The following is a 72,089-nucleotide window of genomic DNA, read 5'->3' as shown; positions in this document are numbered from 1 at the left end:
TACAGTCTCCCCTACTTTAGGGAATTTCGTCTCGAAATTAGATGATACTATAACAAAACCATTACAAAAAGAAATTTTAAATATAACTTTTAAAATTTATCATAACACAGAATTTTGAATAGTCAAAACGACGCTCCAAATTAAAATCTGATAAGGACACTTATATATAGGATGTACCAGCGGCGTATCCACCATGTCCTTATCATCTCTACATTTGTACCATTATCCCAACTAATTTCGATTCTATATTATGACACGCAATTGCACGCATTATGATTTCCATGCGAGGACTTCGATAATTATGTAGGCCTCCATAATTACTTAGATCGTCGGATAGTCCACATAACTCATCTCATCGTGTGGGTTGCAAAACATTTGATAAAAATGATTTTTATAAAGAAACCAAGAATCTTAATACATTTTGGTTATAAAGTAGTCATTGTATAAAATATTGCTAAAATGAGTTGAGTTTTTGAGTTGTTTTAATATTAATATTTCAAACATATTTTGAAAGTATAGTATTGCAAACAGTTAACTTTGCAAAAGATAGATTTTTATTTTATGAGCAAAATCAACTTATAAATTAGTAGATTATTAAAATTGAAAATCGTTTAACTCCAAAAATCGAATAAAGATTTGTTATAATATACGATTGAGAATGGTAAATTATGTTTAGATAGAACACTTTCTTTAATAAACTTAGTTATGAATAACTTGATTAATTAGTGCTATAAAAATTTGAATAATTAAAGTTAATTGAACTGAAATATTTTTATTAGGTCGCAAAATAGGGTTTAATAAAGTAAGTTTGGAAACTTTGAGCTTGATGAATATGAATGAATCGGGAACACACATGGCGTATGTGATTAGGGTTTCCATAATTGTAGCAATTACAGGTGGCAAGGTATATAACTTTAGCAAACATCGTAGTGTAGGTTCTAGAATTAGACGGCAAGGACCGTTGTGGAGCGCCTTGTGGTATGTGGCAAGTATTAACAAGATAACCAAACAATTTCATTGGGTACAAAATGATATGAGGATTGAACTGAATAATGATAGTGGTAAGTGAAGCATAACGAGTGAATTTTGACGTAAAGTTTCTTGTTTGAGACGCTATGACTTTGTTGAGATTGATTGTTAATTTGATTGGCGGCATATAGTTGATGTTTTAGATTTGCGTTTGTTATTGTTGTCGTTATGAGGATAAATAGGGGTAAAAGAATTGAATTTATTAGCGAAGAAGTTTATAAACAAGATCGAATTGATTGTATTTATGTTTTAGAGATTGAGTTTATATATATTTTAGAGATCGCAGGAGCTATCTCCTTGACTAAACATGTGGCCATGAGGCGGTTATAGGAATTAAATGATTGATGTGAAGATATTCTATGATTAATAAAGATGTGATTTAATGAGAAGATTGGATGGTTGTGTAGATTTCATGAGTTATTTGTGTAAAACGAAACTTAAGTATGTCATGCTGATGTTTATTCATAACTTAAGGATAAGTTAGAACTCAAATTAAAAATCAATGAGTTACTTTGATGAGTGAAAAAGTCTTATCAAGGTTTGCCATGTTTTAACAAATTAAATTTTTTTAGGTTGAATACCTGAAATATGTTTAATAGTTTATGTATATGTTACCATGAGTATAAGAAAGTTATTCGATTATTAGATTGTGTGATACTATTATTTAAATTAATTGATATTCTGATAATATAATAACGTGATAAGATGAATAGGAAAACCAATTTAATAATAGAGTGTAAATTGTTTTGATTGACTCGTGATAACCGAATATTGATGAATGAATAATTTGTATCCGGCCAGGAGAATAAAAATGTTTTGAGTGTATGAGTAGATCGAATCAATAGATCTTGGTTCAAAAATGATTTAGTAAGTAAGAAACTGATTAATTTAATAATAGAATAATAGAATAATTAAATCAAATAATAAATCGTTTCGTATAAAATCAAACAAATAAACAAATAACGAGTGTTCTTCGATGTGTTGGGTTTCCCATGAGCTTTCCATGACATTTTGTTTCCCTAAATTATTAGCATACCAAAACCAAAACAAATGTGTTAGTTGGCCTCCCATGAGCATTACATGACAATTTGAATGGCCCAACTTAATTAACGAATCAACGAATCAATTAATTTTGTCGGCTCATGAGCGTTATATGACGATTTAACCGACCAAACTAAATAACGAATAAAGGAACTCAAGCATAAGTAGTTGAAACATCTCGTGTATCACCACGGATGATAATGTTCCAACAAAATATCGCAAATATAACAAATTTTGCAAATGTAAAGTTGGCGTGTCTATGGCGTCCCATGGGTTTTACATCCGACTAGACATTTTAAAAAAACAATAAAACACAATAAATGGTGTAATCGTTTAGCCGATTACGTTAAACAATTAAAGTGTCGGTCGCATGACAATTTCCACTATGACGGGGAATCTTGTCACACTCTCTAGTTTTAAGTGAAAACGAGAAAACACAAAGCTAGGAAATTGGTAAAGAAATTTCCGACAATAAAAGGCAATCTAATTAATATAATAGAAATATTTTAAGATTGAGGCATAGCCTCGAAGTTATAAAAATATTTTGAGAATGAGACATAGTCTCGGAGTAATAAGATATTTTGAGGGTGAAGCATAGCTTCGGAGTTGTGTGTGTGTGCATGACAATAAAAATAAATAACTAATTAAACAGTTAAATAAGTACTTAATTTAGCGAGTAATTACGTAAACTGTAAACAATCAAATAGAACACATCAGGTAAACAAATAAGTACGTATGGGGCTCCTAATCATGTTACTAAGGCACCACTAACGGCCTATCTTAAACCTTTGGCTCTGATACCAATCTGTCACACCCCAACCTACGGCGGAAATGCCGGGGCGTGAGCTGATTGCTCACAGCTTTTCAAAGGTTACTAATATGCGATATTATAAGTTTCAATGTCTATTAAGTAAATTTCAAACGAAACAAATATTTATACAATATCCAAATAAAAGCAAAGTGCATCAACAATCAAAATTCATAAATTATATATTCTCATTAATTTTCTTCTAGCATAAATCTTTAAGTGATCTTGTACTTCAGTTACTTCACATCAAACGAAACCTGCATATGCGTTGAAAATAAAATAGTTTTATCAACACAAGGTTGAGTGAGCAACACACCAGTTTAGATGTACATATAGTATATATAAAAATAAGTAATTGCAACAAGTCATATGAGAATAACAAATCAACCAAATGAGCAAGTATAACTAAGATGTCAAGAAGCACAAAGGCTACAACGACTGGCGTATGATCATACTATTCTGCATTATGTTGGACCTCTCCGAATGCGAAATAATATAAGCACATAAACAAATAAAGTATAAGCTGTTAACACATAAGACAATAGTTGCAGTTTTGTGTATAAGTATATATGAGAAATACAATTTACGCATATGTCCCAAAAACATGGAAAAAGAAGTAAAATGGGGAATGTGGTACTCACCTGATCGGATGAACAAAATAAAATGATGATGTGAGAATGATGAACCCTTCGGGATACACCGACAAGGATTCCTAGATAATAGGATAATATAAATTAATTATAAATGATTTAACATAATTTAATATTATGATTTATTAACAACTGAGATAATGCGTATAATAGATTTGAGATCTCGATGTATTTGGGTTATGTTTGTGATTAAGATATTTATTGATTAATCTCTACGGTCATTGTTTTTAATAGTCTTATTCATTATAAATTCCTCAATAATTACCCATGATATAATATATAATTAAATATTTAAATAATTTAATTAATATAAGATATGCTTGAAATAATAAAATCTAAATTAAATAAAATAATTTAATAAAATATAAAGTGAGATATACTTTTAATTATTTGAATTTATAAGACACTAATATAAATAAATGGATAATCATAATAAATATAATATGCAGTAAGGTGTAAATAAATATTTTGTATAAACCTTTTTAAAGAAAAATCTACTAACTACATTTATAATATATATATATATATATATATATATATATATATATATATATATATATATAAATAAATGAGAGCTTCTCACGAAACTTTAATAAAAGACATAACTTCATGATGTCGGTTTTCATAAGATTTATTTATTTACAACTAATAATTAAATGATCATTTATTAAAAATTATTAATAAAACTGACCAAAAATAAAAACCAAAAACCATTGTGGCCGGATTCGAACCCGCGACCACCAGGTCTTAACACTCACTCTATACCAACTGCTCTAATTGTTAAATTGAATATAACATGAAAAATAAATTTTATTCACCGTTCTAAAATCGCTCCATACACATTTAGGAACCCTGAGCCCAGAAATCGATTAATTCGTTATACATGGTCCAATTGACGTTAGGGGTATTGTTACTGAAACAAAAACGAATGAAAACATATAACTGGTTACCTTATACAGTTGTTAATCGAGAGTTAAATTTCTCGTTAAGTAGCCGGCATGAACAAGGTCAAGAATGGCGATATATAAGCAATCATAATATAATTAAATATGGGGGTTTGGATGGCGATAATGTTGTGATTATGCAGGCCAGTTTAATTGAAATATAATGCATGTTATAACGAATAATCAGAAACGAGTATAGGCGACCAAGAACATAATCAATACGTGTCATATTTATCTCGTTTCCAAATTAACAGAGTCGGCAGAGACGATTATATATAAAGTGAATAAAGCATAGATAAATTCCATTGTTATGATGAGAATTAAGGATCAAGAAAAACTATTGGGTTACGTGTTTGGTTATAAACGGGTTCCTGGTTTAACGGGTTTGGATATTATTTGGCAAAAGTTGCATTTTAGTCCCTGAGGTTAGGAAGTGGAAACAAACTTGGATAATAGTTTAGTTTAGGGTAGTTTTTGCTATATTTTGAAAGATGTAAGGCCCCGTTACTGGTGCCTCACATTTGGACATTGGATTTACTCATCGACATAGTTCTAATAATCAGAGTTAATAAAAACTTTCGCGGAATATAGAACTTAACCGTTTATTACAAAACATTTAATCTTTTCCTTAAAACCATAACATAAAATATCATATTTAAAACATCGTTTCTTCCATCTTCAGATGCCTGTCATTTAATCCATGCCATGTTCCATCCTCATGCCGGCTCTTTAGTTTGCTCACCTGCGTGCATACTAAAAGTCAGCAACGCTGAGTGAGTTCTAGTTAATCAGGCAACATACAATACATTCACATACTTACTTATATACGTATCCGAAGATACATATTACATACTTAACCTATTCATCGTTCTTCCATAGACATACTTTCATTCTTTCGTACTTTCTTTCTTTAACAAACACAAAACACACGTAACTAACCTTACATTATAAAGAGCATTTCGCCCTACATATCTCGGATATTGTTAGGGTCCGGTACCCTTCATCCTCGGATATTATTAGGGTCCGGTCACCCTCCATCCTCGGATATTATTAGGGTCCAGTCACCCTCCATCCTCGGATATTATTAGGGTCCGATCACCCCCCACCCTCGGATATTATTAGGGTCCGGTCACCCTCCATCCTCGGATATTATTAGGGTCCGGTCACCCTCCATCCTCGGATATTATTAGCGTCCGGTCTCCCTTTGTTTCGTACTACTATAACATACATGTCCTTTACGTACTTTCCTTGACAATACGTGCAATCTCCGAAGAGCGTTCACGTACCAGCAACATATCATACTTACATCATACTTAATCATTCATACATCATATATATTCATACATACAACATTCATACATCATATATATCAATCATATCATTAACTACCACCTGACGGTCCATGCAATATCCGAAGATCGTTCATGCACCATCAAGCAATCATCATACAAGGCATACACTTAACACTTAAGGTAAGTGTATTAACTATCACATCGAGTATGCACATAGCCCCGAAAACATAACAAGGAAGTGGGGCTAGAAACTCACCTGAACTCTGCTTCTTTCTCCGATAGTTGTTAATCCCTACTTTAATGGAGCTCGGCTAAGTGTATATAAGTTTCACGTATCAATACTCGTCCGATCTATTCTAATGGCCTAGTATTAGCTTACTTCTACTTAGCATTTTATGGTTTTCCTTTATTTTAACATTCATGTATTTTATCTCCTTAGGTCCTTACGATGCATGCCATCAAGTGTATACACGTATATGTATACATTTACACGTCGCCAGGTATCCGGGTCTCAATATAAGCGAACTTAGATATATAAGCAAACTTAGATATAAGCGAACTTAGATATAAGCGAACTTGTATATAAGCGAACTTAGATATAAGCGAACTTAGATATAAGCGAACTTGTATATAAGCGAACTTAGATATAAGCGAACTTGTATATAAGCGAACTTAGATATAAGCGAACTTGTATATCAGGAGAACTTATATGTGGGAAACTTAACCAGCAGGCGAACTTAACTAGCGGCGAACTTAACCAGCAGGCAAACTTAACCAGCAGGCGAACTTAACCAGCAGCTACGGGTTTGGTTTTAACAACATTCAAACCTTGATATGATGTTAACCATTCCCGTAAACGTTCCCACATCCATTTCCGAATAAGTCTTAACCCGGGGAACCATAATGGTTGGACCTTTAGGCTTAAAACGTTCAAAACTAGATCTAGGGTTTATTTAAACGAGCCGTTCATAACCATGAGTTCGTTAAGTCCATTTTAATCTTCAAGTTTGAAACTTTACTATTTGTCTAGACCCGAGCTATCATCCTACCAATTTTCATGTAAATCCGTTCATGAAAAGTAAACCTTTTTAACAAAACGTACCTTTGAGGTTTTTGTTGAAATCACTCGAGAAGCTCAAAACCATATCAAACGAACTCCGATTTGAGTGATTCAAGCGGCCACGGAATCGCCTCATCCCGATCTACAAACTCATCAGCTCAACTTCGCTGGAAACGGCCGCTACAGTCACCGGAATAGTGGAACAGTGGCCGGAAATCTTCATTTTGAGCTGCTACGGTTTTGCTAATAAACATCGTACTTCCCGACCTATGATCGAAGATCTAATCAGTGGGAATTTTCATTTATATACCATGAAAACTCAGTTAAAATTTGAGACCGATCCGACGGCTAGATCTCTGGGAATCTTTGTGTCCTTGTCGGTGGTTTTCTCAAAAACGGGAAATGTGTTAAGTGTGTGTTTTGATGGTGTAGGCTATGGTGTATAAATGTATGAAAATGGAAAGGATTAGGGTTTTAAGGGGTATTTATACTCCCTTAAGCCCATGGGCCTTAGGCCCACCTTTCCTTTTTGGTCCATAATAATTACATCTAATTAGCCTACTTATCCTTCCATCTTTATTATTTTACTATTTTTCTATTAACTCAAGTAAACTTTTCGGTCTTAAATAAATAATATATTAATTATTTATTCTTAGAAATTCCAGGATGTTACAATTCTACCCACCTTATAAGAGGTTTCGTCCTTGAAACCTGCTTAGTCCTTGTAAAAGGAATACTTCCTGTATTCACATCCTTTCTTGAACCGGCTTAGCTTCCTAACTTACCGGTTTATCCTTTGTATTGCAATAATCGAGTGATGTTCATTAGTTTTAGCTGTCTTAGGTAGCTTGTGCATGAAGTTCTCGATGATATGTTTCCTTATCTACACTTTGCAACTGCACATCATTTCCTCAAGCATGCTCTTCCTTCTTGCCCTTTCCAGTTTCTCCTTAAGGATATTTTTTGTTCCTTAAAATTCCTTTGTCCATTCTTTAAGATAGAACACTCCGTGAAATCCTTGAGCACATCCATTGCATAACTTGTCAAAATCAGATTACATAACAAAGTCAAATTATTACAAAGTGAGAATTATGTCCAGTGGACATTACAAAGCAAAACCTAAGCTAAAACATGGTCTTCATCTTCTTGAGGTATAGGCTGCTTGTCGTCTTTCTACTCTCACTGCTCCTACCCTTTCCTTGAATATAAACAGTTGATGTTCATGAGGATGATTGACAGGAAGTGTCCAGTTCATTATATCTTTCAGATCCTCATCATGAAGGAAAGTCAGATCTTCATCAGTTTTAATAGTACCCAATGCAGCTCCATTAGAGTTCCTATGAATGTAGGATCCATCATTCTCATTATTATCAATTCTTGCAATTCTACCATTCTTCTGAACTTCATGGTTGGGCCTAGTCATCCTTCTTCTCATACTTATACAAGTCATCATTTTGGCCAAAGGATCATTGTTCCTTACTTTGGAGATGTAGCCAAATTCAGCACATTTGATGTCACTTAACCTTTTGCCTCTCTTGGTCTTTTCATACTATGATAATCTCCACTTCTTCTTCTTGTTTAACAAAGGGAATCCCATCTCTGCTTCACTTGTTAGATACTTAGACAGGTCATTCTGCTGCCTGCCTGCAAGTCTGTTTCTGTTGTGATAGTCATACAATTCCAGACTTGCCAATTTTTCTAGTTGCTCCTTCTTGTAATCAGCAAAGTCATCTTTAAAGATAATCTCCTTTAATTCTCTACTTTCCATCACTACCTTCAATGTCTGAGACACAGGGTCATAGAATAGCTTTATGGGTAGGTCCACATCAGTTGGTGGCCTCTTTTGTCCTTGTGGAGCTGTGGTAGTTGTAGGAATCTTTGTTCTTGAGGCCGAGGGTCTGGAGGGTATTGCCTTTCTGGGTTTAGTTCCTCCCAAAGCCCCAAATTTACTCTCATAAACTGAGATTATCATCTCAACAGATATAGCCCTTAACTCATCAATGCTATCACTGACCCCTTGAGCCAGTTTTTCAATCATCATAATCACAACTTCATTTTCAAGTTGACCTGCAGGTACAAACCTCACTCCACATGGTCCAGCTTCAAAGTTTTGTGGATTCCTTTGTTCATCCTCCATCCTCATCCATTCTTCCTTTTGCTCATAAAAGAATTCTTCTAATTGAGCTTTTCCAAGAAGATCAAACACATTCTCATTCATTCCTTTTCTTAACATAATTCCCTTTAATGTCTTGATTCTTTCTTCATCATCCCAAGGGTATCTATGCTCAACCGGTTCTGGTTTTACTTTCACAATGATAGGAACTTCAGCAGTCTTTGAAGATTGAGCCTTTTGTTGTTTATCTTTTTCTAGTTCAGCATCAATTAGGGCTAACCTCTCACTCCTATTCATCCCTTCAATCATACTCAAACTCCCTCTTGCTTCCATCAGTCTATCAAGCAAAGTGAGCCTCTCATCCTCCCATCTTTTCTTTTTCTCATTTTTCTCCTTTTCAGCTATAATCACAAGTCTTGGTCTTTTCTTTATAGGACTTGATTCCTTTTGAACTCTTCTGTTAATTATACTGATCTCATGTTTCACTTCCTTCTTGTTCATCTTTTTAACAAGTTCAACAGGCAAACCATGATCTATCAAAATCCACACTTTCCTCCATATTTATTGTACACCTTTTCAAGTTTATCCTTTTGATCTGCTGCCTTTTTCATCATTATTTCCCATTCTTCTTTCATTCATGTTTCAACCATTATCTTGTAACTCATTTCAAGTTCATCAAATTTCATTTTGCTTATGTCATTCTCAGACAAACCATGCATTTTCAAATATGTCTTGTATCTCAAGGAATCTCTATTCTTCTTTTCCAACCTCTTCTTGATTTCATGATCCTCCTTATCAACTAGTCTTTGCAACTCTTTGTCAGATAAAGAAGCCAAATTTTCAAATATGTACCCATGTCTTATTAAACTCAAAATCAGAGGATTATTTCTCCTTGCATCATCTAAAATTTGTTGTATGTTATCCCTCTGCTCATTAGTTATTTCAATTTGAGGGGATATAATTGCTTCAGGAATTTCTGCATTATCACCACCATTGTCATCATCATTGTTGTCATCATCATTATCATCCTCAGCACTTTTATCAAATTCAGTATCATCATCTTGTTCGGTTGAATCATCAAGTGCTTCAATTTTAGGTTCAATCCAGTCAGGTCCGGCATCTGGCATGACAATATGAATAGGAACAGCCATCACAGGGCTTTCATGTTCCTTAGGGCTTTCAACAAAATACTCAGGATCATCAGGCTTCTTTGCTCTTTTCTTATTCACTTCATCATCACTATGACCATGACCATCATATCTGCATCTCTTTCTTGTATATTTCTTTCCAAATTTTTGATCATCTTCTTTCCTTTTTCTTTCATCTTCCTTAGCAAGTTTCTTTGCATATTCAGTCCATTTCTTGTCAAGTTGAACAATTATTGGTTCTCCAACTTCATCTGTCACCACTTGTTTATCTGTTTCATCAGTAACCTTTTCAGTAGTGGTTGGTGCTTCAGGTTGAGCGAACTTTCTTATAACCAATGCTAAGGTGTTGTCGTCTTCCTCAGCTTGTTTCATCTTGATTAGCACCTCAATAACTTTCTACTCAGCATCATCATTTTGATTAAGAGTCTTGACAATATTGGCTTGTTCAATCAGAGTTTCTTGTTCGCCAAACTCTTCTGTTGTCATAGATTGGGCTATTCTCTCCCTTTCTAGTGTTTCAAACATAATGTCAGCTTGCCTTTTGGCAGCCTGTTCAGCAATCACATCCTCATCAAATATATCATCATCATGTTCCTCATGTGTATCAACAGGTTCACCATCAGATTCAACTATTGCTTTCCCCTTTTCTTTTCTTATCCTTTCTTCTTCGGATTGAGTGGGAAAATTTTCAATATTATCCATTAAATCTTCCAAATCCTTATCATGCACAACCTTCTTGGAACCTTCATCATATGTTTCTTGTTCAGTCAAAACTAATTCCTTAGTTGCTGCACCTTCATCCATCACCACATCAGTCAACACATCAGTAGCAATAACATTAGTTGCTATGGCTTCTATTATTAGAACATTTTCAGTAGTTTGATCATTCATATCAACATCATCCTCCCTCTCTATCTCCTTTTCTCTTTCCTCATTCACCACATTCTTCTTTGAAATTATATCCTGAGCATCATAGTTTTGCTCACCTCCATCTGAGTCATCTTTTCTTCATAACCTTCATCATCAAAACCTCTTTCACCACTATCACTTTCATCAGCATCACAATCAGTGTAAGCATTCATCAATGTTTTCAAAACATCATAATCAACATTTTCAACATCATTTTCATCCATTTCCACTCCAACTGTATTAGCACCAGTTACATCATTGATATTCTCCCACTATTTTGGTACAGATGAGGTCTTCTCAACCTCCGCCTCCAGGTTTTGAATTCTTTTTATATATTTTGCCAATTTGGCTTTTAATTCAACATTCTCCGTTCTTAGTTCATCATTTCTTCCCCTCAGATCCACATTTTCTACCAGCAAATTCATGTTCCGCCTGAAAAGATAATTATTTGTGGAAGATGTTTGAATAGGCAGGTCAAGAAAGGGATCAGGTATATCATTTTGGGTTTGGGAAAGGTCAGTGGGTGGGCTAGGGCTTTGGATGATATTTTCACTGTTAGATGGTAAAGGATTTAGTGTTTGGATTAGGGGTGTAGATGTAGTTTGAACAATTTCAAAGGTTTGGGAATGGGTTGGTGATTGGAATGGTGTGTCTGGAAAGTTTAGTAAGTGGTTTGGGACATGCTGTGGAATATAAGGTTCATGGATAACTTGATCTTTGTTTTGTATAAGGGTTTGGGTTTCTGTGATTGGTTGGTCAGGGATTTGATCTTGGATTTCAGGTGGGCTTTGAGTATGGGAAGGTGTTGTTTGGATGGGTGGGGATTGGATAATTGGTTCATATTGTGGTGGTGGGGAAGGTGGTGTTGCTGGTGGTGTGGGTAGTGGTGTGGCTGGTGGTGTAGGTACAGGTATATTCTTCCCCTGAACTTGTACATCATCATCAACGTTTCCTCCAACTCCTCATGCATCTCCTTCTTCTCCGTCATCTCCATCAGAATCATCATCCATCTCCTCATCCTCCACCTCCTCCTCAGAGGTTAACTCTGGAACATGCATAATTGCCACATCATGGTCGAGTAACCATGGTAAGATAACAAAATCAGCTTCTGGATTAATACGGCTTATGCTTGACAATTTAGCAATCCTCTTGTAAGCATTAGGATTCTGTAGCACATGAGTTGTTCCCATTGTAGGCAAGACCTGTAACACATGACTGAAGATAATTTGAAGGAATCTGGGATAAGCTAAAAATTTCTCTTTGTTTGGCTTCCTCAGAATACTCACCAATCCTTCAAAAATCATCTTTGAAAAATTCAATGACATATCATATACAACAACAACGGTTGCATTAGCCAAATCACGGCTCATAAGGGTCCATGATCCTTTACGTCGGGCATACCCTTGAATTATGTGATGAATTAAAAACCTATACAGGTTTGGGAACATCCCTTTCTGAAATTGTTCTTCTTTGACATTCCCTTGATAACCCATTATCTGTATGAATATCTTCAACAAATGCTCAGTTGTGAAGTGAATAGGGTTATGGTCATCATCGTTCAGTTGTAAACATGTTCGTATTAATCTTTCAGAGACTCTGATTTCGTGATTAGCCACGGTAGCCTCCAATCGCCTACCGTTTTGATCATCATATAGTGTGGATGAGCGCCAGAAGTCCAAGTGATGATTTCGATAAATCACAGGGCACTCCGTCAGAGAAAAACGAAGTTTTGATCGCTGTAGCCATCTGATCATGTGTTCGAATTCCTCGTTGTCTGGAGTCACTTGTAATAGAGCGCACATGTTGTGGTTGTGCTCAAAAGGATATGTCGGTTCATCATCCACCATATCTGTGCAAACAAAAACACATTCAAAGTACACATTAGTCATAAAGTTCATAAATTTGAATAGATATAGGTAATAATTTGAAGAAGTAAAGAGAAGAAATGTCTTTATGAACCTGTGCTTCAAAAAATTAATAACCTACACATAAAACAAAGAGTTAGTTTAAATGAAAGTTTAAGTGCCCAATTCCACATAGTCGGTGTTGGATATCAATCAATTAATGCTTACCGAGTCGGAATTTAGGGGCTGGTTAATTTTGGGTTAGGAAAATAATAAGGTGGTTGATATTCTGAAAACGAGAGTGAGAGCAATTTGCAAGAGTGTTTGGGAGAGAAGTGAGACATGAAAACTCATTAACTCCCTCTTATATACATTTTGAAAGTGGGTTTTAAATGCGTTTTTTCCTTTAGTGGGAAAAAGCTGTTATACTGTAAAAATATTTTATTTAAAAAATTTCTCATTTAAAACCTTGCTTGATAAAGTACACTTAGCAAAGCTTGCCCGAAAAGATTAATTTTACAAAGCTTGCTAGGTATAAATCATTTTAGCAACCTTGCTCATTCCAGAATTTGTTCAGAAATTATAAAGTTTAAAATTAAATCTAAGAGAGTAAAGTGAAGGAAGCTTACTCGAAATACAAGATTGCTCGAGAAATAAATCACAAGACAAATAATCAAGTATAAATCATCAAATAGGCAACCTTTCAAGGAATCAATAAAGATACCCAAAAATAACAACTTAGAAATAATTCTAATAGTCAACCTTGCTCGAATACCTGAACGTATCACAAACCTTACCCTAAAGTGTAAAACAGTTAACAAATATTCATTCAAGTTCTTTTACATTCACAAAGGTGTGCCCGAAATGATTTTAGAAGTGCAAAGTGTGCTAGAGAAGACTTGTCTATCCTAAGATGTAAAAGTATGCTCTAAACACAAAGTGTACTTGTAAACATGAATAAGTCATTTAAGCACATACATAATCATCAAGCTTGTACGAATATCTCAAGCAATTAAACAAAAGAACAAAGTTTGCTAGAATTGCCTAAAATATCGAAGCTTGCTAGGAAATTCATATTCAACACTTTGAAATGTCAAGCTTGCTTGAGTAAGTCAAATATCCTAGAAAACACCTAAGTTTGCTAGAATAACTTGAATTTTTTAAAGCTTGCTAGAAATAGCATAAACAGCTATAAAGCTTGCAAGAATGACCTAAAAATCCTATAAAACAGTTAAGTTTGCTAGAAAATTCAGAAATCATCTAAGCTTGCTCGAATCATAATCACACAAATTCAAATTTCAAGACTGCCCGAAAGAGGTAAACTTCAACTAAAACAGTTAAGTCTACCCGAAAGTATGTAAGACATCAAAGCATGCTTGAAATGGATGAACTTAGACATAAACATCTAAGTCTGCCCGATAAGGTTGAAATTCATCAAACCTTACCCGGAATTACATATTCAAACCTTTTCAAGGTAAAATGTAGCTCTTTTTGCCTTAAAACATTTTTCATACAAATTTATCATTAAAGATCATTGTTTAAGAGAAAATGGTGCGTTAAGAAATCAGATTTCAGTTATATTCCTTTCAAATCTTTTTCTTATTATGAAAAGATCTCAACATGGGATCATATTGACTAAGTAGCTTCTCAATACTTCATTCTCAGCATTATTATGATAGTTTACACAGGTCAACAGCAGGTCTAGACTTAGCATGAATTTTATTTCTTTGGTGATATGATTAAGGTTCAATTATGATGCATAAGACTAAATGGATAACACATATTGCTTTTTGATGCTCCATATCTATTCTCAAGGCTTATTTGGTTTTCTCCAGATCACCCTGAATTGACTCCGACCCACAGATATATGGTTAAAATTTTAATGACAGAACAGTTTCAAAGATTTAGATTTTTCTTTTCAAATTTACAAACATATGTGAGGTTGAATGTTGGACTTACAGGCCACGCAAGTCGGACTTACAGGCCTTTCATTCGGAATGTTTAAAGGACTTATATAATTGTCTCCACCTCTGTAGTTGTAGAATTAACCCTCATGTTTGCATTTTTCATCAAAAATTATGAACACATCAACTTTTGGTTGAATACGTTTAAAATAGAGTATTTCACATTTGTTCTTTGTCATTCTCAATAAGATACTTCATTTTAGGTGACCAAATACCAACGGGCTCGTGTATGGCTGGATATTCACTTTTCTGCCCATCATTCGGAAAGTTATATATTGGAACATGCATAGACAACAATGTAACTCCACATTAATTTTAGCAGTTCATTTATGTTTATATACCTTAGATTTTACACATCATGGGAAAGCAACCATACATGTCAATGACTGCACTAAGTGTCTTTTTAGTCTATTAAATCCATATGATTGGCCAAATAGCCAATGTACTATCATTTCCCAAATGGTTGGATCAATTTTCATTTTCCAACCTTTTAAGCTTCTACAAAGCTTGAACTGAATAATCTTATCATGTCTCTACACCATAATCAACTTACTCTGTTTTGACAAAATTGTTTTGAGTAAAATCTTCTTAGAAAATGTTCATTTGAGCATCCAATTTTTGACACAAAACACATTTTGACACAAAAATTTGAAGCATATTCAAAATACATATCCAAATCTCAATATAAATGACATCATCAAACCAAGCAGACATAACAAAATGCATAGTCTAGCATATCCTAACAATATCATCATATCAGATAATTCACATGATCTAGATATCAGATAAGCACATTTAATAGATTAAATCAACTACTTATCATGACATAACACATTCACTGATAATTATCTTAAGTATCTAACATAACTAAGATACACACAAATAGTCATTTAGGTCATATATCAGCAAACATTGAACACATATTCACACATCAATCAAACAAACATTCAACAAAACTTTTAAAAGATAGTCAGTTTGCACAACAAGCACACATCATCAATCAGACCTCATTAGAGTTGATCATACCTAGGGCTTTCAGAAGAAAGTAGAACCTGGTTCTATCAAGGGTCTTTGTGAATAAGTCATCCAAATTGTCACTTGTGTCGACTCTTTTAACTTCAATTAGACCTTTTTCACTACAATCTCTAAAAAAATGGTGTCTGATTTCAGTGTGCTTGGTATTGGAATGTTGTACAGGATTCTTAACAATAAATGATGCAACAGTGTTATAAATGAAAATAGAGGTGTTTATAAAATTGAAACCGTAATCCAGCATTTGGTTCTGAATCCAGAGGTCTTGTGCAAAGCAGGCAGATGCAGCAATATACTCAGCTTCTGCAGTTGAGATTGACACTGTAGTCTGTTTCTTGCACTGCCAGGACACCAATTTGTTACCCAAAAATTGACAACCTCCAGAAGTGGACTTTCTGCTCATATTGCACCCATCATAGTCACTATCTGCATAGGCAACTAGATCAAATGACTGGTTCTTTGGATACCAAATTACCAGATCAGGTCTTCCCTTCAATATCTAAAGATCCTCTTTACCGCATCCATATGAGAAACCTTAGGACTTGATTGGAATCTAGCACAAACACACACAGCAAACATGATATCTGGCCTTGAAGCAGTTAGATACATCAGAGATCCAATTTTTGCTCTGTATTCATGTTCATCTACTGTCTCCCCTTTTCATCTACAATCATTTTCTCATGTGCGTCCATAGGAGTTGAAGCAGTTTTGAGGTCATGACATTTAAACTTGTCTAATATGTCCTGCACATACTTACACTGGTATATGAAAATTCCATCAGCTTTCTGTTGAACTTGCAATCCAAGAAAGAAGTTCATTTCTCCTATAGAACTCATGCTGTACTTGGATTTCATAACCTATTCAAACTCCATACACATTTGTTCATTGGTTGAGCCAAAAATAATATCATCAACATAGACTTGTAACAACAGCAAATCTCTTTCTATTTTCTTGTAGAAGAGGGTCTTGTCAATAGCTCCCATTTGGAAACCATTATCAAGTAGATGATTAGATAACTCGTCATACCAAGCTCTTGGAGCTTGATGTAATCCATACAAAGCTTTGTTTAACTTATACACTCTGTTAGGATAATCAGGGTCCTCAAATCCTGGTGGCTAATTCACATACACCTCCTTTTCTATTTTACCATTCAAAAATGCAGATTTGACATCCAATTGGAATACCCTTATATTCTTTGAGGCAGCATAATCCAAGAAAATTCTTATTGCTTCAAGTCTTGCAACTGGTGCAAAGACTTCCTCAAAGTCAATCCCTTCTTCTTGTAGGCATCCCAATGCAACAAGTATTGCTTTGTTCTTAATCACAATTCCTCTTTCATCTCTTTTATTCATGAAAACCCATTTGGTTCCAATGGAATATATGTTTCTTGGCTTTTCTACAAGTTCCCACACTTGCAGATCTCTAAATTGAGCCAAATCCTCTTGCATAGCTTCTACCCAACTGTTGTCTTTCAATGCTTGAACAATGTTCTTGGGTTCTATTTGGGATAGAAAGAAGGAGTACAAACAAATATTTGCAGATTCAGAAGCACTTCTTGTCACTCTTTCATTGATGTTTCCAATGATATTCTCAGAAGGATGATTCTTCTCAATATAAGAGGATTGAATAATCACATCAGTAGAAACATCAGAATCAAGATTTGTGTCATTGAGATCAGGTTCATCAATGATCAAATTAGTTGTTGCATCATGAAATTCAGGTTCTTCTTCATTATTATGTTGTGAGGTTGATGCACCATTATTTCCAATATCCAAATTTGAAACAAGTCTTCAAATATTTCATTTCTTCTTGCTTCTTCAGTATCACCTTGGTTGCTAGGATCTGCCTGATTCAAGACATGATCATCTTGGTTCTCTTGATTACCGTGTTCTTGAACTTGAACCGGAGCTTGATCACTTTGAACAATTGAGGGATCCTTTATGAAACTGTATTCAGGTCTTTTTCCAGCAACCTTGGACCACAACTTGTCCAAATCAATCTTCTTTGAAGATTCTTTCATATGTATACTGGTTTTGTAATAAGTTTCATCAAAGTCCTCAGGATAAATCTTAAAGGACTTGATTGACTTCTCAAGATCAAACAGCCATGCTGCTCCATCAACATTATTAAATTGACATTCATTGAAAAAAACATCAGATGATTCAATCACACTCAAATGGTCTTTCACATAGACTCTGTAAGCTTTTGAGTGTGTGGAGTATCCAACAAAGAAGCAATCTAGTGATTTGGACTGAAACTTGTTGAGATAATCCTTTGTGTTTAACAGAGAGCATATGCAACCAAAGGGCTTAAGAAACTTGATGTAGGGCTTTATTTTAAACATAATCTCATAAGGAGTTTTGTCTTGACTTTTGTTGAGAAGGACTCTGTTCTGAACAAAGCAAGCAGTGTTGATTGCTTCTGCCCAAAAAGTAACAGGCAAGAAAGCATTTGCTAACATGGTCCTTGCAGCTTCAATGAGTGTTCTATTTCTTCTTTTTGCAACCCCATTCTGTTCAGGAGTTCTAGGAGCAGAGAATTGTTGAATAATTCCTTTTTCATTACAAAATTCTTCCATTATCTCATTCTTGAACTCAGTCCCATTATCACTTCTCATAATCTTCACCCTTGCATCCAACTGGTTCTCAACCCTTATAACACATCCCTTAATCAACTCAGCAGCTTCATCTTTGGTACTTAGGAAATAAACCCAAGTAAATTTTGAAAAGTCAGCAATGATCACCAAACAATATCTCTTTTTACCAATGCTTGGTACACTCACAGGACCAAAAAGATCCATATGAAGCATTTCAAGCACTTGATCAATTGAGTTTATGAGCTTTGTTTTGTGAGATGACTTGTGCTGCTTACCCTTCTGACAAGAAATGCATTTGTCTTCAAATTTGAACTCTCTTGTAGGCAGGCCAATGATATGCTCACCCTTCACAAGTCTATTCATATTTTTTAAGTTTATGTAACATTCATCTATTTTCAAACTTGAAAAACCGACCCGTTTTGAACTTTCAGTATAACCCGTAATATATATATATATATACTTCAAATTAAAGTATTGTTGTTATATGCGAGTAACTATATCGTCTTGTCATTATTTAGAACATGCAAATTTTTATGTTATAGTTTTATTTATTTATTATTATATATAAAAAAGTTGCTTCATTAAACTAAGAAAACATTTAGTTTTCTTTATTTTATTTTATTTTTATAAATGGTTTTGTTAAATGTTAAAGATTCATAAAGTTTAATGGCTAGTTTGTAAATATAAAATAAGTAAAAGGACCAATAAAAAAAAGTTTACACAACAACTTCATCTTCGTCCCATTTATGCGACCACAGTCACGAAATTTCCAGAGATATTTGAAACCATAATTTATGACCGAATCACACAAATTTTAAACCTGGTTGACGCGTAATCAGTATCCGAACATTTCACCACCTTTTTTTTGAGCTTTAATTCGTGATTTTATATACTAAATTAGTCGAACTGAAATCGCGGGGTTACCGAATTTGCGTAACACGTTTTTTTTGTTACCTTATAAATACTGAAAAATTCGCTCGGTTTAGAGTACACCTCACATCGCTACCCTCTCACCTCACTTGAGCTCCTCCTCTGTTCCAGTTGATGCTGCTGCTCGTCTTTCTGGCCAAATTCGCCGGACATAGAATACGACCACCGTTTGAGGTAATAAATATACCGTAAACTCGAATTGCAATTCTAAACACAATCCCTACACTAATCATTTTAAACTGTAACCGCACAACACATATTTTGAATTTGAAATGAATCATTTCAATTTATTTATTTATTTATTTTAAAGAGGTGATAACCAATTTTAATTTAATATCGTTGAACCAATTTTGCAAGAATTTATATATGCTTACGGATATTGTATTACTTTAATACCTTGCAACTGATTGACCGTACACCATCGTTAAGTTCAAATTATTATTATTATTATTATTATTATTATTATTATTATTATTATTATTATAAAATAGGTTCATACGTAGTTTTATAAGAACCGAAATAATTATATATGATCCATAGTTCATATTTATTAACTTGGTTGTAAATGAAAGGATTCTTAACTGCTTTATAAATACACGTTTTTTTTGTTTTTTTTTATTAATTTTGTATATTTATTTTAAGTATTAGTATTATCTTCTAAAATTATTGTATTAAAACTGATATGATTTTAATACTTTAAACGGACCGGACACCGGTAAACTTTTAAAATAGTATTTCACTTAAACTTTTTTGGTTTGAATATATATAGATATATATAATAATTTGTAACGCTCATGATTACAAGATCAATATAGTTTCCAACTTAACCTAATGAAACTTTTTTTTAAATATATAATTTTCTCTCGTCTAAAAGAGTCGATCACCACTAAACTTTCAAATCAAGTTGTCGTTTAACATTTGATCTCTCTATACATTATTAAGTATTGAATTATTTAAAAAAAACTTTAAAGTATTTAAATAATTCACACTTTTAGTGTTTATAAATCAATATAGAAGATAATTAACGATTTAAACGATCCCGAATCCATTATAAACCCATCATATTGTGTCTTATGTGTTTTCATGGTTAGTTATTTATTTAGTTGTACCATTATAACTAGGACTTATCGTTGAGGCTTCCCGTGGAACTAACTAGCGTGCTCGCGTTACGCCGTTATGCTACCGTCTACCTTATTCTTTAAGGTGAGTAATCACATCCCCTTTTTCCTATTTTTGTTTTGGGGGCACTATGCGCATCAAGCTATTTACTATTATTATATTATCTCATTTAAACACAATTCCCTTATTTGCGTGGTTGTGATAATGCTCAATTAATTGTTGATTGCTATTTGAATTATGTGTTTCTGCTTTTATGGTTGGTTGATATCTCATCCTCATAGTAAGATCATACGCCGTCCGAGTAGACATGTCCTTAATCTAGTGGCATGATCGAAAAGACATTTATACTTGTTTATATTAATTGGTGTCATTCACATACGCAAGGAGTTGTTTATTTCCCATTATTAATTATTATATTTATACTAAACCGTGGTTACTCACTCAACATGTGTTGTTGACAAATTATTTTTACGCATAATGCAGGTTGTTACATGAAGTGAATTAAAGTGAAGAATTAGTTTGGACTTTAGGCTAAAACTATAAAAGTTGAAATGTTGTTGTAATACCTTTTGTTTAAATGTTTTTTTTTGTGTGTACTTTGATATGAATGAAATTTATTAGATATTGACACTTATTATTAATTTAGTGTCTTTGAGCTATGATACAAATTATGTCGCGCCTCAGCATGTTCCGCCGTTAGGTTGGGGTGTGACAGTTTACATGGCAAAGCTTTCTATGCCACAATATAGATTCATTGTCAGTGGCTTTGGGAACAAAATAGGTACCTCCTCTAGAAACAGCTTCTTTCATATTCAGTTCATACAGATTGTCATTCCTTGAAGCCATCATCATAATCATGCCAGGAAAAATTACAAATTCAGGTTTGAGGATGAAACAGTGTAAATCATCAAAACCAACCTTATAACCCTTATCACACATTTGAGATATGCTTAAGAGGTTATATTGTAACCCTTCTACATAAATAACACTTTGCCATTGGTTAGAATTCCTTTTCCAACAATTTTTCCACCATTCTCATCACTCCCAAATGCAACTAGGCCTTCAAATTTCTCTTCATAGTTCACCGGTGACCTCTTGTCACATGTCATCTGCCTAGAACATCCACTGTCCATATACCATACTTCATTGATTGGTGTGGACTGTTCCTGCATATATCAAAGAAAATTGATTAGTTTGGCAATGAAATGCAAGCTGAATCAACTTGCAAATCATCAGTGACATGGACAATTTGTGCATTTGAATTCCGATTTGGCTTAGGATCTTCATAGACTACTTCACACACATCAGATTCATCTGTTTCATAGCCACTATCAATTGGGCTTGGTGTGTTCACATAAGAAATTATGCTTTTGCATTCATGCACCACATAATCCTTTTCATTTGATACATCTCTCACATTTTTTCTGCTAGAGACTTGATCAACACACCTTGGCTTCCACAAGAAACCATGTGGTTCAAACCCATGTTTCATCAGAAACTTCATATCACCATTTAGTTCTCTTGCCTTTTTCTTAGAGAACACATTCTTGTCATTTTTCTTTCCATTTCCTGGTGAGTTTTCTGAATCATCAGACTTTACTGATCTTGAATCACCCCTTTGAACAATTCTGATTGGTTGAGTATTCTTTTTGATGACAACCTCATATTTGTTTTGGGAAATGTTTCCTTTTACATGCTGTACTGTAGTCCTTCTAACTTTTTCTTCTACTACCACAGTAACCTTTTCATTCACAGCTTTTGAATTTTACCTTTCAATTCTACTTCCTCACACTTCTTCTTTACTTAAGTATTTATCATACTTCTTCTTGTACAGACCAAAGTCTTGCCCAAACTTGATTTCATTTGGAACAAAAACTGGCTTGTATGTAAACCTTTCATTGCAGGAATCTGTGTGGTATCCATATTCATCACATTTTTTACACCATACTTTCCCTTTGAACTTTTCATGTGAAACTCCCTTTTTGAACCTTTCACTAGGTCGGGGTGGGGGGGGGGGGGGGTTCAATACCGATAGTCTTATGAGTTTTGAGCCCATCAAAATCAATTGAAAACGGCACAAACTCTTCAATCTTGATATCTTTTCTATCAAATTTGCTTTTCACAAATTTGATTTTCTCCATTATTATAGGGACTTCATCCAGACGTCCTTTGTACCTGGTTTGTCTTCTCTCATACTCCTCAACAGTTTCAACTTCACCAATGTCAAATAATTCTTGACTAGAGAAAACAGGGTACACTGGGATAAATCACCACTTGAGAAAGTTTCCTTTTGTTGCTATTCTTAATTTTTCTCAACACCTCCCTGCTTGGTGGCTTTACAGCTTTGTAAGCTACCTTAGACATTTTTGAACCTTCACATATGTCAAATGACACATGTTCTCTTCTCATCTTCTCATAACGTCTTTCCATTTTTTATGTAGCAGGTGACAACAATGGAAGTTAGTCAACTGAGTCAGGTTTTCCATTTCTTTTGTTCTTGAAACCTTCATCAATTGAACTTTCATCACTTGTATCAACCAAATCATCCACATTCAAACATTCATCATCAAAGTCATCCTTAGAGACTTGAATTCCAACTGATTTCTCATCTTTCACATCTTCTCTCAAAACAAACTCTCCATCTTCACTTACGTCCACCATTTTGTAGTTATCAATAAATTCAAATTTGTCTTGAAAGACATCCCTGAACTGATTAAGGTATGCCTCCATTTTCTCTTTGTCAACTTTCAAAGAGTAGTTTTCATTGAATGGTGGAGGCATAGTCTTATACTTATCTTCCTCTTTAATCTGGTTCAGAATACCACAGATGTTACCAGTTGACACTAGATTCTTTAAAAATTCATTTTCCACCTGAAGTGTGGTATACTTCACCTTCTCTTCAACTACCATTCTTTTCAATCCTTCAACCTCTGTGACATACCTTGATTGAATTCTGTAGCTGTCCATACAGTCTTCTTCTAGGCTCTTAATTATTTCCTCATATGCCAGATCGAATGACTCATACACATTAATCATGCTCTGTTTTTTAAAGCATTCACTTTCCAGTTTTCCTACTTTCAACTTAAGAGCATCAATGATTTCAAGTAATTAAGGTGTTGAGTTTGATTGTACCTATGTTGAAGAAGAGGAAGATGCTTCATTTGTTGTCTGAGCCATCAATGCCACATTTGCTTTGCTTATGTCATCTTCATGATTGCTCCAGTGAAAGTTCCCATCTTGTTGGTTGGATGCAAGTGCAACATTTCCTTGATTTCTCGGCTGATTGGTGTTGATTCTGTTGGTGTTGTTGTTTTTGGGAATATGTGGAGTGTTTTGATTGGTATACTTCACCTTCTCTTCAACTACCATTCTTTTCAATCCTTCAACCTCTGTGACATACCTTGATTGAATTCTGTAGCTGTCCATACAGTCTTCTTCTAGGCTCTTAATTCTTTCCTCATATGCCAGATCGCTTGACTCATACACATAAATCATGCTCTGTTTTTTAAATCATTCACTTTCCAGTTTTCCTATCTTCAACTTAAGAGCATCAATGATTTCAAGTAATTAAGGTGTTGAGTTTGATTGTACCTGTGTTGAAGAAGAGGATGATGCTTCATTTGTTGTCTGAGCCATCAATGCCACATTTACTTTGCATATGTCATCTTCATGATTGCTCTAGTCAAAGTTCCCATCTTGTTGGTTGGATGCAAGTGCAACTTTTCCTTGATTTCTCGGCTGATTGGTGTTGATTCTGTTGGTGTTGTTGTTGTTAGGAACATGTGGAGTGTTTTGATTGGTATTTCTTTGATAGTTTTGGTTCTGGGGGACAACTTGTTGATTTTTCTGTTGAGGCTGTTGGTAGTTCTGGTTGAAATTGGGATTATTGTTGAAATTGTTGTTTTATGATCTTGACTATCCTTGTTGGTACTGATTCTGGAATTGGTTCTGATTTCTTGACTGAAATTGCTGACTTTGATTGTTGTTAAACTGTCTTGGCAGATTGCATTCTCTGGCAAAATGTCCAGGTTGTTGGAAGTTATAACAAACGGCCTTTAACTTGTCAAACCCAATTCATTCATTAGGACATGTCAGAAGGGACCTACCAGTCCTATTATACAGCCTCTTATTTCTCAAAGCCAACATGGTTGCCTGCCACTTCAAGTCCATATATTTAAGATCATCAGCATCAATCTGTTCCAAATCATCTTGAACAATGCTAGTATGAACCATATTGTTAGCTACAAAAGCATTATATGAGTTTGTGAACATTGAGAATAATTCTTGGTAATCAGATCCATGACTTCCACTTCCACCAACAAAAGGTACATGCCCACTTGCCATTGAGGCAGAGTCATCATCAATAAGCCGAACATTAAACCTTGACTGACTTCCTTGATTACTTGAGCTCCCAGCTACAAATCCTCTTGGAGTTTCACCACCATGATCACTTGGTTCTTCATTGATAGGGATCTTCTCTTGGTTCTTAGTAGACAGATTTTCCATTGGAGCAATAAGAGCATTTGATACTTGGAAGCAAGGCTTGTCTTCCCTAATCATTTCATTCTCGATCATTTCAATTTCAGCAGCTTGAAGAAAGCAAATCACATCATCAAGTTTCAATGTGTTATAATTTGGTTTCTGCTTTATAAACTTGCTAGCAGTATACCACTCTTTTGAAAATGATGACAAAAACTTCGTATTCAAATCAAAATCAGACACAACATAAGGAACGACCGTCAATATCAATGTCAGGAATAATATGTCTACGTCGGTCACTTTTTAAACATGCCCTAATTATTCCTTATATAGGCCTACCTGACAGCTGTCATTCCTTCTAGAAACCCTATTTTAATGAAACTTATTCAGTAAATCATATTACAAGACATTCTAAGTGTAAAAAAGGTCTTCGGGTAAGCTTTGGAGCTTTTGTCTTCTTCGAGCAGACCTGGTAACCAAAGTGTGTTGGGGAACAGTTCTCTGGGTAGACTTTACTTTAGAATATTTTCCTTAGAAAATATTCACCTAGCAGACTTCAATCTTCTTGACCATAGCAAACTTTTCCTGATATGACTAACGAGCAAACTTGTTCTATAGAGATCCTTTCAACTCTTTGTTAATGAATAACTTATTTAGCAAACCCAAGTGTGCTGGTAACACTGTAGCTTGCTCGGAGTTGAACCTTGCCCCGACAAAGTACTTGGCTTCAAAAGCTTGGTTATCCAAGAGCTTACGCGGAAGAAAACCTTGCTTGGCTATGAAGAGCAACCTTGCTAGACATAGTGAACCCTTCTCGGATAGTCACTAAAGAAGACTTCATGAAGATAACTTTTCCTAAAAGGCAAAATACCTTGCTAGACTTAAGTAAAAGCTTGCTCGGATGTCCAAGTGTGCCCGATGTTCATACTTAGCCATTTTCAGGGAGGTTGAGAAGATTCCAATCTTCCTTTAATACATTTTCTCATCCTAACACTTTTCTTCAATGAGGTCTTGCACTTCTAGTTCCTCAATTGATGGGCTCTTCAAGACTTCCACCAGTACCTTATTCTGGGTTCTGAATACTTGAGTTAAGCTACAACTTTTGAATTCCTTCATGAGCTCTTTGACATCAAAGGTTCCCTTGCTGTAAATTCGTTATTCACTTGGCTCGCCACCAATCTTGAATCAATGAAGGTGCTTAGTTATTGGATCTTTATCACCTTTTCTAGGTGAAGCCCTGCAATCAAAGCTTCATATTTAGCTTCATTGTTAGTACATGGGAACTCTAATCCGAGCGCATAACCAGCTCTGGAACCTTCTATACTCAAAGCTCCATCAGTTTAGAGTGTCCACTTCCCCAAGGGGATAGGAGGTTCACCTTCTTCCAACTCGTTCACCTACATAGGTTCTTTTGGTTTTTCGACTAGAAAGTCTGCCAAGATATGACCTTTGATTACCTTTCTTGGCTAGTATGCTATGTTGTGTTCACCTAAGCCGATTGCCTATTTGGCTAGCCTTCCTGCTATTTTTGGGCTTTCCAAGATGTACCTTATAAGCTTGTTTGTGACCACCTTCATCCGATGAGCTTGGAAGTATCTTCTTAGCCTTTTGGTTGTGTGAATGAGTTCTAGGGTTAGCTTCTCGATGGACGTGTAATTAAGTTCAGCTTCTCGTAGTGCCCTGTTGATGAAGTATACCAAGATTTGGACTTTGTTACGTTACACAACTAGCACTGATCTAATAGCTTCCCTCCCTACAGAGAGATAAACTTTAATTACTTCTCCTGCTGAAGGAGCTGTGAAAGCAGGCAAGGAAGCTAGATGTTTCTTCAGGGCTAGGAAAGTAGCTTCTGGTTCACTAGTCCAATGGAAATATTTCTTGTCATTACAATTCTTTAAGGTTTTAACTAAAGGTAAAGATTTTTCTAGATGACTTTGAAAGAAATATTTTGAGCGCAACAGTCTTACCATTGAGGCTTTGAACCTCCTTCTTTGTTTTTGGAGAATATAAGTTAAGAACAGCTTGTACCTTGCTTGGGTTAGCTTTTATGCTTTGTTTATCAATTAAGTGACCCAAGAATTTACCTTCTTAGAATCCAAATGAGCATTTGACTAGATTGAGCTTCATGTTGATGCTTTTAAGATTTCGGAATGTCTCTTAAATGTCATAGAGCATTTCTTTCTAATTTTTGCTTTTTATAACCAAGTCATCAACATAAGCTTCCATATTCTTTCCAATTTGATTCAAGAAGGTGTTGTCAATTGATCATTGGTGTGTAGGCCCCGACATTCTTCAAGCCAAATGGCATTTTCTTGTAGCAAAAGATTTCCTTATCGATGTGGAATGAGGTCTTCTCTTCATCTTCGATCTTCATTAAGATCTAGCGGTAGCTCTTTTAGGCATCCAAGAAGCATTTGTATTGGAATCCTGTAAGGGAGTCTACCTTATAGTCGATCTCTGGTAGGGGTAGCTATCATTGGGACAAGCTTTGTTAAGATCCTTGATATCAACAAACATTCTCCAAGATCCATAAGACTTTTTTGACCATAACAGGGTTAGCAATCCAAGAATGATATCTTACCTCTAGAGTATATTGCGTTGGACAAGCTTTTCCACCTCGTTACAGGCAGATAAGCTTCTTTCAACAGCCAAACTTCTCTTCTTTGGGACGAATGGTTTATGTGTGGGTGACATGTTCAAGGAATGTTCAGCATATTCCCTTGGAACCCTGTTGATTTTGATTGTTTTTTTAGAGTAAGCTGGATTGATGCTTATTTCCAACACAAGGTATCTTCTATGTCTTCATTAAGCTCACGTGATTCTTCTACGACATCTATGAGTAAGGCTTCTTGTGTTGGTACCATCGTAGCTATTCCTCATGTGATGGGGAATTTCATCATGCCATGAGTTGTGGATACTACTGCATCGAAAGTTACAATTCCAATTTTTTTGATGAGTATATTATAGTTAGAATGGTACCTGACAGCTGTGAAGGTAAGCTTCTCAACTCGAGAGAGGTCACCGTGTCTCAACCGAACATCCAAAATGAGCTTCCCTAGGGGAAGTACCTTCTTTCCAGTGAAACTTTAAGAGAGTTGTTGGTTTGTTGGAGTTGATTCTTAATTTCTTGAGGAATATTTAGGAAACATTTTTCATACATAACCTCCGTTGCTGCCCCACAGTCCATGTAAGCTCCGTCTTTGGGGAAGCCATTAAGCTCAGCTTCTCCAATGACTGGATTTGTAACTTTGCTATGAGGGTTGGTCGAGGATAAGCGTATGTTCTGTTGGTTCCATGTGAGCGTTTATTGCCTCTTGTTGTAGATCTGAATCATGTTCACTCCGAAAACCTTCTTTCCTCCCCCTTTACCCTCTTTTGAATCCTTGAGTAGGTGAGCTAACTCACCACTTTGAACGGCATCTTCAATATGCTTATTCAATTGGAAACAATATTGGTATGGTGCTCAATGTCATGGTGAAAGGCACAAAACCTGCCCACATCCCACTTGCTTGTTGGTTTGGACAATGGACGAGGGGGGAGAAAGTTGTGCATGACCTCCTCGAAGACTAGGATCTCTTGTGCAGTTTTAGTTAACACAAAGAAAATGTTAGTGCACGAAATGGACCTCATTCGCTATACAAACCATAGCGAATGGGCCATTTACAATAAATAAACAATCTAGACTATGTATAACTTATTCGAATGCTACGGACAACCATTTCGTGCACTAACAGACACCCCCTTTTCCGTAGCTATCGAATACTTTAATCTTGAATACTTTAACTGCAAATCACCAGTCACAAACCGTGCACTAACAGACTCCCCCTTGACTGATGATTTTCGGGCTTGTGCAAACGGACAATCTTTAAATCTTTTCAGCAAACCAACAACCTGTAGCTTCTCATATCAGATCACCCCCTCATTGTGAGCAACTCTTGGAAATCATTCCGATCATCCACTGGCGTATGATATGGTTAAATCTTTCAACAATCAGCAGCAAGTCATCAGTTATCCGTCAACACCGGTAAAAGAAAAAACATATGTTTTCGTTTAACCTCGTCACACATCTTCATGAACAACTCGATCATTCAATATCTTTCACTTTGGTTTTCCCTCTCTTGATAACATGTATCCAAATATACTCTTTGAAGCTCTTCCACATCTCGTTCGCAAAGATGCACTAATGTTTGGGCATCATAAGATTCAGAGTTCCAACCTCCATTAATAAACCTCAAATGATCAAATTCTTCACTCCAATGCCAAGACTCGTATATTCTTCAATAAGATCAACTCGTTCGAGAATCGTCCCCCTCAACAGAAGTAATCCGCCATTTACTCGTAGCCAACATAGTCAGGATCAAGTCCCTCAGAAAGAAGTAAACGAACAGACACTCGTATCCCACATAGTCAGGTTTCAATCTTGAACAAATCAATCACCAATCGAAGAACACTTGCAGTCTTGAACTCAGTCAAACGTAGCTTTGTAAGCATGAATTACCACCCGAATTGCAGTAATTTTTCAAGAAACCTTGCAAATGTAAGAAGATACAAGCCAAATAATCTCAAATGAAAGTTTTATCTCCCCCTTTTCTTGACAAATTCAGCAAGGTCTTAAATAATCTTCAATGTGCACAAACAAACACACTCCTCCTTAAATTACACGAGATCTCCCCCTCGGCCAGTCGAAACGCATAAACAGTCAGCCGAAAATACATTACCAAAATTTGCACGAAGAGTCTCCAATACATTAGAAACATCCCAGAAAAATTTCAATTAAGAAAATTTTTCCCGATTTTCCCGCCAAAAATTCATTGAAAAATTTCGAAAAATAATTTTTTTTAACGAATTGCCTCTCTAATTCGTTATAAATAATTCTCCCATTCGTTAACTTAGTTCGTCATCTCCATTCGTTAACTCAGTTTGTTATAAATTATCCACCATTCGTCAACCATTCACTGATTCGTTATACACTTAACGAATCAACTCAATTCGTTATAAATAATCATCCCATTCGTTATAACATTTACACGAATGGCCTCCCATTCGTTAAGAATTCACTTCGTTATAACAGTTAACGAATCACCTTAATTCGTTATCAATACCTTAACGAATCTCCTTCACGAAATAACTTAACAAATTGCCTTAATTCGTTATCATAACCTTAGCGAATTAGCTTAACGAATCACTCTAATTCGTTATCGTAACCTTAACGAATTAACTTGATTCGTTAAATATTCCACAACGAATTGCTACAGTAGATTCGTTAGACTTTCCTAACGAATCAGCTACAGTAATAACGAATCGCTACAGTAACGAATCAGGTTGTTGGATCTGTAACTGCTTCGCTGGAAAAACGTTTTCTGCCGGAAAAAGCTGTTACATCGCCGTAAAAACTAGATCTGGCCGGAATCTGGATTTTTTGAACTTCATCCATGGTGAAATCATCAAAACACCATAAATAACCATGAAAATCTACCCGAACACTCGGATTTTCACCACGATTCCGAATATATCAACCATTAAACTTAACAACCATTAATTCAACATCAATTAACTTAACCCATATCATGCTCTTCCATGGTGAAACCTTCAGTTCACCATAATTAACCACCAAATTCCACAGAAACATGAGGATTTCAATTCTAAACACAAATCCATCATCCAATTAACTTAACAATCACTAAATCATCATAAACCGAATTCAAAAGTTAACATACTCTTCCATGGTGAATCACTCAATACACCATAACTTAACACCAAATTACACAGGAAGTTCCCTCTTCCATCCATAAACACGAATTCACACTCAAATCCACCAATAACACACTAATTTACTCCAGATCTGACCAAAACCCGAAGAACACGAAAAATATGAAAAACTCAGATTCATACCTTAATCGAAGCATCGAGAGCAGCTCCTGCTCTGATACCACTGTTGAAACCCGTTACGGATCTAGCCGCTATGATACATCGATTATACAATACGAATCTAAACGTAAATTATTACTTTATTGATAAATATGGAAGAATACATTATGGTGGATGGAAATAACTTATAGAGAGCATAATTTAGATCTAGATCTCTCTTTCAATATGTACACCTACAAATGAGCATGAATATGCCTATTTATAGGCCAAAGCACCAATTCGTTAATTTAGTCTAATTCGTTATATCTTCATAACGAATTAGACTCCATCGTTATGATTCCATAACGAGTGATGATAACTTAACGAACCAGCCTCCATTCATTATATTACATAACGAATGGGCTTATAAACTTAACGAACTAGCTCTCATTCGTTATGCTACCATAACGAATGAGCTTATACCTTAACGAACTAGCCTAGCATATAACGAATGGACCTCATTCGCTATACAAACCATAGCGAATGGGCCATTTACAATAAATAAACAATCTAGACTATGTATAACTTATTCGAATGCTACGGACAACCATTTCGTGCACTAACAGAAAATCAGCTTGTCTTTCTCTTGTGGTTTTGTTATGTCGAGAAGAGTGGATTTTGTCGTTTGACTTTCTATGCTCATGGTGCTTCTTAACGAAAGACTGAAATAGAGGTTTCTTTCCTTTTGAGGAGTAGCTTTTCCAGTTTCTATGATCATGTTTCCTAGTTTCTTGATTATCCAAGGCTTCCTCCCCCGAAGGTAAGCTCCTGTTCTTTCGAAAGATTCTTTCATGGTTTGAGGAATGTTTTCGCAGAACCTTCTTACTAGCTTTTTGGCCTTTATGTCCTTCATGTAGCCGGACACACACATTTTTCTGAAGAAAAGGTCTTCATGTTCCATCTATCTGATTTGATGCAGGACAGCTGCGTCTTTGTTGCACCTTCTTTTCTTAGTAAAGTTGGTCAAGAAGCTTTGAAATAAGTCATCAAAGGAAGCTATGCTTCTTGACGGAAGGGAGTTAAACCAAAGTCTGGTAGGTCCTACCAAAGTTTGCATACACATGTGACAACACTCCCCCGTTGTTCCATCTTTCTACGGTAGTTGCACTCATGAAGATATGAAGATGATCTCTGGGATCTTCTATTCCATCATAGGTCTTAATGTTAGCTGACATCTTAATTATTGTTTGGAACACAATTTTCTATCTGTTCGGAGAAGCATGAAAAGGTTGATGTCTTGTAGGGTTGGTGAGGTTCAAAGTGTGTCAAATCGCCTGTGTTTGTATTGATGATACTAGGAGCTTGGGTTACCACTGGATGGCTTATAGCTGTGGAAGCCTTGAGAAGCTTGTCACTGTAAGCTTTCTGGCCACGGTTGGCCATATTGACACATCATCAAGGCGAACATCTGAGGGTATGTCATACCAAGCAGCATAATACCTGGTTGTAGGTAAGCTTGAGGCATGGATCTTGTATCTTCTACCATAGTGGTGTGGTTATCATGCTTCTTGCCAGAGGTAGTGACATTAAAGCTTCTGCCAGGGGGGTGAACTTTGAAAAAGCTGTTCCGTGATGAATTCTCCTGTTCCATTTGGGGTTATATGCGTAGCTGTGAGGCTTACCCATTTCCCGATGAGAGCTTGTGTTCTCATATTCCCCTATCTGCGAGCTGTTTGATCCTTGAGTATTTTTTCTCGACAGAGAAGGTGTGCTCGTATTTAATGGACGAGGCATGGGAGAGAGTGTGACCTCAGGTTCCTAGTTAAAATTTACCCTTATTCTTACCCCCATTAGCTCACTCTTCCAGAGCATAATAGTTCATCAGCTCCCTAAGATTTATGAAATTTTGTTTAACACCCTCCGGCTTAATATCTATTCTTTCCACCGGAAGGAGAAAATCAATCCTTGGGGAGAATGTTCCACTTCTAGAATAGGGTGGTGTTTGGAACTCAAAAGATTATGATGACATGACCAAAGGCCTACTCATTTCAGGCGATCTACAACCAATGTTTTCCTCCGGAGAGGAATCATTTTCCGGCTGATCATAGTTCATTGGAGCACTTTGATTAGGATTACTCTTTTCGACAATAAGAGGATAATACTTGAGACAATGGAACTAAAGCTACCGGAATTGTTGTTCTAAGTAGCGCTAGCCCCACAGGGCGCCACTTTCTGCTACAACGAATATAGCAAACAATGATAGTATGGTGGTTCAATAGTATGTGCCTATCGAAGCTTCCTACCGTGTAAAGAATCAAAGAAGAAACACTATCGATTAGTCTCACCGCAGGAGGGGGCCTCGTGCGATCAACCTCCGACTTGAGAATAAGTAATATGAAATGTTGGTTGAAAGGAATGATAAGTATAAAGAGAGAGTAGAGAAAAAATAGTATGAATGAGAATGAATATACTGTTGGTGGAATGTTCTATCTATAGGCAGTCAGAAGCTTCTCTGAGGAAGTTGAAGCTTCTTAAAAGGAAAAGGTCACCTCTTCTTTCAACTCATGCAGAATGGGTGCATGCCATTTTTGTGTAAACTTCTCTCAGCTTTTAATTGTCTTGTAGTTACTTTTACTTTATGGCAGGCGCCAGCTTTTGGTCAGTTGTGACCTTTTCTAACATTAATGTAGCATGAGCTTCTTGGTCAACTTAGGAATCTTGTTGAGCAAGTGTCAAGCTTCTCAATACGGCAGCTTATGCTTGCTATTCTTTTATTCTTAAGCTTCCCTTACTTGTGAGTGGGTTAGGGTACCCATGTCATCAATATGTAAGCGTGTAGTACCGTATGATCCTTAAGCATCGTTTTGTGATTCCTCTATTTTCAGTTAACGAAATATGTCTAGTTTGTCTCAAGGCCTGTTTGAACTCATTTAGGGAACACAATGTATATTGTAAAGAGCTACCAGGGTTCAAGTACAAACACTATTTGGTTACGAATGTACTCTTTGATATATTCAGGCGCGTCTCTTTTAAGAAAGAAGCAGTTGTGAATTTTTTAACTGACCCGTTGGATGAAATGTCAACTTTAAAACTAGTTGGCATTTTGGTCCTTGATGGATTGAGGGAACACACATGTGTAGATCTGACATGGGGTTTCGTCTCTTGTAGGCTTGGGTTATAATAGTCGAGGGTATAGCCTAATCCTTGGAAAGGTTATAGATATGTTTTAAGTTTTTTTTATATATAAAGGTTTAAAAAAAGTAAACGTTTCTTATTTTTAAGATATATAAAGTTTTACATACAAAGGTTATTTGTCAATTGACTTTCTTCTAAAAGATGAAACATTAAATTTATTTATATAAAAGATATTTATAAATAATTAAACAAGAAAAGCATGACGGGAATGTAGTAACTGGATTGGTGACAATACCAGTAGTCTAGTTTCTTATCTAAGGAAAGTAATTTGTATAAATCTCAATCATCCGCGGGACCCGTTTACTTTCCTAGACATCTTGATTAGAGTGTTCGAACCTATTAGGCCAAAACACGCCACACCAAACGTCATACAAACTAAAGTAAGCATTTTTTTCAATAAATATGACTTTCATATCACAAGAAATGTTTTTTCAAGGTTTAAAGCTACAAATTAGACTAAAGGTCTAAAGCCAGATTAGTTGATCTAGGTATTCATACAAAGATATTCTCGTAACTACAGGTTCGAGATACCATGCACAACATAAATCAGTAAAGACATTTTGATCATAAAAAAGTTGAGTACATTGACTCTAAAACTTACATGAAGGCGTTAAGTATTTTACTTATAATTTAAAAATCTAAACACGTGGCTTGAATGGTTTTCAAAATGTTTGATATATAAAGGTAATCTAACAACATAGCATTCAGGCCATAAGTGCACATATAGTTGGATCCAAGTTTATACACGTGTTACGGATAAAAGGCCGTAACATGGCTAGTAAAGAGACTCAGTTGTAGGCATACGTAAAACTACGGTCAATCTAAGTAAAAAGACTAGTGTGCTCCGTGGTTGTACACTCGGGTGAAACAGTCCCGCTGAGTGTGTAGATATACTAATACAAACTACGATTGAACGGGTTTTAAATTCTTGCCAACATAAAATACTTGTGTGTCTGTTAGTGTTACTCACCAACTTTTAGCCGGGGTATTATTTTAAACATTTTCAGGTAATCAGTAGTAAGTGATAAGGACAATATAGTAACAGGAAACAGCTTATAGAAGGATATGTCGGCTCATTTTGTTAAACTCCTTGTAAATGATGTGTTGTAAAACACACTTGTTTTCCGAACCATTTATCATCTTTTTTAATCGCTTAACTATCTAATAAATAATGATTTTAACTTTCTTTGACATGATCTTACAAAGTTATATATCTTTCGTAGGTTGCGGGTTTTAAAGAGAAAAAGTACTGGGTTTTACAAGACAAAAAGGGCCTTTATGATCAATTTTTGAAGAACCAAGTTAAATCCCGACCCACGACCACTTGTGGAACTTTCATGTATTGTTATATATAATAACATAAAAAAATAAAGAAACCGTAGCCCCATAATACTTCCGATCGGAAGTAGTAGCAAGGAGCAAATCACAAAAACTAACAATACAATTCTTTTTTGGGTGTCAAAATTGATGGCCATCAAGTAATAAACAAGAAGAAAATATTACATTCTTGTTGGCTGGTCGAAAGGCCAGCAGCAGATCGCAAGCAGCGGAACAAATCAAAAAATTAAAAATCCCATACATTTGGTCTGATCAGAAACAACAAACCAAGAAGAAAAATATATTTGTAAAAGGTTTTGAGAACTTGGGAAGAAGAAGTCAGCCAAGGAGAAGTCGGTACAACAGATCGGGATCGTTTTCCATCATATATCTCAGCCTCATACGAGAGTATAACATTCATATACTTTGTTTCTTGTTCATTGTTCATAACTATCTTGATTTTGATCATGAAAGTGAAGTATTTTGCATTTGAATTGAGAATTGAATTGTGTATGATCATAATTGATTGTTGGATGATTTTGATTATGTTTTTGGTGATTAGTATGATGTTTATTATAACTTATAGCTGCTGTCCAAAAATCATGCTTGGCTAATTTGTTTAGTTCTACCTAGGTGTGATGATTATTGTTCGGTTTTAATGAGTTGAATGGATTGTATGGTTAATATGACTTGAATTGCTATTGAAAGTTTGGTTAAATGACAAATTAGGTTGTGTTTAGTGGCTGCCATATTGTTGATAATATCTAATAATCTCATACTTCAATTAATTGAATTGGTTTTGATTGATAGTTGTATGTTCAAGTCCTTACTTTGTGTTTAGAATTTGTTTGCGGTAGGTACAACCGTAGGGTTTTGTTGAGATTGTTAATTGATATTTTTCAGCGGGTAAAAACCTTCTTAGATACCGAGAAGTGATAAGAAGTAGAGTCATCTCATACCCTTTGCTTGTTAGGATTAGGATTGCCGAAAGCGGTTCGGTTCTTGTCGGGTTTGGGTTCGTGAGCGGTTAGTTGATCTAGTTTGTGTTAATCCAAATTGTTCCTCTATCCTTGGTAGTGTAGTATTCATTTCCATTAGGGTCATGTGTCGGTGAGTTCGAGAGGAGAGTCGACATTAGAACACCTTAGCATTCGTTTTTCCGGTTTTGTTTTAATATTCAATTAAGGGTAGTTAGGGTTTGTTAGTGAGACCGAAAGGTGATATAGTTTTCTTGCGAGAACCTTAGTTGTGTCATCTCTAGATACCGATGTCGTGAGGTCATTCAATCCATTAACTTGTTAAATCGTTAATTTGATTCTTACCTATGTGACGTTTTCTCCATTGTCAGTCAAAGTCAGTTAAGTCTCCAATTTAGGAAAGTTTTTTCTGTCAGTTCCGTTAGTCCAGTTAATTAATTTAGTTAAAGTAATTTAGGTCAAGTAGTTTAATTATTAAAAATCATTTAAATATATTATTCTTAGGAAGGTCTTGTCTAGGGTTTAGTAATCATAGGCGTTTTCACGTGCCCTTGTGTTCGATACTCAGACTTCTTAGGTCTATGCTACTTGCGATCGGTACACTTGCCGGTTGTGTGTGGTGTTATTAGGAGTTTCCATTTTAAAATTAAAGCTTAGTTGTGAGTACTTTAAAAAGAATCACTCATTTGACACACATCGGTAAAATATAATTATGTAAAAATAAATGTTTTATTTTATCAAAGGTATTTAGATCCCTTTTCATATAAAGAAATATTTTGTCAAAAGAAATTTCCACTACAACAAATAAACTCTGATATATATTCTCAAAACTGATACCAACTATTGGTCATACGTCTAGGCCCCTATAGCCGGGTGTGACATTTGGAGTGGAAATGTGGTGGTTAACGCCATACCGTTTAAGTTATTTCCAAAGTTAAAAGTTTTAAAATGTGAACCCCCATCGCTAATTATAATGCGGGAACACCAAAACGTGAAAATATATTTTATTGAACAAATTTGCAAACAACGGTATGGTCGTTTGTCTTGGTGGCAATTGCTTCTACCCATTTAGAAACATAATCAACAGCCACCAACATATATAAATTCCCGTAATTTGGAAATGGACCCATGAAATCAATCCCACAAACATCAAAGATGTCGACCACAAGGATTGATTGCATGGGCATCTCGCTCATCTTAGAAATGCAAGCCATTTGTTGGCATTTAACGTAATTTTTGACAAACTTAGTTGTGTCTTTAAAGAGGGAGGGCCAATAGAAACCACAAGCTAACATTCGATGCCCCGTATTTTGTCCACTAAAATGTCAACCACAAGGTGATGAATGCGCGGGAACAAGACACTATTGATTTCCTCCTCCGGAATGCATCTCCTCATCACTTGATTTGCAACTACCCTAAACAGGTTCAGGTCTTCCCAAACATAGCACTTCGCATGTGATAAGAAATGCTGCTTCTTCTTCTTTCGCCAAAACTTGGGAACGGTATCTGCAACAAGAAAATTAATAATGTCAGCATACCAACGTAAAGTTGAAACATAAAACAGTTGTTCATCCAGAAATGACTCATTAATGGCCCTAATATATTCCTCCTCTTCACCAACCAATCTGGATAAATGGTCCACGTCAACATTCCCGCTCCCCTTCTTGTCAAGGATCTCCACATCGAATGCTTGAAGTAGCAAAATCCATTTGATCAAGTGCGGCTTCGCATCCTTTTTCTCCATCTAGTATTTTATTACGCTATGATCTGAAAACACAACAACTTTGCATCCCCAAATATAAGATCGAAATTTATCCAATGCATATACTACCGCAAGCAACTCCCCGGCAACGGCGTCATTGTAAGGCCCCGTTCCTGGTGCCCTACATTGGATGTTGGATTTACTCATAAACGCAGTTCTAAATATCAGAGTTAATTAAAACTTTACGAGGAATATAAAACTTTCAACCCAATATATTACATAACCATCAATTCTTGTGTTAACGAGCATTCAAATCGTTTAAACATAAAACATTGTCTTTTAAATAACATAACATTTCCTTGAGATGCCAGTGTCTTCAATTCCATGCCATGTGTTTCCCCTCAAGCGAGCTGCCTCATTCTACTCACCTGCGTGCATACTAAAATTCAGCTACGCTGAGTGAGTTCAAGTTATTCATGCAATCATTCGATCAGTTCACATACTTTCACAAATGCCCGAAGGTGTGTACATCATTCATACTTTACTTTACATACATAACTATCCATACTACATAAAGACCCTTCCGCCCTATAACCTTACAGATATTATAAGGGTCTGGTCCCCAACATCACATATATTATTAGGGTCTGGTCCCTACCCTCACAGATATTATAAGGGTCTGGTCCTATCCTCATAGATATTATTACGGTCTGGTCCCTATCCTCACAGATATTATTAGGGTCTGGTCCCTTTATTTCGTGCAACTGTAACATACCTGTCTTTACATACCTTCCTTAATAATACGTGTAATATCCGAAGATCGTTCACATACTATTAACATAGCAAACATAACATACATTCATCATTCATACATCATATATATTAATCATATCTTTAACTACCTTAGGACGGTACATGCAATATCTGAAGATCGTTCACGCACCGTCAAGTAATCATCATACATAAATCATACCAAGCATACACTTACCGCTTAAGGTAAGTGTATTAACTATCACATCGAGTATGCACACATTCCTAAAAACATAACAAGGAAGTGGGGCTAGAAACTCACCTGAACTCTGTTACGTTCACCGTTAATGGTTATCTCTTTCTTTAGTTGTGCACGGCTAATTGTATAACAATTACGCGTATTAATTTCTATCACTATCCATAACACATTCTAGTTCAATTATACCCCTCAACGAATGGGGGTCTGGGGGCAGTGCCCCTGGCAGCGGGGTTCTAGGGGCGGCAGCCCCTAGCGGGGTCCAAGGGGCAGAGCCCCTGGCTGGGGTTAACCTCTCAATCCTTTAAGGTATCTTCTATAAATTAATAAGGTTCAAGGGCTATTTTGTAATTATCTCATTCTTCTCTAAGTCCAGGGACTTTTCTGTCATTTTATTAAACCCCTAGTTCATTACTTGGTTCTTAATGAATTGAGTTCTTAACGAATAACCCATTCGTTACTTTATAACGAATTGGACCTTATAACGAACTGGTCCTTTGACGAATTGAACTTCATAGCGAATGACCCCTCTGTAACGAATTGAACCTTCTAATTCGTTATCTCCTTTTAACGAATGACTATAACGAATTGGGGGTAATTTGTTATCTTTTCCTTAACGAATTGGGATACGAACTAAGGCTATTTCTTTAAGCTTTCGTTAACGAATCACTTGACGAATTACCTCTAGTTCGTTAACTCTACGTTAACGAATTAGGGTTAGATCAGAGAATGTCAGAAACACTCTCTGACATGCTAACCTCGTACATCGTTTTCCGGCGCCGCCTTTCCGACGCCCTCGTCGCTGGAAAACCGCGATTTCGCCGGAAAAACAAGATCTCACTCGTTTTCCACCGTTTTTTCACCGTTTTTCGTCGCATTTGATCCAGATCTGAGCTAGGGTGACCCCTAAGCTCATATTAGGTACGGTTTATACCCGAATCTCATGACTTTCACGGTTTAAAGGTGTCGGCTCGTTGTTTCACGACTAGATCTAACGGGTTTGGATCTCTACAATATCATACTATCATTACCTTGGGTTGATGCTCGGTTTCTTGGAGAATTCGGCTAGAAAGAGAGAGAGAGAGAGAGAGAGAGAGAGAGAAATTAGAGAGAGAGCTTAAATGTGTGTTTTGGGTTGTGTATGGAATATGTGCAAATGAATGGATTAAGGGTTAATTATTGTTTATATATCATGGATCATGGGCTTAATCCCATGGTTTTTTCTCTCTTTCTTTTAACCCAAGTCCATAAATCATATATATTTAACCCAACACAAGCCCAACTCATAATAATTCATAATTTATTTTATTAACCGAAATGAGAAAACGTGATGTTACAGCCATTTTATGAAAAAGTCATGCTTTAATAAAAAAAACAAGTGTTTATGAAGTCTTAAATACCTATAACTAGTACGGGTAAGTAAGGTCATCTCCACAGGGAATCAATGGAAAATGTAAGTAAGACATATGTCTTTTTAATTATTATTCTAGGTGGATAGTCGATGTCAAGCAGCTTGTAAAGGTGATTATAAGTACACACGATTACTTTGAAAGTTTGTAAACAATTATGGAAAAACGATTCACTTCGATTTCAGGTAATGAGATGACCAACTAATCGCATATTCATATAAATTGAATGCACAAGAATTACTAGACCTAATAATTGAGTTATGATGACAAACGATACCATAACTGAATTGTTGACACAACTGAACCCAGTCTACCCAATTACCAGTTTATATTATGAAAACCAATTAAATTGCAATGACTAGAGATTATTAGTTCAATGACACAATAGCTAACCCTAAATGTTGATAAATCAACCAGAAAAGTGATGCAAAGTTTGACAACCAATCACAATAATTGTTTAAACAATCAATTAAAAAAGTAGACAAGATCGAATAATAAATCTCAATCAAGTTCTTAATCATTGAAACACAGAGAATCTGATCAAAATTAGTTTACACAAAACCCTAGCCTAAAGTGTATACAATGGTTTTAGCCTGACATCAACATCACGAAAGACTCGCTTATCTGATGAAAGGATGAAAGCATGTGATGATCTGACGAACCGGAAGCTTCGGGATGGTGCAAAATCGTCCTAGGTTTCCTCTCTGGTTTCTGGACTAGAAGATATGTCGAATGTTGGCTGAAAACTAATTATAATCTCAACTAGGGCTCTTTTTCCGTTATTAAGCCGCTTCACATAGCGCGAAGGGTTTTTTAACCATCAGTTGTCGTAGCGCGAAGTAAACTGACCTCAAATTCATATTTCTCTCATCGAGAAACCCTAAATTCATATATTATGGGTTTTGTAACTCATCTTCTATACCGAGATATGCATGTTTTACCAAAAGACACTTTCTTGGTAACCCGTCTTGTTTAGTTTTCGCTTCGGCTTGAGGTTTCTCATCCAAAAAATTCTCGAATCCTTCTTAACCATACATATATGTTCCCTATGCTCCCATATTATTGAGGCTTGCTTAATCTTCATTTGGAAAGCTCTGTAAGCTCCGAACACCTATGATCATAAAAGAACTCAAAGTGATTGTGTTCACTATATATAAACAACTAAAATACATGAAACCTAAAATACATGAAATAACACATACACACACACATATATATATATAGGATCAGGATCATCAGAGAACTTTTTTAAAATTGAGAACTATGAGAACCATTTTGGACCACAAAAAACTCAAAACTAAAAAAATCATAAAATAAAAAAACACAAAAATGAAAAAAGTAAAAAAACCAAAATTCTTATTTTATTATCCCGGTTTCATAAAAAAACAAACTCGGTTTAGCTAAATTTTATACACATATATAATTTAATATAAATGATATTGTAAATATGTGTATATTACGTAACTAAAGATTAAATAAAATTATACATATGAGTATAATACGATGTGGTTTTTTTAATGAAACCGGAATAAAATATAAGAATTTTGGTTTTTTTTTACTTTTTTAAAATTTTCATTTTTTTTTATAATTTTTTTAAATATTTTTTTTAGATTTATTCTAGTGGTCCAAAATGGTTTCAAAGTTCTCAACTTGAAAGGGTTCTCTTAGGATCCTTACCCTATGTATATTGACGGGCATGTAGTAACCGGAAGAGGGATATCACTAGTAGTGAGTTTCTTGCCTAAGAAAAGTAATTCGTTCAAATCTCAATCAATCGCGGGACCAGATTACTTAACTAGAGAAACGCATAAACATGTTAGAACCTATTAGGCCAAAGCATGTTATATCAAATGTCATATAAATACAAAGTATGATATTACAAACAACTGAAATTTTATCAAGGTTAAACTAGACTTAATGTCTGCAACTTAATCAAGAAACGTAATCCAAGTATTTATGCAAACCTATCTTACAGTAGATTAACATTATACAGACAGTAAAGGTTTTCAATTATCATCGAACCGACAATCACAGGTGAATACGTTAAACCTTTAACAGACAAACATTTTTACTATTGTAGTAAACAGATTCTTTATTACAAAAAGTTAGATAAACATTTTCTTGAGATTTCATGATCTCTAAAATTGTTATAATACAAAATAGAGAATTAAAGTAACTCATACAGATTACACATGCTTCGAGATCCAAACATAATGGACTAAGCAGGCGTGAAAATAAAGTCAGTCATAACCAGTTCTCCAATGGGTTAACAAACTCAGAGAACCTTTGAATTGTGTGTAAGGGGTAGTGGTACAAATCCTGGGAATGACAGGCATTCCTGTTGAATTTGTAACATAAAACTATATTTGTAATTTACGATTGTTATAAATCTTTTTAGAGATAGTCAATGTTTCACTAACTCATCGGTGACGTATTTTTCCAAACCATTGCCGGTATTTAGATGCAGGTAACTATAAGCAAAGATTAGATTCATGAAGATAGAAGACTGTCACACCCCGACCAAAGGCGGCGGAACATGCCGAGGTGCAACCGATTGCCCAAATGCACAAGACACTATTTAAAGTGACAATATTTAATCAACTCATTTTATTTCATAAATCAATAAACAAACACATCTCGTTCAAATAAACAAATTTGGAAACAAGTAGTAATCATATTGTCCGTTTTTACTAATACCCTAATAGTCTTGGTAACGTTTTTCATCAAGTCCTCGAGTCAACAAAAGTCAAACCTGTAACATTTCATAAAATAAAGTTTGTCAACACAAGGTTTGTGAGCAATTCATAAGTTTGAGCATATAAGTATATAATAATAAAAAGCCACAAAACTTGTATACAAAACAATAAATAATAGCAACAATTTAGATATGCAAAAGATAAATAGTTTGGACCATTTCTTAATGGTAACAACCAAGTATACTCAGATCATAGTGTCCATGAGGCTACCCTCAAATGCTAAATAGTTATAGTTAATAAGAATACATTAACGACACCCTCCATAAGAGAATACCAAATGGATTCGGGATTTCGATTCGGATCACGATACCATCTATAAGGGGATACCAAATAGATCGGATTTTGTGAGGCCAACCTGCCTTAGCATTCAAAGTTTAGCATTCAAGTGTGGCTACCCGCCAAAGCAATAAACATTTAAGCATGTAAGCATAGAACACCAAATCGAGCAATTATTTAAGTAAAGTATACAATCATGTTTGTGGGTTTAAAGATTCAAGTAAATAAAGCATTTAGTTTGATAAGTATGAAATGTCACCCAAAAACGAAAGATAGAAAACGGGGTATGAAAGTACTCACCTCGATTGATGAACCGAGAAATAAATAGATAGATAAATTAAGCTCGAACGGTAAACGAACATATCCGACTTGAAAGCTAATTGAAAACGAATAAATAAAATATATTAATGAACTTGAACTTTAGTTGAAATTACATTGAAACATTGAATGAGACGGTTCAGTTGTTAATCGGGTTACCGGTTAGTTTATTAATGATTAAGGACTCGTACTTAATTGATAATTAAAATAAAAATAATATTATCTTATTGGGGCTTTTAAATAACTAAACCAATATTAAATAGAAACAAGACGGGTTTTAAATCAAGAGTTCGGTTTTCACAAAATGAATTGATAATAAAGTTTATAATAATATTATTAATGATAAATGATAGTAATGATAATAAAAATTCTAAAAGATAGGTTATATATATATATGTGTATGTGTATGTATGTATATAGATATAAGATAAAGATGAACATAATAATAACAATAATTATTAATAATAATACTAATAATAATAGTTAAAGAATAAAGATTTTAGTATTAATTAAAATGTTGTTGATAAAAATGATAATACTAGTAAATAATATTGATAGTAATAATGATATCATACTCGATGTGGGTTCGATTTCTAAACGAGTTCACAAAGTAAATATAATAATATTATTGCTAATAATAAATGCGAAAAATATAATTTTAATAAATAATAATAATATGATCTTTAATAATAATATTAACAACTTTAATATTTATAATAATAATGATAATAACAATAAAATTAACAATAATAATAATAATACTAATAATAATAATAATAATAATAATAATCTAGATAATAAATATAATGTTAATAAAAATGGTAATACTAACTTGAATAACTTGTTAACAAAAACAAACCAAAGTTGGTCATGGAGGAAAATCGAACCCGTGACCTCAAGTTCAATAACTAACGTGCAAGCAAACCGAACCAAGATAGCGATTTGTTAATTAACTCATAACTAAACTCACAATTGTTAATCTTTTTACCTATTAAACGCATCAGAGAGAGAGAGAGAGACGGGGAGAGAGATAAAGAGAGAGACGAGAGAGATAGAGAGTTAGAGATGGAGAGAGATAGAGGGATAGAGAGAGAGAAACGGCGAGAGAGAGAGACGGCAGCCACGGTTTTCCGGTCCAGTGGGGATGGAGAATGTGGCCGGATAAACGAGGGGGGTGGGAAGAGGGTGTCCGGAGGTGACGGAGCTCGCCGGAAAACAAGGGAGTTGAGAGGGTGGGGGTTCGGTGGACCGAGAGAGGGAAAAAAGGTGTGGTGGTGTCGGAGAACAAGGGCAGGAGGTGGCCCGAATAGCCGTCGCCGGTCGTCGCCGGAAAACGGCTGGGAGAAGGGGTGACGGCTGGGAATGTTAATATGTTAGGGTTAGGTATTTTTTCTTTTTATATGTAAAATACATATTTACATAAATGGCCCTCCATGTTTGATATTTAGTTATAATTAAATTAAACCTTGTATAGCTTTAAAGAAAATACATTTTAGTCCCTAAAAGTTTATTTAACCAAACTTATAACTAAAATTAACGGTATTTTGACAAACCTCACACACGCTAGAGTTATAACATCAAAGATTTGATAAATTGCCGGTTCGGGTTTACAAACTTAACCACCATTACGAAGTATAATTTATTAAAATGAAACGCAAAAGGATCGACATGTTACAAAATGATTACCAAATGAATATAAAACGAGACCCGAAATTGACGAATGTCACAGTATCTACTACTTTAGGAAATTTCGTCCCGAAATTAAGATAAACTAAAAAAAATAATTACTAACAATATTGCCTTTATTAAAATAATTGCAAGAAAATTTTTTTTGACAAAAGAATAACACCAATTCCTTGGATGGCTCGAAAAAATGCCACAAATGAGAACATAATAAAGGCACTTATATATAGGAAGTACCAACGGCGTATCCACCATGCCCTTATCATAACTCGCATTTCTACCGTTTTTCCGCTATCATCCTCGGGCCTGAGTTATCGCACACAAGTGTACTTACTATGGCTTCCATACGGGGATTTCGATAATTAAGTGTGCACCAATAATTATTTCGATCGTCGTATGCTCCACATGGTTCGTCCCATTATGTGGTTTAAATGACATGTTTATTTTGAACCTCAAACATTAGAAACGTACATAAAACTGTTGAATTTTACACATATTAATAAAACAATACCAGCAGTTGGAAATTTTTAGGGTTGACCTTTTTTTAATAAGTAGGAAAATGGAATAAATAATTGAAACAATTAAAATCTTAATGTATACCCAAGGTGAAAATAACTGCTTTGGTTTAGATAAGTGAAGACGATCGAATAAATACAAACCAGGGTAGGTAATTACGAAACGAGAATTGAAGTTAAGTGTCCTCAATGTGAAAAGATAAGTAAATCATTAAAATCCATGGTTGAAAGTCGGGTCACTAAATTAGTATAAAAATCCGATGAGTGATATTTTAATAATGAGAACTCCAATAAATGAACCCATAAAGTTGAGGTAAACAACGATACAATTAATAATAACAACGCACGCTGAGTTTCACATGTGAACAAACTTGAGGTTATAAGTATTTTAGAATACGATTGCGTGAAATCACGAGAATGAGGTGAGTTTTCTTTGGGGTGACGCATACGTGTATCAATATAAATAAAATAGTATTTGATTAACAATCAAAACAATCAATGAAATGTGATAAAACGTGGATATGGCCACTATTGTGAAACCATTTATATAATCGTCATTATAATAACGCTTTCTAATAGCGCCAAAACTTGTAGATAGCACACATGGGCCGTTAATAGATTAGATGAAATGATATAGAGTAATGTATAGAATCGTGCTTACATAGATGCTCAAATATAAATAACATAGTTATGAAAATATCGTTTAAAAGATAAACGAGATTGTTATTGAATAGTTTGGATTTGGTCATGAATAAACAAGGCACAAAATGAAAATCTCATGCGCATAATATTGTCATCGAAACATCAAATTAAATGAAAAGAAAATCGCAATAATTGTGAGACTCGAATTAATGTCGAAATATGTAAATCGCGTAGTGTATAATAGAATAAAATTGCAAATGAGGTCTTAAATAAAGTCGTTCAATCGTTTCCAAGAAAATGAATATAATTATATCAATATATCGCGGTAACGCGTAGCTAGAGAAACGTTTTGATCATTAACAAGAGTAAATCTTGTAGGCCCAATTTGTTAAAGGGGTTTGTATACATAAAGCAGTTGTGATGAAAAATATTTATAAAATGATGCTTGCGATAATAAGAAGTAATAGTTTGCGTACATCGTTATTGAACAAAAATTTGTGTAACAATATAAAATATTTATAAACGCGTCCCAAAATATTTGCAAAGCCATGGTCATTGAGTTTATGCAATATGGTGAAAATTGTAATTTACTACTAAATAAATCTCATATTCAACATTCAAAATGAAACCTCGTAATTATAAAGTCTTTATGAGATTTATCACCTTAGGTGACAATATTTATGATTCTTGAAATCACCCATATAATCGTTTAATAATCTTTGAAGGCAAATCCTCATAATCAAATTTTGTTGTCATGACAATATTACATTTTACAAGGATGATTTATAAAATATAGACATAACATGTAAACCGTTAATCTTGAAAGAGTTTATAATCTATAAGTGATTATTTGAACACATGAAGTTGTTATAAGTATACTAGTTGTATATATATAAATAAAATATTTTTTTACGGAAAATGAAGCTTGTGTGTGTATGGAGGGGTTTTAGGCTTCGTACGGAGAATGGTTTTGAAATTTTGTAGTAAGTGAGAGTGTTTAGGTTGGCTTGGATAGCTGAGTTTTCTTGAGTTGAATCGATGGGGTTTGTTGAGTTTGGGCCATTTGAGTGGGTTAGGCTTAGCTAATTTGTGTGAATAGTGGTTGGGTTAATAGGTGAGGTTTGGCTTATTTGAGCTCGGGTTAAGTTGATGGGTTGGATAATTTGATCTTGGCTAGTTTGGGTTGAGATTTGGTTTATACATGTATTTTGTAAGGAGTGTTTGGGTTGCTATTTTGATATCAAACTCTATGGTTGGATGTGAACGGTGTGGCGATATGGTTTGTTAAATTAACATAGCATGGGTTGAAGGATTTAAGTCATAGTTGGGTGAACTTTGGCTTTTATATGTTAGAAGCATTCGTGAGTGTGTTTGTCGGTGCCTTTGAAGTATTTAGATAGTGAGTTTGATAGGTTTTATGGAGTGAAAGTGCCGGTATTTAGGGCTTTTTGCTGAGTTGATTTTTTTTTTTTGTATATCTTGGACTTGCATGGGGTTTGGGTAGGTGGGGATATAACGTTGATTTGTTAGGTTTCGTTCATATTGAGGAAAGATTTGAGTGCTCGGGAAACTTTGGAAATAGAAGAGTGGTTTGATTTAAGGCGGTAGTTTAAGATGGGATACAGGTGTTTGGGAACTTGTGGTTGTGTATAGGGAGATTTATTTTTTTTGAATAATAATATGTATTAAATTGAAAATATCATAATTTATAAATAATGTTTGAAGTATCCATGAAAATTTTGATAATTAAAATTACAAGTTAATATGTATATAAATATATATTTTTTATTATATAAAGCAAAATTTTTGAGATCCGAGCGTGTGAATCACACAATTTTTTTTTATAAAGATTACAATAAAAAAAATTATTTTTTTCTTATGAGGAAATTTAAAATACGTAATATGAATGTCAAAATTTGTTATGAGGTATCAAACGTTGAATGATGAGTGTCGTTTTGGGAATATAAAGTTGTGAAATGAAAAATATTTCTTTTTTTTATATATTTTTTTATATATATATATATTTTACCAAGTTTGTTACATAATATCGTGTAGTGAAGAATATCATGATAAGTTAAAATGACCGGCATTGTAAATCGAGATATCACGAGCAAATGATTTTTGTCTTTAAAGTAAAATTTCTATGAAGTTTTGCATGAGAATTTTAAAGAAAGTTACAAACTATAAGTTTGCGAATTTTCTTGAAAAATCAAAACGAAACTACCATAAGAAATTTAAAACGAGTTGTATTATAAGATGCAAGTTTTATTGGTGAAAATTTATAATAAAGCAAAAATGCATAATGAAAGTTGTTGTAAAATAGATTTCAGGTAATGAGAATTCTACCATGGATATTATGGAATATAATTAAAACGTCGTGAAAAGTTTAAATAATTAATATTGTGAAAGGATCGTTCAAAATAAACGGAATAGTTATAAAAATGAAATTTTATAATTTTTTTTTATTTTTTTTTTGTACAAGGACTTTAAAGAAAATTTAAGGTTTATATAATAGAAGATTTACTTAAAAATTCAAAGTAACATTTGTCATGAAATGTTTTTAATATGATGAAATTTATATAATAAGAATTTTGTTTATAAATAGTCTTAATGAAAATAGATGGCATATTAAAAATCATAGTGAATGGATTGAAAATGTATATATTACATATATTTATCGAAGAGGTCGCAATGGATGAAATTTATATAAATAAAATCGTTGTGAAAACAAAATGAGAAAATTGGCGTAAAACTTTACTACATAAAATCGAGATATAAAAGAATTATTCACAATATAAAATTACCTTTATAAATGAAGACTTGTGATAAGGATTTATAACAAAATAAAGGGAAAATGGTTTAAGTTATTGAAATGTACAAACAAAGTTTTAAGATTTAAAGGCGGTAAAATCGTGCATGAACCACCATGACTTGACATTCCGACACTAAAAACCTTTTTACAAAAATACCATATTGGAGTCTAAACATGTGCACGTACCACCGCGTCTTTTTCATGTTTTCGACTCAAATAACGATAATGACAAAGGAAATAAGTCGAGATACAACGGGATGTCAAAACACTAGTCCACGTACCACCGAGGCTTTTATGTTTTCAACACCAAACATTAGGAAGGCGACCGGAACGCTCGCATTCGACTACTTAAAGTGGTCATCTCATATGAGACACTCTTTAAGGAGATTTGAAACAACGGGATCCAAGTTAAGCTCGTGATCCATAAAACACAATAAAAACTAATGTTTTTGCGTTTTAAGGTAAGGATACCTTGGAGTACTATGAAAGTGTGTGTGTGTGTGTGTGTATTTATGATTTGATAAAATAAAAAAGTATATAAATAAACAAGTGTAATGAACAATCAAGTAGGGTAAACACGTATAGGCAACACGTATAAGGATCCTAAAGTAAAGACTATATTAGGTTGTCACGTCTAACCACCTATCCTATAGTCTTGTGGCTCTGATGCCAATCTGTCACACCCCGACCAAAGGCGGCGGAACATGCCGGGGTGCAACCGATTGCCCAAATACGCAAGACACTACTTAAAGTGACAATATTTAATCAACTCATTTTATTTCATAAATAAATAAACAAACACATCTCGTTCATATAAACAAATTTGGAAACAAGTACTAATCATATTGTTCATTTTTACTAATACCCTAATAGTCTTGGTAACGTTTTTCATCAAGTCCTCGAGTCAACAAAAGTCAAACCTGTAACATTTCATAAAATAAAGTTTGTCAACACAAGGTTGGTGAGCAATTCATAAGTTTGAGCATATAAGTATATAATAATAAAAAGCCACAAAACTTGTATACAAAACAATAAATAATAGCAACAATTTAGATATGCAAAAGATAAATAGTTCGGACCCTTTCTAAATGGTAACAACCAAGTATACTCGGATCATAGTGTCCATGAGGCTACCCGCCTCATGCTAAATTGTTATCGTTAATAAGAATTCATTAACGACACCCTCCATAAGAGAATACCAAATGGATTCGGGATTTCGATTCAGATCGCGATACCGTCTATAAGGGAATACCAGATAGATCGGTTTTTGTGAGGCCAACCTGCCTTAGCATTCAAAGTTTGGCATTCAAGTGTGGCTACCGGCCAAAGCAATAAACATTTAAGCATGTAAGCATAGAACATCAAATCGAGCAATTATTTAAGTAAAGTATACAATCACGTTTGTGGGTTTAAAGATTCAAGTAAATAAAGCATTTAGTTTGATAAGTATGAAATATCACCCCAAAACGAAAGATGGAAAACGGGGTATGAAAATACTCACCTCGATTGATGAACCGAGAAATAAATAGATAGATAAATGAAGCTCGAACGGTAAACGAACAGATCCGACTTGAAAGCTAATTAAAAACGAATAAATAAAATATATTAATGAACTTGAACTTTAGTTGAAATTACATTGAAACATTGAATGAGATGGTTCGGTTGTTAATCGGGTTACCGGTTAGTTTGTTAACGATTAGGGACTTATACTTAATTGATAATTAAAATATAAATAATATTATTTTATTGGGGATTTTAAATAACTAAACCAATATTAAATAGAAACCAGACGGGTTTTAAATCAAGAGTTCGGTTTTCATAAAATGAATTGATAATAAAGTTTATAATAATATTATTAATGATAAATGATAGTAATGATAATAAAAATTCTAAAAGATAGGTTATATATATATATACATATATATATAAGATAAAGATGATAATAATAATAACAATAATTATTAATAATAATACTAATATAGTATAATACTAATAATTATAGTTAAAGAATAAAGATCTTAGTATTAATTATAATGTTGTTGATAAAAATGATAATACTACTAAATAATATTGATAGTAATAATGATATCATACTCGATGTGGGTTCGATTTCTAAACGAGTTCACAAAGTAAATATAATAATATTATTGCTAATAATAAATGAGAAAAAAATAATTTTAATAAATAATAATAATATGATCTTTAATAATAAATATTAACAACTTTACTATTTATAATAATAATGATAATAACAATAACATTAACAATAATAGTAATACTAATAATAGTAATATTAATAATAATAATCTAGATAATAAATATAACGTTAATAAAAATGGTAATACTAACTTGTAAACAAAAACAAACCAAAGTTGGTCACAGAGGGAAATCGAACCCGTGCCCTCAAGTTCAATAACTAACGTGCGAACCAATCGAACCAAGATAGCGATTTGTTAATTAACTCATAACTAAACTCACAATTGTTAATATTTTTACCTATTAACCGTTCACGGGGTCGTCGGAGATGAAGGCTGCCGGAGATAAAGAAACGGAGGGTCGCCGGAGCCCATTCCGACCACCGGAGGCGCGCCGGAAAACGGATCAGAGAGAGAGAGACGGGAGAGATAGAGAGTTAGAGACAGAGAGAGATAGAGGGATAGAGAGAGAGAAACGACGCGAGAGAGATAGAGAGTGCAGAGAGAGAGAGATAGACGGCGGCCACGGTTTTCCGGTCCATTGGGGATGGGGAATGTTGTAAGGCCCCGAACCCGGTAGCCTTACTTTAGCGTCGGATTTACTCATAAACACAGTTCTTGCAAATCAGAGTTCATTAAAACTTTCGCGAAATATAAAAACTTTCATGAAACGTTACAGCAATCCAAAACTTGCCTTAATTAAACATTCTTCTCTTTCAAAATAAACGTCAATTACATTAAAACATCTTGAGTCTTCAGATGCCAGTCTCCTATTCACCCACCTTGTGCCTGCTCAAGCTAGCTGTCTCATTCTACTCACCTGCGTGCATACTAAAAGTCAGCTACGCTGAGTGAGTTCTAGTTAATCGGACGCCATACATTACATACACATACATACATATCCGAAGATACATATCCATACTTAACAAGTTACCCTTCTGTTCTTCATACATGCTTACTACCATACATACATACATATCTACAATCACAAACCTCAGTCTACCGAGAGTACGTTCATAGTCCGCCGTCTATACCTGTACTCAAGGTCGTGAAGACGTAAAAGGTCCGCAGTCCTTACCTATGTTCACCATTCATGGTACGTGCAAGGTCCGCGGTCCTTCCCTATACCATCCTACATCCACAACACGTACAAGGTCCACAGTCCTTCTCTATGTTGCAACCTAATTCATAGCACGTACGAGGTCCGCAGTCTTCCCCTATGCTACCACATCACAAATACAGCACGTATAAGGTCCACATCCTTTCCTATGCTGATGTTTATCTATAATACGTATAAGGTCCGCAGTCCTTAACTACGTTGTCGTCTATTATCTGTAACACGTATAAGGCCCACCATCCCTATCTACGTTTACATCTATCATCTACATTACGTATAAGGCCCGCAGTCCTTAACTACGCCATCACCAGCCGAGTCTATGTCCGACAGAAGCTAGAGGGATTTGCCATCCTAACTTACTATGTCGAACGTAGAACTCACATACCATTCGTGTACCTGTATACACATACTTCACATATACAATAATTACATTATAGCATAAGAACACTCTAGGCGTTCTTTACATCCTTCATTTAACAACCATACCCCTTGCCGATACGTGCAATATCCAAAGATCGTTCACGCCCCGACAAGTATTCATTTGTAATATTCATACATCTTCGATATATAATATTCGTACCTTTATTTTTAACCTGACAGTACGCGCAATATCCGAAGATCGTTCGCGTACCGACAAGCAATCATTCATATCCATCACATATATCACATATGGCATACACTTATCACTTAGGATAAATGTATTAACAAACACATCGAGTATGCACACAGCCCCGAAAACATAACAAGGAATGGGGCTAGAAACTCACCTGAACTCTGCTTCTTCCTCCGATAGTTGTAAATCCCTTCTTTAACTGAGCTCGGCTGACTGTATAAGTTACACGTATCAATACTCGCCTGATCTAATCTGGTGGCCTAGTATTAGCTTACTTTTACTTATCGTTTTTAATCTATTTTCTAATCGAACTTGACTTTAGGCGAAGTTAAACCTTAGGCGAACTTGGCTTTAGGCGAAGTTGCCATCAGGCGAACTTAGCTTTAGGCGAAGTTGCCATCAGGCGAACTTAGCTTTAGGCGAAGTTGCCATCAGGCGAACTTAGCTTTAGGCGAAGTTGTCATCAGGCGAACTTAGCTTTAGGCGAAGTTGCCATCAGGCGAACTTAGCTTTAGGCGAAGTTGCCATCAGGCGAACTTAGCTTTAGGCGAAGTTGCCATCAGGCGAACTTAGCTTTAGGCGAAGTTGCCATCAGGCGAACTTAGCTTTGCAGGCGAAGTTCATCAGGCGAACTTAGCTTGCAGGCGAAGTTGTCCAGCTGCAGGTACCGTTCGCTCTTAAATCCTTCGTTTCTTAACCAAATAACTCGATTTAGGTATCCACGGAATCGTCTGACCAGCGCCTACAAACCCCAACCATCAAATCGACCTAAAATCGATGTTTAAAAGGTGCGATTTAGGCATATAGGTTAGGGGTTCTTTTATCAATCAATTAACCCCTCAAATCATAACCATTTTCAGTAAGTTTAGCTTTGTTGGATTTGTTTTTACCATACAAACACAGATCTATCATTTCTATACTAATTCAAACCTAAACGAACAAGTTCTCGATATAAACGTACCGTAAATGAGTCGAACTACGAACACGAGCTGGTCTTGTTGCTTTGGTTCGTCACGACGATCTAGCACCAACAAGCTCGGGTCCTCGCCTTTGGATCTTGGTTCGGGTTGTGTGTGTATTTTGGGGTGTGTAGAGATTAGGATGGATAAATGGATAGAATGGAAAGGATTGGGGTTTAAGGGGGTATTTATACTCCCTTAAGCCCATGGACCGAAGGCCCATATTTCCTTTTGGTCCCTAACTAATCCCATCTAATTATCCTACTAAGTCTTCATATTTTGCTATGATTATTATCGTTCCACTAACTCGTTTATTTCACCCACAAAATAATATATTAAATATTACTTTAGAAATTTCGGGATGTTACAAATGTGGCCGGAAAAACGAGGGGGAAGAAAGAGGGTGCGGCCGGAGCTGACGGAGCTCGCCGGAAAACGAGGGAGCTGAGAGGGTGGAGGTTCGGTGGACCGAGAGAGGGAAAAAGGGTATGGTGGTGTCTGAGAACAAGGGAGGGAGGTGGCCGGTCGTCGCCGGAAAACGGCTGGGAGAAGGGGTGACGGCTGGGAATGTTAATATGTTAGGGTTAGGTAATTTTTTCTTTTTATATGTAAAATACATATTTACATAAATGGCCCTCCATGTTTGATATTTAATTATAATTAAATTAAACCTTGTATAGCTTTAAGGAAAACACATTTTAGTCCCAAATAGTTTATTTAACCAAACTTATAACTAAAATTAACGGTATTTTGACGAACCTCACACACGCTAGAGTTATAACATCAAAGATTTGATAAATTGTCGGTTCGGGTTTACAAACTTAACCAGCATTACGAAGTATAATTTATTAAAATGAAACGCAAAAGGAATCGACATGTTACAAAATGATTACCAAATGAATATAAAACGAGACCCGAAATTGACGAATGTCACAACGACCACGCTACAAGATGGCTCAAGTTTAAATATTTTTTCCTTGTAATACAATGAAACAATGTTTTGTAAACTAATACTCGGGTATTTAATTCCCAAGTAAATTGACAATGTAAAGTAATATTTTAAAACTTTAAGTCTTCCGCTAAAGTCAACCCACAACTCTGATATATATTTACAAAACATGTATCAACTGATCATCACATTTCTAGGCCCTAAGTCGGGGTGTGACAGGTTGGTATCAGAGCCATCGGTTTCTAAAATTAGGTATTAAAATGTTAGTACCTAAGCTTTAACAATTTGTTTAAATAAGTAGGGATAAAAAATGATTGGTAGTCTACCTATCCCTAAGTATAATATGTGCAAATTTCTTATACAAACTACTTTGAGTACAAACGTCGAGTAACTAGACATTCAAAAAAATTAAAAAGAAACATAAACTCCAAGACGTCAGCTTTAATAAAATAATATTTATTTAATAATACTATTAGTTATAATTAATTAATTAATCATTTAAAACAATTAAAAAGAAAATCAAAAATAAAAACCGCCTCTTCTTGGATTCGAACCCGGGTAGATGGCCGGTTCACGTGAACAACACACACACACACACCAGCCACTGGGCTGGTGTGTTCAGGTGATTATAATGCCCGAACAAAAATTTAAATATAATAACTGATAATATCCCCAAATCCATAAACCCTAATTATCTAAATCGTTCAATCCGTTTTACGTTTGTTGAATTAAGGTAAGGGGTATTGAAATTGGATTCACAACGAATTTGTTGAATGTATTAATTACTTTAAACAATGAAAATTCGATGATAAACGACGAGATATGGTTTGCAGCCAAAAACGCGAACACAATTGATATCAGCATACCACAATTACACGATTAACCATAGGGGTTTAATAGGCACTGGTATAAGGGTCTTGTGTCTCCGTTTAATTGAATTATAGAGACTATTTGTATGTATATTAAGATTCAAGTATGTCGGCCAAGTATAATAACAAACAAGAATCCTTTTTGATTAAGTTAACTTAATTAGGATTATCGGTTAGGCCGTAATAGGCAAGATTAACAACCTTTTGATTTGATTTCCAAGTTTACGGCATGAATTGTAGTCCAAGAAAGATAAACAGGTCTCGGGTGTGTGAAATGGATACGGGTTACGGGTTAGTTAAAGGTTTTGGTTAAACAGGTTTGGGTTATGGGTTGTAATAATCAAAATTGCAAAGTAGTCCTTTGATTATGAAGAGGGAAACACACTTATGTATAAGTATTATTTTGGCCTAAAAATATACATAGTTCAAAGTTATGGTAATATATTAAATAAATATAATAAACCAATGATAATATAATAATAATAACTCGACCGACGCGATATTTGATTGATAAAATTTTCCGATCATCGAAACGGGTCGGGTAAACAGATAAGAATATTAAATGGAAAAACCGAATTGTTACATTTTCTCCTACTTTTTGGAATTTCATCCCGAATTTAAAGGATATTATAACAAAACTATTGCATTTTAAGAAAAGTAAAAAGTTTAAATATGATCTAAAACTAATCATAATACAGAACTTTGAAAATTTTAAGCAACGCTCCAAATGAAAATCCGATAATGGCACTTATATATAGGATGTACAACGGCGTATCCACCATATCCTTATCATCTTTACATTTGTACCGTTACTCCAACTATTTTTTATTCTAATTTATGACACACAATTGCACGTTTTATGATTTCCATGCGAGGATTTGGATAATTATGTAGGCCTCCATAATTACTTAAATCGTCAGATGGTACACATAACTCGTCCCATCATGTGGGTTACAAAACATTTGAAATTCATGATTTTTTTAAAGAAACCAAGAATCTTAATATGTTTTAGTTATGAACAAGGGACAGTCATTGTTTAAGATACTACTAAGAATGAATCGATTTTTTTTTGAGTTGTTTTAATAAAATATAAAAATTTTAAAACATCTTTTGAAAGTATTGTATTGCAAACAGTTGTCTTTGAAAAGATAGACTTTATTGTATAAGTATAATCATTTAAAATTAATAAATTATTAGAACAGAAATTGTTTAAATCCAAAACTCGAATAAAGATTTGTTAAAATGTATGATTGAGAAAGATGAAATATGTTTAGATAAAAATGACAAAACATTTTCTTTGATAAACTTAGTTATGAACGACTTAATTAATTAGATCTATAAAAACCTGAATAATTGAAGTTGATTGAATTGAAATATTTTGATTAGGTTGCAAAGTAGGGTTTAATAGAATAAGTTAGGAAATTTTTTAGCATGATAAACATGATTGAATTGAGAACACACATGGCGTGGTTGATTAGGATTTCCATAGTTGTTGTAATTACAGGTAGATGAGTATAAAATTTGAGCAAACGTCGTAGCATGGGTTTTAGAATTATGTGGCATAGACCATTGTGGAACGTATTGTGGTACGTGGAAAGTGATTACATCGGGTGCAAGGCAATATGAGGATTGAATTGAATAGTGGTCATGGAAAATGAAGCATAACGAGTGAATTTTGACGTAAAGTTTCTTGTCTGGGGCGCTAGGATTTTGTTGAGATGGATTGTTAATTTGATTGACAACATATAGTTGATGTTTTAGTCTTACGTTTGTTATTGTTGTTGTTATGAGAATGAGTAGGGGTAAATGAATCAAAATTACCAACAATTAGTTTAATGAACAAGATTTAGTTGGTTGTATTTATGTTTTGGTAGTTGAGTTTATATTTTAGAGATCGCAGGAGCTAACTCCTTGACTAAACATGTGGTCATGCGCCGGTTATAGAAAATTAATGATTGATGTGGTTTGATGTTGAGAATGCATTCTATGATTAATAAATATGTGATTTAATGAGAAGATTAGATAGTTGTGAAGATTTCATATGAGTTATTGTGTAAAACGAAACTTAAATATGTTATATTGATGTTTATTCATAACTTAAGGATAAGTTAGAATCTAGATTGAAAATTAATGAGTTAGTTTGATGAGTGAATGAGTTTTATCAAAGTTTGACATGTTTTAACAAATTAAAATTTGAGGTTGAATACTTGGAATATGTTCAATAGTTTACGTCTATGATACCATGAGTATAAGAAGGCCATTTGATTATTAAATTGTGCAATAATATTGTTTAAATTAATGAATATTTTGATAATAATAATGTGATAAGATGAATATGTGAAAACCAATAGAGTGTTAATTGTTTTGATTGACTCGTGATAATCAAGTCTTGATGAATGAAGAATTTATATCCGATCAGGAGAATAAAACGTTTTGAGTGTATGAATAGATCGAATCAATAAATCTTGATTCAAAATTGATTTAGTAGGTAAGAAATTGACTAATTGCATAATTGAATAATAGAATAATTGAATAAGTAAATCAAATCATAAATCGTTTCGTATAAAATCAAATAAACAAACAAATAACAAATGTTCTTCGATGTGTTGGGTTTCCCATGAGTTATCCATGGCATTTTTTCCCCAGCTTATTAGCATACCAAAACCAAAACAAATGTGTGAGTTGGCCTCCCATGAGCATTATCTGTCAATTTGAATGACTCGGCTTAATTAACGAATTAACGAATCAATTGAGTTTGTCAGCCCATGAGCGTTACATGGCGATTTAACCGACCAAACAAAATAATGAATGAACGAACTCAAGCACAAGTAGTTGAAACATCTCGTGTATTACTACAGATGATAATGTCCCAACAAAATATCGTAAGTATAACGAATTGTGCAAACGTACAGTTGCCGTGTCCATGGCGTCCCATGGGTTTTCCACCCGACTAGACATTTTAAAACAATAAAACACAATAAAGGGTGTAAACGTTTAGCGGATTACGTTAAACGCTTAAAGGGTCGGTCGTATGACAATTTCCACTATGGCGGGGAATCTTGTCACACTCCCTTGTTTTAAGTGAAAATGAGCAAAAACAAAGCTAGGAAATTCTCAAAGAATTTTCTATAATGAAAAACAATTAACTAACATAAAAAAATAGAGTTGTAAAATATTTTAAAAGTGAGACATAATCTCATAGTTATAAATATTTTGAAGGTGAAGCATAGCTTCGGAGTGGTGTGTGCATGACAATAAAAATAAACAATTAATTTAAACAGTTAAATAAGTACTTAATCTAGCAAGTGATTATGTAAGCTGTAAACAATCAAATAGAACACATCAGGTAAACAAATAAGCATGTATGGGGCTCCTAAGCATGTTACTAAGGCACCACTAACGAACTATCTTAAACCTTCGCCTCTGATACCAATCTTTCACATCCCAATCTAAGGCAGAAATGCCGGGGAGTGAGTTGCTTTCTCACAGCTCTCAAGGTACTATCATGCAATATATAAAAGTGACAATATATATTTAATTCGATTAAATGATTCAAATTATTCAAGTACAAAGTACAAATCCATAATCATACATTAATACAACTTATATCACAAATGATCTTGATTAAAATTTTTCTAACTTAAATTTTTCACTAAGTCTTCACCAACTCTTGCAACTAGCTCAAGAAATGACCTGCATATGCGTATAAAATAGAAAGGTTTGTCAACAACACATGTTGAGTGAGTAAAACACCAGTTTAAGACACAACAGTAATAATATATAATAAATAAAGAAAGATGCAAGCTATTTCCGTGAGAATAATCAGTTAAACCATAGCATATAAACAATCAATCAAACCATAAAGAAAGGGTTAAACCGTTTCCATGTGAATGGGCATTGGTTACCAAAGATGAGTTGCCGGTAAGCTCGATGCCGGATGAACTGGACAATGGCTACTACGACGGTCGTATGATCATACTATAATGCGAATATGTTGGACCTCTCTGACATGTATTCAAATAAAGCAAATAAACAAATAGCAAGTTAGGCATAAACTGATATACACACAAGGATTAAACAGTTGCGGTTTTGAATACTATATATTAGATAAATACTGTAAATACGCATATGTCCCCAAAAGATTTAAAGTAAGTAAAAAGGGAGTGATTACTCACCTGATCGTATGAATGAAATATAAATGATGATGTGAGAAAGATAAATCCTTCGGGATATACCGTCAGGGATTCCTAGTTAGATAATACAATATAAATTAATTGTAAATTACACAACATGCACAATAGATTTGGGTTTCGACACGATTTGAATTATGTTTTATGATTAAAATGTTATTGATTGAACGATGGGTTTCTATTGTTATTGTCAGTTAATATTATTATTTATCATATATTTATAAGATTATTAGCTTAAATATTTATAAAATACTAGTAATATACAATTTATAAATAAATATGAGATATAATACACTTATATAAATATTAAGTAAATAAAGGTTTAAATAAATATTGAAATTATATTAATAATTATAACTTGTAATATATTAAATAATTTAATACAAACATTAGAATATATATTCATCATACAATATACATCTTAGAATCTTTAACGAAAATCTAACTTTATAAATATAATTAATACGTCTAAAATACGTTTGTTATAATTTTTGTTTAAAGAAAAATACTTATATATATATAACGTTTTTTTATATACAAAATTAATATAAACAAATTTCATAAAGATGTTCAATGATAAGGAAACTCCAAAGGTTGCCGGGTTCAAATAACGTTGATTCATTATTATACAAAAAGAATATAATTATAACACACACACACATATATATAAGTATATATGCATTCATATACGTAAACGAAAGCTTTTACGAAATTCGACAAGAAACATAAACTCAAAGACCTCGGTTTTAATAAAATAATATTTATTTAATAATTAATATTAGTTATAATTAATTAATTAATCATATAAAACAATTAAAAAGAAAAGCAAAAATAAAAACCGCCTCTGCCCAGATTCAAACTCGGGTAGATGGCCAGTTCACGTGAACAACACACACACACACACCAGCCACTGGTCTAGTGTGTTCAGGTGATTATAATGCCCGAAAAAAAATTAAATATGATAACTGATAATATCCCCAAATCCATAAACCCTAATTATCTAAATCGTAAACTGTTTTACGTTTGTTAAATTAACGTTAGGGGTATTGAAATTGGATTCAAAACGAACTTGTTGAATGTATTAATTACATTAAACAATGAAAATTCGATGATAAATGACGAGATATGGTTTGCGGCCAAAAACGCAAACACAATTGATATCAGCAGACCACGATTACACGATTAACCATAGGGGTTTAATAGGCGCCGGTATAAGGTTCTTGTGTCTCCGTTTAATTGAATTATATAGATTGTTTATATGTATATTAAGATTCAACTATGTTGGCCAAGTATAATAACAATCACGAATCCTTTTTGATCGAGTTAACTTAATTAGGATTGTCAGTTAGGCCGCAATAGGCAAGATTAACAACCTTTTGATTTGATTTCCATGTTTACAGAGTGAATTGTGGTCCAAGAATGATAAACGGGTATTGGGTTTGCGTAATTGATACGGGTTACGGGTTAGTTAAAGGCTTTGGTTAAACAGGTTTGGGTTGTGGGTTGCAATGCAAAGTAGTCCTTTGATTATGAAGAGGGAAACACACTTAGGAAAAAGTATTATTTAGGGCTAAAAATGTGCATAGTTCAAAGCTATGGTAATATATTAAATAAATAAAATAAACCAATGATAATATAATAATAATAATAATAATAATAATAATAATAATAATAACTTGTCCTACGCGATATTTGATTGATAAAATTTTTCGTACATCGAAACGGATCAGGTAAACGGATAAGAATATTAAATGGAAAAACCGAATTGTTACACTAAGTTCACACAACAGTCTTCAGCCGGGCTCGCTTCTACATCCTCTATCAGGAGGCTTCTCCTTTATCCTCTTCCCATCAATGCTCCTCAACACTCTTTTTTTACAATTAGTTGGGAAGAAACTATATGTAAAACTCATGTAGGCCCAAAAATCTAAATTCTGCTCGATCCACCAATTCTTGAATTCCCCCGAAAATGATTTAGTGAAGTGAGGCGGAGAAGATAAACTCTTCACCAGACTATGATCCATGAGCCCAGATATCCTCTTTCTTAATTTTTCAGTCAAGTTTTAAAACCTCAACACGTCCAGAATGGAGATTGATTACGGTTCATTCTATGGTTTCTCATAATCAAGGTGTAATGTCGAAAGGACTAGATCACCTACTACCTCATGGCTCTCCTCACAAGGCTCCTTATTGATCCCACACTTGGCTCGTTATACAATAGATCGTCAAGCAACTTTAAATCACCAAGTGGGTCAAACTCTCCTTCATCCATAGTGGTAAAATCCATCAACTCTCTTCACCAAACTCACTCATGAACTCGTCCTCCCAAGAGAGAACATACTCCACCTCTATTTGCTCCTCCGTTCTAGTATCCTCAATCTCACTTAGGGGTTCAATAAGCATTTGAACCAGAGGTGGATGTGGAACATATACTAAATCATTCTCAATAGCAAACAACACATCGTCCATTATTGCCTCCAATTCTGGGGTTGGCTCTAATATATTTCTCAACAAGTCTTTATACCCTAGGATGTTCCCATTTGATCATATACAAAACGGTATGGAGGTTCTACACAAAGTGATTCCCAATGAGCTTTTTGTGCCCCGGCTTCTATCTTCCTTCTCTCAAAAGCATCATGTACCCAGTAGTTTCCGCCACAAACTTTGAACCATGGTTCTCCAACTTGTAGTCTGAACATCTTCGCTATAAATAACACTCAAAAGTAAAGGATCACGGGCACCAGATAAAAATAGATAAAATAATTAAGAATAACAATAATAATAATAATAATAATAATAATAACAATAAAACTAAACTTAAACTACACAAAACTAATTAAAATAACTAATCTAATCTAAATATAAACACGAAATACAATAGGCAAGTCCCTAACTCGAGTTGGTCTCAAATCGCCTCAAACTGTGTCCCCGGCAACGTCGCCAAAAACTTGATGTGCGAAAAGCTATATATATATATATATATATATATATATATATATATTAATAACTAATTCTCGCAATTCAACACTAAGTCTTAAACTAAAATGGATAACCTAACTAAGCTTGACACAAAGGGCAAGTGTACCGGCCGCGTAGCAGCACAGTCTAGTGAGTCCGAGTAACGAACACAAAGACACGTGAGGTGGCTTAAATACATAACCCTAACTAAGTCCTGCCCTAAAAGATTAAAGTAAATTATTTAACTAGATTACTAACTGAACTTAAAAACGTTAAAACAACCAAAATAACAAACCAGTTGATAAAATATCGGGCCGACTGCTTCTCCCCTTCGTAAATTCGTCTAAAGCTGACGTGAAATGGCTGGAATGATGATATTTTAGTTTCTAGGGTTAAAACCCTTTATATAGATGTTTAAACACCTCCTTCCTAATATAAAATAGGTTACAACAAGCCCACAAAGCCAATAAAAGACAAAATAATCGTTTTTTGGCAATTCTAGTAGCCCATCCACGCCGCCACTGATGATCATGTAGTCTAGCCTGGTCGCGCAGCGTGGGCAGCCCCTGTCAGCACGCGTTTTTCGCTTTTTGATTAGTTTAACTTCGTATACGCACATCGGCTCTGCTTCGATCCCCGTTCAGCCTCGTTTCCTCTTCTTAGACCTCGTTTTCCATGCTCTTCAACCACGGGACCTACAATAATAAAAAAAACATTATTTCTTGCAAGAAACAATCAATAATTGTTAACGTTTAAGCATAAAACAAACACAAAAACGGGATAAAACGCTATGTGTTTTTCAACACATCAATCATGCGTTAAGCTAATACTTTAAGACTAACGAATAACACATTCACTGTCCTTATTCGTTAACAGATCTAACGAATGGGCCACAACGAATGAGCACAATTTTTATTAACTACTCTAACGAATGTGTCATTTACATGACGAATTTACCCTTGTACATTTACTAAAATACCCTTACATTAATAACAAGACCAAATACAATTATACAAAGACCGAGACGACAAAACGTGTACTAACAAACTCCACCTCGTCTCGTGCTCTTAGTCTTGATCACTTAAAGCACTTGGTCTTCCAATAAGCACAACTATGAATCCCGAACGCATGGCAAACACGAACCACGCGTTGAAATTGCAAAGCGAGATCGTAATCTTAAATCTCAGCCCATCTGATCTGATTGTTGAATATCGCACGTTATCTGTAACGATTCCGGCAAATTCAGGTATACCCTAGCCGGAATATACTATTTACGTGTTATTTAATATTGATTATATGAGTTATAGCACGTTTATATGAATATATATGGTTCACAGTATGAATCATACTCAATTATATAGTGAATCATATTGGAATTACAATTAACCAATGAACGATTATTGAAACCCGAACGAATCGGGAATTACATTATAGACGAAGTATATAATGTTTAGTGATATTTACGAGGTATTAATGCTTCGGGATAAGTGAATTATAGCACAGAAAAAGGATTTCGATTTATTAGTACGTCGGTACGATAAACGAAACCTTTAACACCAAACCAAGCAAGAGACGATCAATCAAGCCGAAAAAGATGCGTAATTATTAATGATATGATGTTTTAATGTCATGGGTTAAGTTTTGAAAGTTTTTAAATCAGTTTTATGAAAATTTTACTTTAACCCGAAAAACGACCATTTTAATTTCGTTTCAAGCCGAATTACGAGTTTAAATGAGAAACGAACTGAACCAGACTATCCACAACATTATCCGGATTGTGTAATCCAAATGTGTGGCTAATATTAAACTTGTGGGCCCCCCCCCCACACCCCCTTTAGGCCGGCCACCCACACCCCCTTTACACATTACATTTCTTTTTTTTTTTCACATCAATTCTCTCAAACTCTCTCAACCTTCAAACATCCATCCATTTTCTTGATCTCCAACCAAAGATTTGAAGGTATAAAACATGTTTTTATGGTTGATTCTTGGTTTTGATTCTATAATATGGAGAAAAGGAGGTTTCATGTGAAAAATGGGTGAAAACCCGAGATGAAACCGATTCTCGTGTGATCAAAGGATGTATACAAGTTATACAAAGGATTTTGATCTAAGTAATTAGTTAAAAGAGTTTAGAATGAAATTTTACGGTTAAAATCTTGTGAAAATGAGTTTTCATGTGAAAGACGGGTGAAAACCCGAGATGAAACCGACTCTTGCATGATCAAGAGATGTATACATGTTATACAAGGGATCTTGGTCCAAGAAAGGAGTAAAAAGAGTCGAGAACGGATTTTTACGGTCAAAATCGTTGTTTTGATGTTTTAACCGACACTAGGAAAGAAATGGCTTGATTGTGGGTATAACTTGCTTGGTGTGGTGTTGATGTGCTTGTAAGTGTTGTATCTAGCGGCTAGCAAAGGCTAGAAACCGAGATCCTTGCGATCTAAAGCTAGAAAACACAAAATAGTTCGGTTTTCGTGTGTTTATGAAAAATGGACAGATTGTTGTGTGCTTAGAGTTGGGTCACGAAATTTCACAGAGATGATCTGCACATGAAAATATGAGATCTGTGAATTTTTGGTAATTTTTGGATAAAAGATGAATATTTGGTGAATTTAATGCTCGGTTTTGGCCAAAAATAGTGAAAAATAGCAAAACATGATGAAAAATTCTGGAAAATTTTAGATAAGCTTTTTATAACATATAAAAGTCACCCACAAAATTTGAGCTCAGTTGGAAAAGTCTAAGTAGGCTTTTCGGTGAAACAAGTTCTAGGGCTTTCTAGCTCGGTTTTGGGTGAAAATGGCTTGAAAAATAAGTTTTAAATTCTGGAAAAATTCCAGGAAGTTATGAGGATGATAGAGATCATCCCAGAAAAATTTGGGATTTTTCTAAAGTGTTTTGGTATTTTTGATATATTTAGTGTTTTAATAAGATCTAAAAAAATAGATAAATAAATGTAAATATAGGAAAATAAATCTGGGAAAATTCCAGAAAGTTATGAGGATGATAGAGATCATCCCAGAAAAATTTGGGATTTTTCTAAAGTGTTTTGGTATTTTTGATATATTTAGTGTTTTAATAAGATCTAAAAAATAGATAAATAAATGTAAATATAGGAAAATAAATCTGGGAAAATTCCAGAAAGTTATGAGGATTATAGAGATCATCCCAGAAAAATTTGGGATTTTTCTAAGTGTTTTGGTATTTTTGATATATTTAGTGTTTTAATAAGATCTAAAAATAGATAAATAAATGTAAATATAGGAAAATAAATCTGGGAAAATTCCAGAAAGTTATGAGGATGATAGAGATCATCCCAGAAAAATTTGGGATTTTTCTAAAGTGTTTTGGTATTTTTGATATATTTAGTATTTTAATAAGATTTAAAAATAGATAAATAAATGTAAATATAAGAAAATAAATCTGGAAAATTTTTACAAAATTCCTTACTGTCAAATTAAGTTTTGTGCAAAATTTCAAGACCCGAGACTAATCGGGTAATTATTTGTGCTAAAAAGAACATAAAACAAGTTTTTAAAGCTTAAAACGTGTAAACCGGCAAGGTTCGCATAAGCGAGCTGACTGGTACATGAAAACTCTAAAAATGGACTATTTCATAAATCTAAGTAAATTAAGTAAAAATAAATCATCCGAAAATAATTCGGATAATTTGGGTAATTTTACCCGATTATACCGTTTCCCGGCACCGAAATACCTGAAACGGGCCCCACGGCCAAACGGGGTGTCAAACCGAGCTATAATTTCATCACTTTAACTAAATTGACTGTCAAACTCTAAGCAATGTCACAATCTGAGTCCTTAGAAGTGTCACGGGTTAACATTGTCCCCGAATCGAGTACAGTACAGGGTTAACAATGTTCCCAGATGTACCGATTGATACGTATTTAAGTTATGGGAATTATATAGTAACGACTAGATATTATATTACAGATCCAGGCACGTAGCTGTTCCTTATATTACTCACCGACTCACAAAAAGGTGAGTTTTCACAAGCCCCTTTTAATGAATTGTTTTAATTATATTTTCCCGGGGCGGAAAACATGTCTTATTTAAGTATTTAAGTACATACCGATCGTATGGAAATACTTGTACATTTATATATATATATGGTCTGATGCACAGAATATACAAAATGTTTATCATGTGTTATTGTTCTGGGGTAACATAGTTCCCAGGGGTTATTATTGTTCTGGGGTAACATAGTTCCCAGGGGTTATTATTGTTCTGGGGTAACATAGTTCCCAGGGGTTATTATTGTTCTGGGGTAACATAGTTCCCAGGGGTTATTATTGTTCTGGGGTAACGTAGTTCCCAGGGGTTATTTTTGTTCTGGGGTAACATAGTTCCCAGAAAGTTAATGGAAATGTCCTGGGGTAACATAGTTCCTAGCATGATTATATTGTTAATAAATGATTTTTAAAATGATTTGTCAGTGTTTATTTAAATTAGTGAAACTCACCAACTATTCGTAGTTGACCCGTTTTCTTTACATGTTTTCTAGGTATGCCCAAGTTGGAATGATTGATATGTGCTTAACTATCTGTGCTACCTGTTGGAAGCTTGCTGCTCTATGTTTTGTAATGAATTTATTAATGTCTTATCGGTAAAATATGTGTGTAACACCTAGACAGTAATGAAACTCGCAACAATGTAATATGTTATAAATTAATGTAGTGGTATTTTCTTTATAAGCAATGCTGTTGATATCAGATGTGTCTGTTGCATCCCGTGTACGTTTCCGCTGCGGTTACGGGGTGTTACAGAACTTGGTATCAGAGCCATTGGTTATAAAGAATTAGGATGTCTGAAAAAGATACCTAAAATATAACCAGTAGCTCAAGTATTATAGGATCTGAATATCAACTAATAATATATTGTGACGAGATCGGGATGAACTTGGATGGACAAGTGGGTTATTATGGTCCGGAACATAATAACAGACTTGTCTGCACGAGGGAATTCAGGGGAAGTCACGGGGGACTTAAATATGTAAAATTGGCAACATATGTGTAAATGTATAATAATATTATTATGTGGCAAAATTGTATAAGTAAGTGCATGTTAATTTGATTTTGAATTACACTATGAAAAGGGACTATATGTTTGTTAACTTGTGTGCAGGTAAAAATGGCAAGAACACCTAGTGTGTCGACGGAAGAGGACCCGGAAGAGGTCAGTTCCGGGGCCTCTGGAAGCCCAAGTGTAGCACCCAGCTCCGAGCCTTCGGAGGCTAGTCATAGTACCTCTAGACAGACCACCCCAGCTAGGAGTGCTAGTTTACCCTCCCCTGCTAGGGTTACCAGGTCTCCTACCCCGCCCGCACCACAAGACCGCTCCGATTCCCCCAGACACGGTCCCCGCCTCACGGCGCGGATCAGTGCCCCGTATGTCCCGCCCACCGTTACCCCCACCCAGATCCACATACCACCGGGGCGAGTCTTCCCGCCCCCAACCCGAGCCTGCGACCCTACCTGTGTGGGGTCTTCCAAGGCAGGAGCGGGACTTGGCGGCTTGGCTACGTGTTCTCACCGAGCAGGTGAACGAGCACTCTGCCGCCCTGGTCGTGGGGGTACAGAGGCGGGCGTACCTCGGGGACAGCATACTGGACCACCAGTATGCTATTAACCAGTTAAAAAGGGAGTGCTCATACTCCCACTGGTTGATCGACCAGATGGAAACCCGAATGCGGGTTATGGTGGCGGTGTTGGTGGTGCTGGTGGCGGTGTTGGTGGGGTTGGTTTACCACCATGTGTAGATGTGTTAGATGGTAGAATCTTGAACCGCTTTTTGATACTCCGTGTAAGTAGTTAGTGGTGATACTAACACGGAGTGAATCTTGTTTAGTTGTAGTACAACCACTGGCCCATAGGGGGTCTCTTGTAGGGCATATCATTATCGATACTTTTGGGTATCATTCAAGCACTGACCCATTGCGGGTTATGTCGAGGATGATACCGACATAGGGCCCTTGTAATAAAACTAGTTATGTAATGTTGACTGAAAGTATGTAAACTGATGTTTGTGTAATATGAATCAATGTTTACTAATGAATGAAATATGTATTGTGTTTTATGTTTTGAGATGGTATTGATTATATCTATTTCTTTGATGATTGTGTAGAATGGCACCGAAACGATCAACGAAAATATCGGAAGTAGATGTGAGCCGTTTGATTGCTCAACAGTTGGAGGCGGCGATACCGGATATAGTATCGCGCATCGCCGCCAGTATTAATAACTCGACCAATCCAACCCCTCCGAGCAATCAAACGCCCATAAATAATGACGGGGAACAAAATGCTAATCCTCCAAGGAATGACAACACTATGCCGAGTAATGACGCACCGCCTACGGTGGTCGCTACCGACAGTAATGGCCCTATCCCTACTGTAGAGACCAACCGCACTGGACCATCCAGGGGTTGTTCAATCAAGGACTTTATGTTATGCAAGCCTTTAGAATTTAACGGGTCGGAAGGACCGAATGGGTTAGTGAAATGGTTAGAGAAAATAGAATCAGTGGTAAATATCAGCAACTGTCCCGAGGATTGTGTCGTTAAGTACCCCACCTGTACGTTCACAGACCATGCCTTGACATGGTGGAACACCATAGTACAGACTCGAGGTCAGGCGGCGACAAACCGCATGACCTGGGCAGAGCTTAAGGATCTTGTTTTGAAACATTTCTGCCCAAAGAATGAATTGCAGAAACTGGAACATGAGTTGTGGAACCTAGAGATGCATGGGGCGGACCACTTGGGATATACCAACCGGTTTAATGAACTGTCACGATTAGTGCCGTGGTTGGTCACCCCAGAGTCAAAGAGGGTGGAACGTTATATTTGGGGACTTACTCCAGTAGTGAGGAGTATAGTTAACGCGGGAGGGCACCAGACGTATGAGGGTGCAGTGACACAGGCTGGTATTGTCACGTATGATTTCTTAAGGAGGGGATCGATAAAGACGACGGGGGAGTCGGCTGGGGGAAAGCGAGGTACGTATGACAATAGGGTCCGAGAGAAACAGCAAGGTAAACGAGCTAGGCCCGCTGCCCAGAGCTATGCCATGACTAGTTCGGGCGGAAGGCAAGAACCGCAGAGGGGAACGTTTCCTAAATGTGGGAAATGTGGTTACCACCATAGTGGCGTGTGCAAGGAGGTGGTGTGCCACCGGTGTGGCCGGGTTGGACACTACGCACCAAATTGTAAGACAAATCTGAACAACCTGAACCGACAACCACAACCTATTCAGGCGCAACCATTTAGAACTCAACCAGCCCGACAGCAGAACCCGCAAGGAAACCAGATGGTGACCACTAGCCGTGCTTGCTACGAATGCGGCAGCACGGATCACTTCAAAAGGAACTGCCCGAAACTGAATCAGGGAGGAAACGGGAGACAACTCGCGGGTCAGCCATCGTCGTCCAATCCGGCGCGAGGCCGAGCATTTGTGATGGGAGCGAACGAGGCGCGCCAGGACCCCAGCGTAGTGACAGGTACCTTCCTCGTCTCTGATCATTACGCTTCTGTATTATTTGATACAGGCGCCGATAGAAGTTTTGTCTCCATTAGATTCCTTTCGATAGCAAACCTTCCTATTGGTGAAACCATAGAACCCTACACCGTAGAGGTCGCTAACGGTAAAACCATGATAGTTAATCGGATTGTTCGGAATTGCCCTTTTATTCTAAGCGAACAATCCTTCCTGATTGACTTGTTACCGGTAGAATTGGGTAGTTTTGACGTGATAGTGGGAATGGATTGGTTGGCACGTAATAGGGTAGAAATAAACTGTGAAAAGAAAACCGTCAAGATCCGGGTGTCGGATGACGAGGAGGTATTAGTGCAGGGAGAAAAATCCGGCACCATGATACCATTTATATCCCACCTCAAGGTGTTGAAATATATACGTCAGGGATGTGTGGCGTATCTAGCGAGCCTGACGGCCGCTGATTCTGAGGAAAAACGGGTGGACGATATTCCCGTGGTACGCGAATTTCCACAAGTTTTTCCAGAGGAACTTCCTGGATTACCGCCAACCCGACAAGTCGAATTCAGAATCGACTTATTACCTCAAGCCGGCCCTGTTGCTAAGGCCCCTTACAGACTTGCACCGTCCGAGATGCAAGAGCTATCCAACCAGTTGCAGGAATTGTTGGATAAGGGGTTTATACGTCCCAGTTATTCCCCGTGGGGTGCACCTGTACTATTTGTGAAAAAGAAGGACGGAAGCCTTCGAATGTGCATTGACTACAGGGAATTGAACAAATTAACCATCAAAAATAGATATCCTCTTCCCCGAATCGATGATTTGTTCGACCAACTACAAGGTGCGAGCTATTTCTCAAAAATTGATCTTAGATCGGGATACCACCAAGTTAGAATTCAAGAGGAGGATATCCCAAAAACCGCGTTTCGGACTCGCTACGGCCACTACGAATTTTTAGTTATGCCCTTTGGGCTAACAAATGCGCCAGCGGTGTTCATGGATCTCATGAACCGAGTCTGTAAACCCTATCTCGACAAGTTCGTCATTGTATTTATTGACGATATTTTGATATACTCGAAGAGTAAAGGGGAGCACGAGCAACACTTCAAGTTAGTTTTAGAGCTCCTGGATCAGGAGAAGTTATATGCAAAATTCTCCAAGTGTAACTTCTGGTTACAAGAGGTGCAATTCCTCGGTCATGTTATAAACCACCAAGGAATACACGTTGATCCGAGTAAGGTTGAAGCTATTAAGAATTGGCAAGCGCCTAAATCGCCGAAGGAAATCCGCCAATTCTTAGGCTTAGCTGGATA

This window comes from Bidens hawaiensis, unplaced genomic scaffold (genome assembly GCF_021521415.1).
Source record: "Bidens hawaiensis isolate Kalapana, Puna unplaced genomic scaffold, B.hawaiensis_p1.1 tig00022304_1, whole genome shotgun sequence".
In the NCBI taxonomy this organism is placed as follows: domain Eukaryota; kingdom Viridiplantae; phylum Streptophyta; class Magnoliopsida; order Asterales; family Asteraceae; genus Bidens; species Bidens hawaiensis.
The sequence above is the reverse complement of the archived record's forward strand: the minus strand, read 5'-3'. Positions refer to the sequence as shown.